General features: G+C 41.9%; 1 protein-coding gene across 1 annotated transcript; it reads left to right on the top strand.

Moving 5' to 3' along the window:
- Positions 1 to 5556: 5556 nt before the first annotated feature.
- LOC111945870 (serine/threonine-protein kinase PAK 2-like) lies at positions 5557 to 19055 on the top strand. Its single transcript, XM_086874014.1, has 13 exons — positions 5557 to 5635; positions 9358 to 9524; positions 9797 to 10138; positions 10585 to 10674; positions 11074 to 11248; positions 12728 to 12791; positions 13488 to 13536; positions 13915 to 14027; positions 14620 to 14737; positions 15422 to 15521; positions 15988 to 16184; positions 17535 to 17672; positions 18789 to 19055. Exons 1-13 carry the CDS (start codon positions 5557 to 5559, stop codon positions 18888 to 18890), a joined length of 1734 nt encoding a protein of 577 aa, XP_086730140.1. The 3' UTR covers positions 18891 to 19055.
- Positions 19056 to 53898: the final 34843 nt, after the last annotated feature.

The following is a 53898-nucleotide window of genomic DNA, read 5'->3' as shown; positions in this document are numbered from 1 at the left end:
CACAAGTGCTTGGAGTGTGGGAAGGGCTTCAGAAAGAGCTCCCACCTGATCCGGCACCAGAGGATCCACACTGGGGAAAAGCCCTATGGGTGTGGGGAATGTGGGAAGAGCTTCAGCCAGAGCTGCCACCTGATCCGGCACCAGGTGATCCACACTGGGGAAAAGCCGTATGAGTGTGGAAAATGTGGGAAGAGCTTCAGAGATATCTCTAACCTGATCATACACCAGGTGATCCACACGGGGGAACGGCCCTACACCTGCTTGGAATGTGGGAAGAGCTTTGGGTGGAGCTCCTACCTGAGAAAACACCAGCTCATCCACACTGGGGAGAGGCCCTACGAGTGTCCTGAGTGTGGGAAGAGTTTTCGGACCAGCTCCCATGTCCTCCTACATGAGCGGATTCACACAGACGAGAGGCCCTTCCGCTGCCCCGACTGCGGGAAGGGCTTCAAGGACAACTCCAACCTCACCGTCCACCGGCGCATCCACAGTGGGGAGAGGCCCTACGAGTGTCCCCAGTGTGGGAAGAGCTTCTCCACCAGCTCTAACTTGACCCAACACCAACGGAGGCACCAGTAAGGGAAGCCCTGCGAGTGCCCCGAGTGCGGGAAGAGCTTCGTGCGCTGCTCCAGCTCCATCCCCCATGGGAGGATGGGCGTTGGATGATCCCCAGTGACCCCCGTTGGGCAGAGCCCTGGTGATCCGTGGTCCTGGTGATGCGTGTTGGGAAGACACCTGGCTGGGAGGCTCCACATCTTCCTGGCTCCCTGTGGGCACCTGGATGAACACAGGTGCAGGAACATCCACTGGGACACAGACCAGCAGTGGGAATTCCTTGGGGAGAGTGGATTCGTTGACTTTTAATCCTAGAGAACCTTTTCCTGCTGCCTCAGGAGCTGTGTGGGCAGAGAAAAGAAGGTGATACCAGGCTTGAGGGGCCCAAGGGGAGCACACACGCTCTGTGGGGAGGGAGGACACGACCCCCGGGATCCCCCCTCACATTCCTGCGCAGGCAGAAGCCGATCCCCAGTGCCCGGAAGACGAAGCCCAACACGGAGACTCCAATCCCTGTCAGCATCTTGCTGCAGGCAGCATTTCACAGCATCCCTGGGTGTCTGCAGGGTTCAGGACCCCCAAAACCTCTTACAGACACCCCAAGCCCCTCCAAGGTCCCTCCCAGTCTCCCACAGCCCACCCAGGACCCTCTGAAACCTCCTTTGGAGTCACTAATTTTAAACAATTAGTAATTTTAGAAAAATTAGGGGTCTTGGCTAGAGATAGGCCTTGTTGGAACTAGTTAGAGTTAATGATGAAGTGAGAAGCAGGATTTGAGATAATGAATCTCAGACTGAGGTAAAAAATTCCTTTTCATTGTGTGTTTGTTTTTCTGTGCTTATAATGAGAAAAGAGAAAGTGATAAACGGGTTCAGGAACATCAGAGACCTTACATCTGGAAACCCATTTCAAAGTCACAAGGGAGGAAACTGGAGTTGTACCAAATGTCATTTGTAATGTTAACCATTGTAAAGGTAGAAAGGTGAGAGTGAGGAAGAGCGGTTTTCCTTCATCACTTGATGATTCCTCCTTGCCAAAACGACCCCCTCCTCTAATTAGGGCACCCATCACGCAGGCAGAATGACTTTTTAAATTCATTACCGTACATTTTAATACGAAGTGGGGAATGGGAAATGTTAGCATTATGCATATGTATTGGTATTAATATGTATTAGTATTTTGGATATTTAAGACTTTTGTACATAAATAGACACTGGAATCTTTTGTCAACTTGCAGTGCATATTAAGGGGTGACTCCTGCACTTACCCAGTGCTGGGATTTAAACATCCACTTTGTAACTTTAAACTGTTGGAGAGGTTTTTTGTCCATTAACAGATCGATGTTGATACTGGATCAATATTGCTATTTTGGTAAATCACTGCCAGTCTCTTCCCAGCCTCCCCAGGACCCACCAGAGCCCCTCCTGTTCCTCTCAGGATCCCACAGCCCCCTCCCAATTTCCCCCCTCTGCCCCTGGACCCCCAGACCCTCTCCCAGTCCCTTCCCAGCCCCACCAGGACTCATCAAGTCTCCTCCCAGTCTCTTCCCAGCACAACCAACCTCATCCCAATCCCTGCTTTCCAATCCCCAATCTCCTTCCAGCTCCTTCAGGCTCACTCAAATCCCTCCCAGTGACACCCGGCACCCCCAAACTCCCTCCCAGTTCCTCCCAGCACACCCCAATCCCCCTCTGGGCCCCCCCAGTGCCTCCCCCGCTGCCCCCGGCGCTGTGGGGGCCGGGCCGTGCCCCAGTGCCGGCTCAGGGGGTGCTCCAGGCTGCCGTGCTCCACCTGGCAGCTGGAGCTGAGCCCGCATTGCCGGGGGCGGTTTCCAGCAGCACCAGGAGCTGCTGGCTCCAGTCCCCGCTGGGGAGCACGGCAGTGGCCAGCACGTGGCCCGAGAGCTGCTGCTGGCCCTGGGAGCAGCTCAGCTGGATGTGGGCAGGGGAGAAATCCATCAGGGAGCAGAGCAGGCGGCCGGGGCCGGGCTGGGAGGTGGAGGGCACCAGCAAGATGGACACGCTGGGGACACTGGGAGAGAGTGGAGAGGAGTGGTGTGGCATTGAGAGGGACTGGGAATGGACAGGGAGGGAGTGGGGTGGCTCTAAAAGAGATGGGAGCAGATACTGGGACACTGGATGAGGGCGTGGAGGTCTGGGAGTGAAGTGACAATGAACTCGGAATAGACTGGGTATGGCTAAAAAGGAGTGTGAGGGACTCTGGGGCCTCTGGGAGGGACTGTGGTGGCACTGGGCGGGACTGTGGTGGCACTGGGAGGGACTGTGGTGGCACTGGGCGGGACTGTGGTGGCACTGGGCGGGACTGTGGTGGCACTGGGAGGGACTGTGGTGGCACTGGGCGGGACTGGGAATGAAGTGCGCGGCACTGGGAGGCCGAGACCAGCGCGGGGCTCTCGGCTCTGTGGATCTGCCCGGCAACTGATGAGTCATCAGAGAGGCGCGCTCTGATTGGCTGAGGGGCGGCAGATCCATGGAGGGGCGAGATGGACAGGCGGGGTCACTGGGAGAGGCTGGGATGGACTGGGAGAGGCTGGGATGGACTGGGAGAGCCACGGGAGCCATTGGGAGGGACAAGGGGCCCCGGGGATGGGCACACGGAAGGCTGAGGGCTCTGGGGTGATTCCCAGGGAGGTTTGGAGGGACACGGCCGGGCCCCTCTCTGTGCCCCGCGAGCAGCGGCCCGGACAGAAAAGTTCAGGAGCGGGAGGAGGTGTTTCTCAAGACTGATTTTAATCCTCATTCTCCTGGTCTGATTTGCTCAGTCCTAAGTTCAGTTCATTTCCCCGTGTCGGGCTGTTGTGCCCCTGATGGTGATCCCTGAGTGACCTCTCCCTGCCCTTGTCCCGACCCACGAGGACTTGGATTTGCTTCAGTTCAGTGGAATTCGTGGTGATTTGGGGGGAGCTGGAGCAAAGCAGCTGGAAAGCACAGTGGGCTTGAGAGGGACTGAGCCAGGGCAGGAGTTGGGGCTGCCTCGAGTGAGCTCTCACAGTGTGAACCTTCATGGGGTCTTTAAGGGAATTTTGTTGAAGTTTGACATTCTTTATTAAAAAGCAGAGTCACAAGTGGAGCTCTGCTTTCAGTTTGAAATGAGGGGATGGAACGTGGGCACTGGGACTTCCATAACCTCAAGATGTTCCTTGATACTGGACACTTTAGCTTTGGCAATCTGAAGCCCTTCAGCAGCAATGTCTCTGCCACCCCCTGGTTTCTGGCTCAGACCCAGCTCGCAGCTTGGACAAGGTCTGGGCTTTGTCCTCTTGAGCTTCGGGAGCCTCCCGGGAAGCACCAGCCCTCCCCAGCCCACCCTTGGTAGCACTTTTTCTTTTCTCTCTGCTGACGATTTTATCCCCAAAACTGCCGTGGGAACGTTGTATCCAAGCACATCCTCCAGCGCTGCACTTTCCTCCTGTGAATTCCCTGTGCAGGGAATGTGTCTGTGCTTTTCCCTGCTCTGTTCACTGACAAACAACCCTGAGCCTGTGGGACTGTCAGAGCTCCTTCATGCCATGAAATCAGGTTGTGTTTCTCATGGCATGTTCTGGAGGAGCTTTTCTTGGTGTGTCTTGTGCTGCTGGAAATGACACAAGAGCCAGGAGGGAACAGAAGCTGCTGCTGCCCGTTGGCTCAGGGCCAGGGAACCAAGTTGTGCTCCCGGGCAGTTGGGCCCTGCTGGAAGCAGAGCCGCGTTTCCCTTGAGCAGCTCAAGCTTGTGACAGCTCCAAACAGGAAACCTCCGCAGAAAACTCTTCCTCCAAACTCAGCTGCTTTCCCTCCTGCAGCTGTTTGGGAAAGAGCCTCAAAGCACAGACTCTGCTGGGAGCCATTGGTGCATTTCCTCCCTCCCGGCAGCAGCAGCTCCTGAGCCCTTCACGGGCTCCTGGCCCTTCCCAAACCCTTCAGCTCCCTTGGAACTCTCAGCAGTCACTAACATGTGTATTTCTTTCATATTTAAACTGCATTTAAACTTCTCCTTTTCTCTCCTCTCTATCTTTTTTATCTCCTCTTTATTTCCTTTAATCCCGTCAGCACCAGTAGGATGGGGATGGAGTCTTGGGGTGGGTGTGGGATGAACTGAGGATCCAGCAGAGAAGGGCAAGGCAGAGGGGAGAGGACTCAGCCAACCCTTCTCCTGCTCTCTCCTCCCCCAGGCTCCAGCTAAAGCAAGTCAGACTGGAAAGGATCCCACAGATGCTGTGTTCTCCTCCCTCTGAGCTTGGCTGGGGATCCTCAGTTTCAGCCTGGTGCAGTGGCTGAGATTCACTAATTTGAGATTTTTGGCTAATGCACTAAATTGAAGAGGTTTATTATTACTTAATCACCTTTCACCTTTGCCAAGTTCTGCTGCACTGTGTCTGCTTTTCACTCAATACACTGCTAGCTCACCTACACACATGTGCTTCTTAGGATAATATTTAGATTCATAGCTTACTCTATAAAATCACACAATTACAGTTGAAATCTCTCCACCATCTCACTCAATGCAGTTTCTTACTTATTTCTGGCATATTCTTACTTGCAGCTATATGAACATAAGCTTATGAATTCTTGACTCAACGTCTGCGAACCTTTAGCATTGCATGAACCCAAGCTCCTTCCAAGGCTGTAAATCAAACCCTTCAGTATCTGTGGAAGTTTCTGTCATTTCCCACAGCCCAGCAAAGGATTTGTGACCCTTTGTGACAGAGGAGAAGCTCCCAGGCAATTTTGTGTTTGCTGTAGGGAAGGTTGGGTTGCTCTGCATCAATTCCCAGAGCAGCGCAGAGCATTGGCTTTGTGATGTCAGGGCATGGATGCCACCTTGTCGTGGTGACATCCCAAGGTTGCCTTGGTGCACGGAAGGCCTCAGGGTCAGAGCAGCTCTTGGGCTTGCTCAGTGCAGGAGCATCCTCCTGCTTGAGGCGTTTGTCAGTGGGCAGCTGCACACTGACAGGAGCCTTGTTTGTTCTTGTGGTGGAGCAGAGTGTGCAAACTGGCAAAAATGATGGAGCAGCTCGCTACTGCCATTTGCACCATTTATGGCATTGGCTACGCCGGCTATTACCTCACCAACCTGGCACGTAAGTAGAGGTTTTCCCTGGCTGGAACCTGAGCTGGCTTTTGTAGGTCTCCCTGCTCTTTCTTAGTGACCGGGTTGCTATTGAAACACAAAGACCATGAGGATGCCCCTGGTTTGGTAAAGCTCCTGTCAACACCTTCAGCAAAACACGGGGTGTCTGTAGCCAGGGGGCTGCGGGCAGCATTTGCAGGGCTTCTGTTCCCTCCACGGGAGAGCCTGTGGCAGCAGAGTCTGTCATTTCCTCACTTTGCTGGCTCAATCTCTTGGGGTGACTTTACTTTTAAGATAGCTCTGAGAGCTGGGGAAGTTGAAACTGCTGGAGGCTGATGGGAGTTTTTTCTCCTGACTAATTCCTGGCCATGGGTGAGAATTGGCAGCGGTTTTAACTATTGAGAAGTGAGATCAACCTGTGAACACCACCTGAAGATGTGAGGCCGGGAATTTCTTGCTCTCTTTGGTTTCTGGCTTCTGACGAGGTCACAGGGCTCTGTCTCGGCCTCCTCCCCCCCTCCAGGCCGGACAAGGCTGCAGAGGGCGGGGTGGGGGGAGAAACGGAGCCGGCCAGCCTGACTTGGTTTGCAGTTTCTGCCACTGAACTGAAACCTGACACCATCAACATCTGCAGCTTTAGCAAGATTTTAACTCTTTTACTGCCTGCATGAGACTTGCAGATTAATCCTTTTTTTCCAGAGAGAGAGAGAGAGGGAGTGATCAACCATCAACCCATCAAAGAGAGTGAAGAAAAAAATTAACTTTAGAGGGGGAAGAGAAATAAGGAGATGCTTTAATAAGCTGAAATATTTTTCTGTTAAAGCTATGGGCATGGACAGTAGTGTTCTGAAAAAACCGCCTTTAATTCATGACAGAGTATATTGGGAGGAATGGAGTGTTTCCAAGTGTGGATTTTGAGCAAATGATGAAGTAGTTGTGACACTGAGAGATGCTGGAACAGAGGGGGAGAAGTAAAAGTTGAAGATTTGTGGCTTTTAAGAAGCAAAAAGAAAACTTCTGTTTCCAGGAGGGCTCACAAAAACAGATAAAGAGAACTTTTGCCTTTGAATAACTCATTCATAAAAATGACATCCCTAGACTCATGACCCATAACACACCTCAGAGTGATGGGAAATGGAAGGAGACAACTGATGGCAGATTTCTGGGCAGCTGGCATCAGAGAAATAGAAAGCTATGAAGAAAAATCGTTTTTGTGTGAAAAACTCCAAAGATAGCAGAAGAAGACTTCTGTTTCTCTACAAAGACTGATGAAAAGACTCCAGCAGGAATTGGGACTGTTGTAAATACCAAAGATCCAAAGTTTTTTGTCTCCATGTTGTCATGTAAACAAGGGAATGGTTGGGTAGTGGGGGAGAAAAGGGTTGTTCTGGAAGTTTTATTCTGGTTTCTTATTCTTGTAGTTTTTGTAAATAAACTGTCTTTATTCCATTTAAGTTTTAAGCCTGTTTTGCTCTTGTTCTAATCCATATCTCACAGCAAAAAATAAGTAAGTTTTCTAGTGATTTTTTCATTGCTGCTTTAAACCACACCAGTCAAGCAGGACACTTTGAAAATGCAGACTGGGAGATCTTCTCAGATGCTGCTCTAAACAGGCCACGGTTCTCTCCAGTTTTCTCAAAGAATTTGGTTCCTTTTCCTTGCCCACTGCAGGTCATCTGAGCCGTGTGTTCAGAGGTGCCGATCCTGAGGTGAGTCAGAAAGGAACATTTGATGTTTCTGGAGTTTCAGAATTGTGCAGGGAACTGTGAGCTTGGCCTGTGGCAGTAGAGTGCAGAGGGCCAGCTGGGTGGGCTGAAAGAAGATCCATTTCCATGTTTACAACAGCAATAGCAAAGGCATTGTTGGCTATTTCCTAATTTTCCATTGCAGAGCTTTAAAAGAACTCAAAGCTCAGATTTGCAGAGAACGTTGATTGCTGATAGTAGCCAGGGTGAACTCTCTAATTCAGAGCTATTTGCAGCCTGGCTGAATTAACCCATTTTAATTTAGTTGGAGAGACTTAGAATCCCATTGCTATCAAAGCTGATGATTTGTGCTTGGTAGAGCTGGTTGTAGAAATCGAGCTGAATAGAAATAAGGTTCTAAATGATAGGGAGCTGTCTGTCCCTAACTCCACCATCTGTCCACAGAGCCCAGAAGCAAGAGCAGACTCTGCTGTGGCTCCCTCTGCTCCTGGAGAAGAGGCCAAAGAGGAGCAAAATGAGCAAAAGGAGCACGAGCCTCCAGCTGTGGTCACAGCCCAGCCTGACCATGCCCAGACAGTAAGTGCCAGTGCTGGGTGCTGCTGTCTTTAGTGCAAGGCAGAGCTGCAAGTTTCTGAGCAGCCAGCACTTGCTGTTGCTGGCTGAGGATGCTGAGTGCTGGAGTCCTGCCAGCACCCAGCCATTCCCCCATCCCGTGGCAGCTGGAAATTGGGCTTTGAGCCGTCGTGCTGAGGCCCCAAAGCGCTGCTGCCTGCGGGTGAGCAGCTGGCTGCTTGGCTCAGGGAAGCTCTGTCTCTTGGCTTCTGCCAAGCCATGGCCAAGGGCTCACACGGCATTGCTGGGGCTCACAGGGCTTGCTTTGTTTGCTTTCCCTTTTTGGAAACCTCTGGATGACCTGGAGAACTGTTCTGCAGTTTTCTGGAGTAATTCTTCACTTCTGCAGAATCTTTTAGGCCACCTGTCTTTTGGCTTTTGATAAGCTGCAAGGAGATGATTGTGTTGTCCATGCAGCTGTGGCCGGCCATTCTTGTCCTGTGTGGCCAAAGAAACAAACTGTGTAGTTCTGAACCCTTCTTCTGAGGCAAAATCCACAAGTGGCAAGTTTCTCTTGATACGTTTTGTGGTGAAGTCTGCAGCTTTGGAAACTGCATTGGAGCCTAGTGTGGGGGCAAAGCTGCAAGTCCTTGAGTGCTGTCTTGTGTTGCTAAGAACCCCTTTAGAGTTGGTTGTTTTTTCTCCTCAGAGCTGTTTTCCTCCTCCTGCCTCTTCTGTCCTGACACTCCCTGTTTAACCTATAAATTTCTGCCTGTCCTACTGAGGTGGGACAATTCCATGTTTTAGGTGGTTTTTGGTGACTTTGGTCATACATGCATTACATGACCCATGGCTTCCTTCATTGGCATCCCTAGGGGTGTGTCAATTAATTTGTTGGTGGGGCCTTTTGAGGATCTCTGTCAGTGCCACTCAGAATTCTCAGCTGACAAAAGAGGGAGGAGAAACACCTTGGTCCTCTTCCATATCTTGAGGTGGCCATAGAGGCTCTCTGACCTGCAGCAGAGGATCCAATTGCACACATCCTTGTCTCCTGAATGAGCAGGATTTCTAACAAGAGTGTGGATGTCAGAAGGGCAGGAGTGGCAGGGCAGGCCTGAAAAGAACATGAACTCCAGCAGTGTCTCTCCCAAGGGCTGAGCTCACCCAGGAAGCCCCTGCAGAGCCAGGATGGAGCTGTGGGACAGGGCTGGCTGTCAGTCACTAGGGAGAGACAAGCAGGACACAGCAGAAGGGGAGGGAGGCCCTTGAGAAATGCCCCACATTTCCTGTCAGCTGCCCAAGAGTCTGTTGGAGATTCAGTGCCAGATGGGCCCTGATTGCACTGCCAGGGTCACTTTGGAACCTGTGCTTCCCCATGGGCAGAGAACAAGGCAGGAGAGCAGCAGCACAGAGCTTTGGGAACGTGGGAGCCCAACAGCCTTTGAGTCTTGGCCCACAAATGTTGGATGAGAAGCTGAAGCCCATCTTCTCTTGCTTTCTCTGCAGGTCCATCCAGAGAAAGAGCAGGAGCAGATTGTTTTCTCAGGGAGGCCGTGCCAGCCTGAGGGAGAGCTGTTCCCAGCCCAAGAGCAGGAAGAGCAGCTGGGGCAGCAGGTGGAAGAGCCACTGGAGAATGGCCAGGTAAGGCTGACTCAGCAGGGGACAGAGTGAAGGGCAGGAAGAGGGGCATAAAACGCAGCTCTTGGGACTGAGCAGGCCACGAGTGCCAGAGGCCCTGAAAGCAAAGAGCCTCTGCAGAGATCAGCAGCGGGACAGGAGGTTACAGTGGAAGCAGAGGTGGGTAGGGAAGCAGAAAGAAGTGACTGAATGAGTGTGATTTTGAGGCTGAAACTGAGGAAGAAGCTGAGCCTGAAGGCAGCTCCCAGGCACTTGCTCTCCATTTGTGTGTACAGAACATCGAGGCAGAGCCCCAGGCAGAGCTGCCCGAAGCTCCGAGGGCCATCATGGCAGTGAAGAGGAGGCCTGAGGAAGACAGAAGCATCCAAGAGGAGATGAATCTCCCCTGGCAGAGAGGAAATCAACAGAACCAGGTGAGTGAAAGTGTGGCCGACACTCCACTCATGGAAATTCCTCTCTGTCATTCTTCACAGGCCTCCGAGGAGGAGCTTCTGGCAGAGCTGCAGGAAACTGAGGCTAGGATCAGGGCAAGGGAGGAGAGGCTGGAGGAAGAAAGGAGAATCATCGAAGAGAAATTCCATCTCCTCGCTCAGCAGCAAGAGGCTCTAGAAAATCGAGTGAGTGAAAGAGCGATAGGCACAGCAGTCACTGCAGTCTGGTGCTTTCTGCCCTTCTTGCCTTTCCTCTGCAGAGCAGCAGGGGGCTGGGCTGATGCCTCTCAGTGCCATCCTGCTGTAGTGTCTATCCCAGCTGCTTGGAAGGACATTTCCTGCTGTGCTCAATCTCAGCTGCTGCCCTGGACAGTGGCACCAGTCATTTGCCCCTTTTGCCAGCACTCATCTCAAGGGATTCCTGCTGGCCTGCTCCTGCTCTCCTTGTTTCTTCAGGGCTTTTTGCAAGTGAACACAGTCCCCCAGACAGATTTGGAATACAAGCTGCAAGCTGTCTGTATCCCTTGGTGAATCTGCTGCTGTCCTGCTCTTTCCCTTTGCTCACAGTCAATGAGCCTTGGCACACAGGGACAAGCTGTGGTCTCTGACTGCTTTGTTCTCTTTGACTTGAGGTGGACGTGTTGATATCTCACCTGGCAGCTTGCGAAGGCTTCCAGCAAATGCCTGCTGATGAAGAGCCCCAAGGTCGGCGGGAGGCACAGGTACTGTCCCAAGCACAAGTGCTGCAGGCTGAGCACCTTCTGAAGATGGTGCAGGAAAAGAGGACTGAGGGGGAGGAGCTCCAACATTAGAACAAGGAGCTGCAAATGTGTCTGCAGCCCTTGGAGGGGGAAAGGGATCCGTGGGAGGAAGTGCAATGGTCGTTGTTGCAGTCATCCTTCAGAAAATCCAGGAAAATGGAATATGAAACTGGCCATCAACTTCATTAAAACCAACCTTGGGTTTTGACCATTTGGTTCCAGAAGTGGGCATCCAAAAAATCCAGTTGATGAGCTTTGCATGTGGCTAACAGCAACTTCCTAAGGGCTTGCATTTGAAAAGGGAACTCGGGGTAATCTCTGCCAGCCAGCTTCCTGACACAAACTCCTTTCTTCTCGCAGATCTACACAGGCTCTTCCATTCAATCTGCTGCAGCAGCAGCAGCAGCAGCAGCATCTAAAGGAGCCTTTGTTGCCCAAGCTGAGCAGTGGAGCCAGGGCAGTTTGTCCATGTCCAGCAGTGACACATCTGCTGCTCAGCTCCAGGAGAGCCAGGGAGACTTCGTGGAGCAACTGAGTACGTCTGGTGTATTTCTTGTCTGAGGGACAGTGTATTTTGTGCACGTGCCAGCAGAGCTGTAGCAAATGATCCTGCTCACTTTGGTGTCCCAGAGACATTTAGGACTCCCCACAGGAACTGCTGTGCTCTGAGGCAGCGAGAGAGCGCTCTGGCTGTTCCTGCTGCCTCTGAGGGCAGCTTGGACTGGCTCGGCTTTGCCTGGCATTCCCTTGCCACTAAAGGCAGAAGCAGGAAATGTTCTTGGATCAGCAGAAGGCTGTGGCCCAGCAAATGATCTATGCAAGTTCTGTGTGGTAGTGGCCAAACTGAACAGAATATTTGATTCCTAAATTCTCCTTAGACTCCAGACTTCCCACCACTCGTCAGAACCAAAAGACTTCAGAGATATTGATTGGTTTTGTGGTTTTGTCTTTTTGTTGTGGTTCCGTTTTTAGTTTTCAGTTTTTATCCTTTTTGGTTTCAGATTTGGTGTTTTTTGGTAGAGTTTGTTTTTTCTCCATCCTGAAAGAGCTGTTCTGCCCCATGTGTCTTACTGCTGTCATTTTTAGGACTGTATTTATTGCCTCTACTACATCTACAAGGTTTTTGTGAGGATGCTGTATTTTTGTCAGTGAGGACTCGTTTGAAAGAACATCAGGTGACAGCAGAAACAGAAAGCAATAGATGTTTTCATTGGGCCCACAATGAAGAAACAGATATTTGTATAACAATCTGTAATTAATATCCCAGTTTTATTTTTCTAAAGATGTGTCCAAGAGACACATCCACATGGTGTGATCAGATAAAACAGCACTGCAGGCATTTCTCAGGAGCGAGCCTGCAGCCCCTGTGCTGTGTATTCCTCAGATCCATGGCACTTTTTCATCCCTGATTCCCAGCCATTCCCATGACTCTTAGAATCCTACCTATTGGCCCAAGCCCTGCTCAGATCAGTCTCTGGGAAAACACATCAAGCCCTCTGTGATTCTGCAGCACAACCCATTTAATCTGCTTCTTGCCCATAACAGCTGCCAGTGCTGTGCTCTCAGAAAAGACCTGGTGGGGCTGAGAAAAGATCCCAGCTGATTTGGTGTCTACCTTCACCTGCTGGGACACAAAAGGGCCTTGATCTGCACCTGGCTGTGTCTGATCTCCAAGGCAATGCTGTTGTGTCCTGAACGGGGGCCACAGCTTGTCAGGGGCTCAGGCTGGCTGTGTCTTCTTGCCATTGCTTGTCAGTGCTCATGCTTGGCCTTTGCCAGCCTTGTGCTGTGCCCTGCTGTGCTCTCTGCGCTTCATTTCCTTCCAAGGACTGGACAAAATCAGTCTCTCTGCTGCCCATTTGTACTGCACAACTGCCTGTCTTGTTGCTGCTGTGCTTGCTGCCCAGCTGACCACAGAGGGTTCAGAGCCCCAGACAGCGGGGCTGCCTTTGGCATCTCCTGCAAGTTGGGATCTCTGCCTGAAAGTCAGCATCTTGCATTTTGTTTCCCTCAGGGAGAATGGTGAACAAGGAAAATCCCATCACAAAATACATCGAACTGGAAAGTCTTGGCAGCGGGTGAGTCCAACCACAGTCACTTCTACACAGCCATGGGTCAGGTGTTTCCCTGGGGGAATATCCATCAAGTGGGAAGTCAGACAGGTTGTCCACATGTTTAGACAGCGGGCTTAGTCTGCCCCATCTCTCAGTACTGGCCAGAATTTGTCAAGTGTGCTCAGAAGGCATTGTCAAAGACATCTCCATGCTGCCAAGGTCTTGCCTGCAGCAAGGAACAGAACCTGGTAAATCTGCTTGTCTCTCAAGTGTGGGACAGCTCAGGATTCATTTCCTTCGCATTTTTGGATGTCTCCAAATCATCTGGCCACACTAATGAAAGGAGAAGAATCTTGCTTGCCTGAAAGCACAACCTACCCCCAATGAGAGCTGTCAGATAACAGTTCTCAGGAACATTTCTCTCCAAGAGTTTGCTAAAGGAAGTACTCCATGCTCAGGATTAGAATTGCACAGTTTAGAAGCTGATAGCCGAGATGAAGGAATAAGCTGCCTTTTGGAGCTGAGGCACTAAAGCCCAAGGCTTCAGGAACAGGCCCAGTGCCCAGGCACTTGAGGGGAAAATGCATCATCTGCCTTCTGGCAGACCCCTCCTGCAACCTGCAGCTTTTAGGCATTTACAGCTGAGCTCTCCTGTCTGGACTGGCTTCCACTGCAAGATCTAAATGGCTTCTCCTTTCTTTGCTGCTGTTTTGTTTCTAGGGGTTTTGGAGAGGTTTCCAGAGCACTTGACATTGCAACAGGAGGAGAGGTAAATGTCAACAGCCCCTGCAGCCTCTGCTGCTCTCCAGGCCTTTCCCCACTGCTGACAGCTGTGGCTGGAGCTTTGAGTAGAGCTGTGCTGAAAAGGCACAAGAAGCACAGACTGGAGCCAGCCTGCAAATTGCACTTGGAACAGGCTTTGTGGACAAGGCAAATCGCCAGTGGCCACATGTCCTGTAACTGACCCCCAAGGGAGCAGAGAAATGGGCTGTTGGAATGTCACTTCCTAATTACTCCAGTGATGAGGTCTAATCACAAGGCACTTTGGCACAGCTTGGCTGTGCCATTCCACAATCACTTGTTCCATGTGTGTTGTGGTCTCATGCTACCAATTTTCTCAAATTACTCCTTTTCAATGTCATTTGAGGTGGCCATCAAGAAAATAAATGTGCAAGGAGTGAGTAGGAAGATACTAACCATGAATGAAATCAGGATCATGGAGAGTAATAGGAGTCCCAGGATCGTGAATTACTTAGCCAGGTGAGTGGTCACGGTCCTATCCCTTGAATGTTTCTTTACATACTACAAGCATGAGAGCTTAAAAACCCACTTTGGTCAGTGGCAGGAAATAGAGCTGTTAATGATTATTTCTCTACTTATCTCCAATGGATGGGAAGAGACTGCATTTTGTCTGCATGAATCCACCCTGGCAAATGCAGACTGAAAATGGTTCAAAACCCTGCATCAGCCCTATCTTAAGAATTCAATACCTTGTAAGTTCATTGCCTCCACAGTTCTTTGGGCTTGAGTTTTTCAAGTTCCTTAAATGCTGATGAACCATCCAAGAGAGGATTGCCCTTGCATTGTTGCCCCTCTTTTCCATTGCTGTGCATGCCAGGAAGACTAGGTGCTTATTTCCAGAAATGCCATGCGTGACAGGTTTTTTATCTGGGCTCTTCCTAAACTGCCTTTCTCCTTGAGACAGCACAGACTGCAAACACTGCACAGCCTAGAGGCAATGTCTATTCCTTTTCTTCTGCCCTTGTCTCCAAGGGACCCAGAAACAAGACTCAAGTAAAAAACCAACCTAGGCGTGCATGTTCACCTGCATGGCCTTGTTTCCTTTTTTCAGCTACCTTGTGCATGAGGAACTCTGGCTGGTGATGGAGTACATGGACGGAGGCACTCTGAGAGATCTCATCGATGAGATTCAAATGTCTGAAGGAGAGATTGCAGCTGTCAGTCGGGAGGTCAGGGATCCCATCTGTGCTTCCAAGGCCTTGAGCTGCATTGTCTGGGAAACAGGGCCTCAGAACAGGAGGGATTTCATGGGCCACGCTTGGTTTCTGTGCTGCTGCTCGGCTATGGGCAAGCAAGAGCATCTCAAGTGAACTGTCTGCCAGTGCCCCTACACTCACTGGACTCACTTCCTGTACTCTTATCCCCTGCTCTTGTATTCTAGCTCTGTCTCTTGCATTGGCATTTGCAGTTCTCCACCTTGCCTAGCTAAACTTTTGCCTGTCTGCACTACATTCCTTGTCTCTAAAGCAAAGGTGTGGTGGCAGGATTTGAAACAAACAGGAAAGAAAAAAAGAGACTAATTTCTTTTATTCCTCAGCTGAAAAGGATAGTAGTGCAGCCCAAATGCTGTTTGCTTCTGAGCACATGCACTGCAGCTGCAGTCACCCTGGCTGCTTTGCAGGGGACAGTCTACAACAGCAGTTGCTGGTGCTCTTTCAAAAGCTGACATGCCTTTCCTGAGAAAGGTGCTGCTCTGCTCCTGTTGGAGCAGCAGGCTCTTGCTCTCAATGGCGCTGTGTTCTGCCATTCCTCCCCATTCCCCTGCAAAGGGAACCTTCCACAGCTGTTTCCTTGCTTGTGCGATGAACTCACAGCACTACTTTTTGCCCCCCTGGTTCTCTTTTCTCTCTCAGTGCCTGCAAGGACTGGATTTTCTTCACTCCAACCACGTGATCCATCGAGATGTGAAGAGCAACAACATCCTTCTCAGAACCGACGGCTCTGTTAAGCTGGGTCAGTGTATTCTTGCTCAGCTTCAGCCTTCCAGGAATGGGGGGTGTGGGGCTGCTTTCAGTGACGGCCAGCTCCCCAAAAATGCTGCTGCTGGCAGTGCAGGGGTCCCCCCTGCTGTGGGCTGAAGGCACAGTTGCAGGGTGCACACAGCTATGACAAGGAACCACGAGCAGCCAAGAGTGCTATTGCTCTGTGTGTGTGTCTGTGTGTGTTCCTTCCAGAGGGAGGGAGCTGCAATCTAAACCTTCAGGGGAACAAAAGGCACTGGTGGAGGAAGTGTAAGAAATGGGGGGATGTTTGAAGTAGCCAATTCATATTTCCTTGGCTAAAGCCCCAAGGAAACAGAGCAGGGAGTGTTGTCCAGAAAATTCAACTGCACATTCTCAAACTTCCACTGGGGAATTCTCTGGCTTGATTTCCTAATTGAGAGTATTAAAATTAAAAGAGTATTTTGCTTTCTCCTCAGCTGATTTTGGCCTTTCTGCTCAGCTCACCCCTGAGCAAAATCAGCGGTGCTCGGTGACCGGGACTCCTTGGTGGATGGCACCTGAAGTGGTGAAGCGTCAACCATATGGCCCCAAAGTGGACGTGTGGTCTTTTGGAATTGTGGCAATTGAAATGGCCGAACAAAAAACTCCTTATGACAGTTTCACTGCTCGATCGGTAAGGAGCAAATACTCTCTGATCCCGCTGTCTTTCTCACCTGTCCCGTGTTCTCTGCTCACTGCACATAATCCCATGGCCATCTGCTGGAAGTACTTCCACCAAGGCCCCTTCTACAAATGGCCCTGCAGCACATCAGCATCTGCTGGAGCTTTGGTTGCAGCACTGGGGGAACTCAAGCCTTACCTCGCCCAAACCATCTCCATTCTCAGGCAGCATTTTGCTTTGCCTTAGAAGTCGTTCCAGCTCTTTTGGCTGTGTAGATGGCCCCAAGAATAGGAAACAAGCATCTCAGAGCTGCTGTTATCTTTCCAGAAACGAAGCAAAGAAACTCAAAGCAAACCAAGTTTCTAAAACAGTGCTTTTGAGAGAAGAAGTGCAGCCCCATTCTTCTCACAGGGAAACTTGCCTGGAACCTGGAGATGAGGCTGTAAAGCCAGAGTCTCTTCTGCTTCTTGTGCAGTGCTGCTGAGACACTCAGTGACCACCTTCTTTCCTAACCCAAGCCACTTTCTCCATATCACCAAGCTGGAGCCTGGTGACGGGGAGAGCCTGCCAAAACCTCCTGTTTGTTTCCTGGCACTTTCTGGGATGGGCACAGCGTTAATGCATTGACTTGAGAATCCAACGAGCACAGGCTTACCACAGGGGTGACACTTCTGATTTCACCATGAATATTTTCCTTTTGCCACATAAAGGAACCTGAAATTTTCAGAGTGCTGAGTGACAGAGCTGCAGGTGGCTCCTGTGTGCCCAAACAGGCATTTTCAACCCAATACATTTGTGGAGGCATCTTAATGTGTCTGTGTTGAAAATGAGATTCCAAAGGTTTGTTTCCTTCCCTGAGGAACACCTGCTGCATTTCCTTTCTTTTCTTCCAATTACCATCATTTTCAAGAGCAGGACAAAAAGCCTGATGAGTTTTGTTTTATGGCAGCTGTGCTTAAGGGACCAACAAGCACTGCAGAGATTCTTTTCATGTAAGAATCCTTGGAAATAGTAGAGTTAGTTAGAATAGCAAAATCCCTCTTCCAAAAAGGCTGCCAAGCTGCTGGGAATCCTTTGAGAAGGAAACACGTATTTGCTGATGTAGTTGCCACTAACTAGATCAGGCAATGAAATCAGCTGCCAAGGCAAGATCTGCTGGATGTTGGCAAAGCTGTGGCTTTGGGGCTTGGGTTTTTTCATGATACAGGAAAGTCGTCATCCAAATGCTACAGGAAAGTCATCTCTGCCTCTCTGCCAGGGCAAAAACTGCCACTGCAGAGTGGAGCTGGAACAATGGGCTCTGGGAGAGCAGTTCCAGATGGGAAAGAAGCAGGTGGAGCCTTGTGTTTCCTTTTTCCCCAGGCTAAATTCCACATAGCCACAGAAGGGAGCCCACAGCTGCGGCAGCCCGAGCAATTCTCGCCTTTGCTGCGTGACTTCCTGAGCTGCTGCCTGCAGAAAGGCGAGGCGCAGCGCTGGTCTGCCAAGGAGCTGCTGCAGGTAAAATGCCAAAAGGGCTGCAGGTGAAACAGTGTCCCAGGGATGGGCTCCTCCTCCACTGAAATCCAAGGCATCAGATGAGCCCCCATCCTCCTCCCTTCCAACCTTGGTGCTGTTCAGCTGACAGTGGGGAGCAATCCTAGACTGGGCTGGGCTGGCAGGGAGTGCTGGGTTTTAGCACTGGCTAAAATCACCAGGGCACTTACTCATTTCTTGCTGGGAGCTATGGATTAGGAGAAGGGCAAAACAGGCTTCAAACTTCAAAGGAATAACAAATTTTATTATCAGGCCCACAAGAATAAGAAAGGTCTCACCTGTGCAGTGAAAGGGTTCAATCTCACCCAGGTCATGGCAGTCACGGTGTTGGATTTCAGGCTGTGCTGGGCCCCTCTCTCTGCCCGGGAGCCGCTGGGAGGGGAGGCTCGGCCTGGAGCTGTCGCTGCACGCCGGGGAGAGGGTTTAGTGTGGGCAAGATGTCAGCAGCCGTGGCCTGGCCCAGCCTGGGGCCGGGGTCCCGCAGCCTCCATCCCCCGCCCGGGAGCCGCTGGGCTCTGGCCCGGCCTCCCCCAGGAGCACAGGCCGTGGGCGAGCAGGGCCGGCCTCAGCAGAGCTCCGTTACCTTCGGGCTCCGGAAGCAAAGAGGGCCAGTGCCCGGGCTGGTGGTTTTCAAAATGTGCATCATCACAGAGGCGCATCTCATTTCTAAATGGTGCAAAATGTTGTCAGTTCTCAGAACTAGCCAGCCATTGGCCTGTCTCAGGCACAGAGGAAGCTTCCAGCAGCTTCTCTCAAAGAAAGCACTTCCGTGCGGGGTTTCTTACTTCTTTCCCTAAATGTCAATTCATCTCAAACTAACACACAGGGACATGGAAAGGTCATCTAGTCTGTGTCCTGCAATGAGCAGGGACATCTTTCAAGAGATCAGGATACTCACACCTCAGATATTTCCAGGGGTGGGCCACCTACCAGCTCTTGGGGCAACCTGTGCCACTCTTGCCCCATGCCCCTGACCTACTCTGACTCAATCCCCTTTCCATTTAAAAAGTATTCCCCTGCCTTTGAAGCTCTTAGCTTGGAAAATCATGCTTTCTTGTTGTTTTCTTTTCCTTTCTGCAGCATCAATTTATAACATCGGCCATGCCTGGGTCCAGCCTGGCACCTCTCATAGTTGCTGTGAAGAAGTGGAAGGAGGAGGCTGGAATGCAACAATTAATTTAGAACTGTCTTCTCCATGACCAACATAGAGTAGGATTATAGAGTAGGGTTGTAGAATAGGATTATAGAGTAGGATTATAGAGTAGGATGGTAGTGTAGGTTTGTAGTGTAGGTTTGTAGTGTAGGATTGTAGAGTAGGATTTTAAATAAAATTTCTAAAATCTCAACTCCTTTGGAACATTTCTCTCCTTCTGACCCTGTGAGAAAGCTCAACATTTCTTCCTGAATTGTCAGTTTTTTCTTAGAGGTGTAAAGTGACATTGATGGCTTCTTTGGTACAGTTTGTAAGGGGGGAAGGCTCCTCTTCATTCATCCTCTCCAGACCACACTGCCTTTGGAATATGGCCACCTGGCCAAGTTTTGCCCAGCTCTGGCATTTCTATTTGAGGCAGAAACAGCAATGGCATTTGCAGGAAAAACCAAAGGAGGAGCGGTGCAACGCAAACATCCCGTGCAGATGCAGGCTGTGCAGATGTGACTCGAGAGTATTTGGGTTCCTGCCACTTGGATTTGTATCCCTAAGAGAAATCTCTTTGGCTGGAGGAGAGTCTGGCTGAAGAGAGAAAGCAGAAAGAGCAGTGAGGGTGCTGTGCAAGGTCTCCTGTGGTGCAGAGCTGTCAGCGCCTGTGAGGTGAGAGCGGGCCCGGCTTTGGCCAGGCTGGAGCCCCAGCAGAGCCCTGGCAGAGCCCGGAGAAGCCTGAGCCTCGGCACAGGCAGGCTGGAAGGAGGCCCTTGGAGCTGCAAGAGGCAGCAGCCTGGCCCTGGCTGCCTCTTGCTGGCACCAGGCAAATCCTCCGCTCTCAGAGCCAAGCTGGCAGCTGGCTGCTCCTGAGGGGAAGCGGCGCCGTGCTGGGCACAGCACACACTGGTGCCATGGGCTGTCTGGAGTCTGCACAGGAGGAGAGAAAGGCAAAGAGCAGCCCAGGGCTGCTGCCCTGCCTGACCATTGCTGCTCTTCTGCCGCCTGCCCTGGAACTGCTGGCAATGGTCAGCAGTGTGTGCAGCACTCTGGGCACAGGGGGAGGGAGCCGGGCTGCTCCGCAGGCTCCAGCACAGGGCAGTGTCCTTCAGGCACGGCATTTCTGCCAGGGGAACCGAGGCCAGCGTGAGGCACTGACAGCAAGTCAGGGCACATCTGCATGAGCCAGTGCCTCACACAGCTCTGGGACCAAGCGCCTGCTATCCTGGAGCTCTGCACTGAGCCACAGCAAAGGTGTGAAATGCAGAGGGTTTTGCAGAAATATTCAGGGGCACCAGGCCAGCCTGCTTGGTGCTCTCTGGGGCACAGCAAGCACTGTGCAATGCAGCTCGAAGCTGCTGGCAGACAGGGACTATGGGCATGTGCCTGAGGCTTGTTCTTGAGTAGTGATTTGGGAGGGAGCAGAAGGGTCTCAGTAGGCAATTTGTGTTTTCTTCATGAATTGCTGAATGAAAGACACAATGTGGCCTCACGCAGCAAGAGAACTTGCAGAACTTACTGACTATAAGTTTGTGTTGAATTCCCAGAAAAGGGAAGTGTTGAAGTGTAACAAAAAGGCCTTTTGAATTTAGCTAGCCCCTGAGCCTTCATCCAAAACAACCACCAGGAGGCTGACAACTACTTCATGCAGAGCCCTGCTGCAAGGGCTTCCACAATCATGGAATTAGAAAATATGAAGCTTAGGAAAGTAGAATGTGCCCATTAAGTTTAAAAAGTTTAAAAGCTTGTCCTGTGCAAAGAATGGACAAGTGAGTTTGTGGTGGAGCTTCCCCCTCAATCCTGGTGTTGAATAAACGAATCCCTGCTCTGCAGGCCCTACACTATGGAGTACTGTTTTCTTGACTACTATTTGTGCATCATAATCACGCTATGCTTTTCACTGTCTTCTTAGAACCTTCCAGGCATCAAGTGAGTAAGACAGTGAGTTGTGTATTGATAGGGCCGAAGAAACATTTCCAAATGCCATCCTGGGAAAGGAAAGGACGTGAAACAGCGCTGGGGAAGAGCGTCCCTCGCACAGCCCTCAGAGCTGCCACCATGCACAAGATGGCGGCCGGGGCTGAGGCTGTGCCACCATGCACAAGATGGCGGCCGGGGCTGAGGCTGTGCCACCGTGCACAAGATGGCGGCCGGGGCTGAGGCTGTGCCACCGTGCACAAGATGGCGGCCGGGGCTGAGGCTGTGCCACCGTGCACAAGATGCCGGCCGGGGCTGAGGCTGTGCCACCGTGCACAAGATGCCGGCCGGGGCTGAGGCTGTGCCTCTCAGAGCGCTCTGCAGCCTCTGCCAGCCCAGCCCCAGCCCCGGAGCAGCGCAGGGCGGGCAGAGCCCCCTTCCAGCCGTCTGCTTCAATGGGCATTGACAGACACCCGGGCCACGCACACAGGCTGACACCTTTGCTCTGTGCACACAAACACGTACCAGACACTTGGGAACCTCGGCTGGCAGCATTTTCAGGTGAAAATACAAAGAAACTCCAGGGTTTGAAGGTTTTCAAATAGAATATTTCATTTGCCAATAAAAAGATTAAAAGCAGAAAGGGCCATCCCAGCCTGTTTCTTCCATGCAGGAATAGTGTCACAGTGACTGTGAGCTGATGAAGACGGAGATGGGATTTAATCCAAAGCAGATTGTGCAGTGGGTGCTCACCTGTGATATGCATCCCTCACAGTACCTATTTATTTGGAACACTAGGAAGATTATGAGGCTGGGCAAGATATTAACCCTTTCAATACAGACATGAGACCTACAAACCTTGTTCATCTCTCCAGGGACAGAAAAGGACAGAGTAATAACACACAAAAAAAACAACAAAAAAACATCAAAGTCAGTAAAAAAAAGAAGTCAAACATTAGATAGAAAAGTAATGAAAAAATGGTAATTGAAACAAAAATATTCTTATAGTAAAGCCATAGAAATAAACAATGATATACAAAATAACTCCTTTAATTAATGAAAAAAGTATAAAAATATATTAAAACTGTAAATCTAAACAAAAGCATCCATTAAAGAAACCAAACACATGTTAAAGTAACTGTTATCCCATAAAAGTTTGAACAGAAAAACAAATAAAAACAATAAAATGCCCTTTGCCCCCAGGGAGAGAAGAAAACTTCTGTTTCCAACGATGATCACAAAAACAAATGAAGAGAACCTTTGCCTTCAAACAACTCATCCTTAAAATAAAACCCCATGAATTCATAATCCATTGACACACCTCTAGGAGGGCTGTAAAAATCAGGAAAATGTCACGACAGAAAAATTTCTTCCCAGGCGGCTGCTATTTGTAAAAATGAAAAAGCACAAAAAAATCCATTCCTTGTAAAAAAGCCTCCATGACAAAACAGGAAAAAACTTCTCTCCCTACAAAAACTAATACAAAACTATTGTGTAATTAATACTGTGTTAACATCCCAAGTTCTATCTCTACAGTGTCAGGAAAAAAAAAAGGAGAGGAAGGGCGTTCTGAAAGTTTTATTAGAGTTTCTCATTCTTGTAGTCCTGTTAATAAAGTTCCTTTATTCCTTCTAAGTTTTAAGCCTATTTTGCCCTTCTCCTAATCCATATCTCACAGTGAGAAATGAGTAAGTGCCCTGGAGATTTCAGCCAGCGCTAAACCCACCACATTATTTAGTGCATTAGCCAAAAAACTCAAATTAGCGAATCTCAGCCACTGCACCAGGCTGAAGCTGAGGATCCCCAGCCAAGCTCAGAGGGAGGAGAACACAGCATTTGTGGGATCCTTTCCAGTCTGACTTGCTTTAGCTGGAGCCTGGGGGAGGAGAGAGCAGGAGAAGGCTTGGCTGAGTCCTCTCCCCTCTGCCTTGCCCTTCTCTGCTGGATCCTCAGTTCATCCCACACCCACCCCAAGACTCCATCCCCATCCTACTGGTGCTGACGGGATTAAAGGAGATAAAGAGGAGATTAAAAAGATAGAAGAGGAGAGAAAAGGAGAAGTTTAAATGCAATTTAAATATGAAAGAAATACGTATGTTAGTGACTGCTGAGAGTTCAAAGGGAGCTGAAGGGTTTGGGAAGGGCCAGGAGCCCGTGAAGGGCTCAGGAGCTGCTGCTGCCGGGAGGGAGGAAATGCACCAATGGCTCCCAGCAGAGTCTGTGCTTTGAGGCTCTTTCCCAAACAGCTGCAGGAGGGAAAGCAGCTGAGTTTGGAGGAAGAGTTTTCTGCTGAGGTTTCCTGTTTGGAGCTGTCACAAGCTTGAGCTGCTCAAGGGAAACGCGGCTCTGCTTCCAGCAGGGCCCAACTGCCCGGGAGCACAACTTGGTTCCCTGGCCCTGAGCCAACGGGCAGCAGCAGCTTCTGTTCCCTCCTGGCTCTTGTGTCATTTCCAGCAGCACAAGACACACCAAGAAAAGCTCCTCCAGAACATGCCATGAGAAACACAACCTGATTTCATTGCATGAAGGAGCTCTGACAGTCCCACGGGCTCAGGTTTGTTTGTCCGTGAACAGAGCAGGGAAAAGCACAGACACATTCCCTGCACAGGGAATTCACAGGAGGAAAGTGCAGTGCTGGAGGATGTGCTTGGATACAACGTTCCCACGGCGGTTTTACTGGAGAAATTATTGTGATTCTTTGAACGTTTAAAAAGGCCCCTTTTCAAAAAAAAAGGTGTTTAAGGTGAATATTAACAGAAGTTACCTTGCAATAATTAGTCTTAAAACCTAAGGTTAAAATATGGTATAATTTACAGCTACTAAGAAAACCTGCCAATTGATGTTATCTACAAAAGATATTTATGGTTTAAAAAAATTAATTAGTTAAGAGAACTTTACTGTACAAGACAAAGTTAAGTTAAAGTATATATTACCCATTTGCTTTTTTTTCCCACAATTTTAATAAGGTAATTTCAATGTGAGTCCTTTTGTTATATAAAACACATATAACTACATATATACCAATTTGGATTTTAGATTTTAGTTTAAGAATTAGACTTAATGTTTCTGAAAAGTGCTACAAAAGCTGAATGGCAATTTGCCAAATTCTGTGTTGTTGTGGTTTTTCTCTAGAAAAACTGCACTTTAAAATCCTAACCAATTTGAACATATACTAGGCAAATTCCTGTTATGCATGAGTATTTTTAGTACCATTTGCAGTTATTCTCAAAGCTAGATGACATAGAATTGTGATGTACTTGTTACATTTTTATAATCTTTATAGTGAATCCATGTTACTGTGATATTGTGTTTAAAAGGTATATATCAAACTTTTAGTTGCCTCTTTGTAGTAACACAATAAGTTATGTTTTTATTTAATATAGATTAAGTGTTAATAGAATTAAGAAAAGTCAAGTTTTATTATGTTTAGGCTTGAATGTTTTTAAGTTAAATTTTATAACTTAGATATTCTTTTAAGGTTAAGTTTGTTACTTCCTTTTGTCATAAATCATTATTGTTAGGTTTAAATATTGTTTAATTTAAATTGTTTATGTTTTATTGGAGACACTTGTCTAAACTGCAAAGTATAGTTATTTTCCTAGAGAGATGAAGATAGCCACAACTGAAACAGCTGTGATAGAACACTGATGAACACCTGCTTGTGGATAGAAGTGAATGCAGTCTGTGACACCCTTGACTTCATCAGGAGTTCTTTTGGTTGTTGCAATCTCTGCAGTTTTTGTTTTTTATAGCTTTCTTATTTTTCAGTGTTTCCAGAATTTTAAGAAGATGTACCATTGCTGAGGATCAGCTGCCATGGGAGAGGCTTCAGATTAAACCAACTGCTGCATGGTTTAATTGGTCTGGTACCTGAGGCTTCTGATCATTTGCTTTGTACAAATGCATTTTAACAGTTTGCTGTGCTGTGAGCATCTCCTAGCTGCTGCTATTGAGAACCTTGTTTTAGAAATGAGTTAAGAGGCATCTTTCCAGTTTAAAGCCAGGCCCTGGCCAAGCCTTAACTTTACCTGGACAGAATGTTTGCCAACAGATCCAGATGTTTTCTGTACCAAATCAGTATTTGAGTCACTTTTTGACTCAGCAATTTGACCCTATTAATATGACAGCTGGATCAATTTTGAAGTGGGCTTGGAGAATCATTTCCGGAGGTGGTTATCCAATCCTTCACTGATGATTTTTTGTTTCTGTTTGTTTGCTAACTATGGGATGCTGGTGCAGTGTTTTAGTAATTAATAGTAGTTTTATATTACATATCTTATTAATAATGTTTATGATTTAATTGATTTTTTAACTGCTATAGGTTCTTAATCCTTGTATATATGGGTTTGTGTTGATGTTGATGTTTATAACAGAAATACATCTCATTTTTATTTTTTTTTAAGAAAACGGGGAAAATTGATATCCTAAAAGCATTTTGATTAGTGTAATTCATTAACTTCAAGGGGAGAAGTGTCTGTGTTTTGTTGGCAGGTTCAAAAAGGTCACCTGTCCATCTGACCAGACTGTCTGCCTCTGAACACACGAGATCCAGTGAACAGAGAAGTCACCACACAGCCTTGGTACTCCAGACGTGGATCAGAAGTGGAGCTGTCAGGACACAGTTGTGTCTGAGCACTACACAGACAGTTTACCAACAGAAATTTTATGTTGTTATTATGATGTTGTGTCTCTACCAATTTTTCAGTTTTCTTTTGTTTTAAGATTTAGAAGGATGTGAAGAACAACCTGAACATCAAAGCCCTCAGTCACCGATCAGCTGCCAGCTGACATCACAGGAGCAGTGAACGTTCCAAGACTGAATCGTGTTAAATCATAGTCTGTTTGTGAAGGAAATTCTGTAGAAGATCTAAGAAAAGTGTAGAGACTCCATCTAACCGTATATAAAGCAAATTGTAGTTGTGTGTTTACCCTTTCAGCAAATTGCTTTCACGCTTAGACTACACATATACCAGAGCACGTGTGTTAAAAGTAGTTAGATAATAGTTTAAGAGTTTAGCCTGTGTAGTAATTGTTATGTTAGTATAAAGTATAAGCATTTCCCCCTTCAAGAGGTAGTGTAAGCATCTTTGAAAGTCCATTTAACGTTAAAGTTTAGCTGTGAGTTTGCAAGTATGGTGTCATTTACATGGAACAAACTGCTTATGGTAATTGTGTTGTGTATAGTCCTGACCAACTGTCTGCTAACTAACATCCAAAAGTGACAGAACATATGGGTCACTCTGGCACACTGAACTGGCCAAAGGTCAATGTGTCTGAGCCTAGCCACACCTGGAGATCCTTTCACACCTGTCTCATAGGAGTCCCTGAAAGGGATCCTCAAGCAGCATTTAAAGGTTTAATTAGTAATGAGACTCGACTGAATGGATTGGCAATGTTGCAAGAGTGCAATTGCACTGTTGGCTTCACATTAAGACAACATGAAGCCTGCTGGCAAGCAAAAATTACCAAAGTTCTCAATGTTACCATAGGGCCCCCCAGAAGAATTAGATTTGTTAGGTTCCACCAATACCTCAGGTGGATGGATAATGTTTGAACCCCCGACAAAACGTCATTCTAACAAAGTAATGCAGCACTGGGCTGCAGACAACCCTGTAGCTGATCTCTTTACTACACAGAGTAAAGCCTTTATTAGTGGTGCAATCTCACAGGACAATTACCAAAGCAATTACCTAGTTCCATCTTCCTAATCTGTGGAGATAGAGCATGGAATGGGATTCCTGCTAATCCACATAGAAAACCCTGTTATCTTGGGAAACTTACTTTGTTACCATCCAAGCTTACATCAATTGCTGAATGTAGTTGATAAAACAAAAAACATCAGTCAGTCAAAGTGAAGCCTGAATGAATTAAAGCTTAGCAACTCTAAAAAGGCTCGCTTGTTAGACTAAGAAAGAATTGAATTTAACATCCACAATGTTAAGTGAACTTTCAGCCGATGTGAGTAGTGTACGTCATGCAGTATTAATAAATCGAGCCACAATTGACTTTTTGCTCTTAGCACAAGGACATGGTTGTGAGGAGTTTGAAGGCATGTGCTGTCTGAATCTTACTGATCATTCAGCTTCCATCCATGGGCAACTGCAACAGCTACAGGATGGGTTACATGCCCTGAAAGAAGATAGTGACCCCATTGGAAGTTGGTTCTCCAGCTGGGGCATCACTGGATGGTTGAGGTCTCTTGTGCTAGAAGGGGGATGGACTTTACTTATAATGTTATGGGGATAACAGTCTAAGTTTTGTGTTATCTTGTCTTCATAAGAGTATAGAATGAGTCACATCCAAAGCCTGTTTTGTGCAAAAAGAGAAAGTGGGAATTGTTGCTATATTTTATATATTAGTAAAGGCCTGTCTGCACAAACCAGTCTTTGAAATAACTCGTGATATTAAAGGCTAAAGTCCTTGAAACCTTCCTGCAGAAGAGAGAGTAAAGCAAAACAATATCCTTGTGTACAGGAGAAAAAATGTAAACCTGTGTGTGTTAGCCAATAGTAACTTGCTCTGCCTGCAGGCCCTGTAGAACCCTATAAAAGGTGTGCTAAAGATAGAAATAAACGGTGTTCACGTTTACTTCTGTGAAGAGCGGTGGGTTGCTGGCGGTCCTCCAATAAAGTTCTACAAATGAAACATAACAAATGACATTGGGGAGCAGAGGCATTGGTGAAATTGATGAAACAAAAATTAATCTCGGTACGGATGCTAACAATGGCAAAATCAGTAATGTCAAAATGTGAAATCTGCTTAAAAAACAACTCAGTGGCTAGACACAGGCATAGCTAGGGAAGATTAGGATAGGAACAGAATCAGGATGACACTTGGCAAGAAGCCTCTAGTAGAGTGAAATTTGGGTGGACCCTAGAGTCTTTGCTCGGTCCTATAGCAAACTATCAGAAGAGAGAAATGTTGTACAAACTTACAGGTCCGGTAGATAAATTAGCTAGAGTGACCTGAGAAAGATTTAAAGAACTAAACGTACAATTACAATTTACTACTCCTGAAAGAGCATGGAGTGTGTGAGTTTTTTAAAGGGATGGATTGATCATTGCTGCATCCACACCGCAAATGTAACTGCACGTGTAGAATATGACATCAATCAATTGCAACAAATAGAGCACGGAGCACAGGAAGAGCAAAAGGATTTGTCTACAAGTTGGTTAGGCAAAATCTTCAAAGGGTTAGGGTGGAATGTGAGTTCATGGATTAAATCTATCATTGAGAGTGTGATCATCTTGCTAACTGTATTCTTAGCAAATTGGTTAGTTGACAGCATCTTCAAGGGAGAAATCATTCCGTGATTGTCTGTGTACTTGAACGATAACAATTTCATCAGATTGTACTGGAATTTTGTGGGATTTTCTGTAAAATTTTGTGGGATATTAAGGAGATTTAGGGAATTTTGTGGAAATTTTTCTGGAACCTTGTGTATTTTTTTGGAATTTTGTGCAACTTGGTGGTGATTTTGTGGGATGTTTCAGGAATTTGGTGACATTTTTAAGAATTTTGTGGAATTTTTGTGGAATTTGGTCAGGTTTTGAGAAGTTTTAAAGAATTTTGTGGGAGTTTTCTGACATTTTACGAAATTTTTCTGGAATGTTGTGGGATATTGATAAGAATTGAGAAATGTTGAAGGATATTTCTGGAATTGTGTGGAAATTGGAGGAGATTTTATGGGATGTTTCTAAAATTTGGTGACAAGTTTAAGAATTTTGTGGAATTTTTGTGGAATTTTGTGGGATTCTGAGGAGACTTGAAGAATTTTGTGGAATTTTCTTAGATTGTGTGGAAATTTGTGGAGATTTTGTGGGATGTTTCTGGAATCTGCTAGGGTTTTGAGAAGGTGTAGGGAATTTGGTGGGAGTTTTCTGCCATTTTGTGGGATTGTTCCTTAAATTTTGTGGGCTGTTTCTGGAATTACGTGGGGGTTTTGTGGAATTTTGAGAGATATTGAGGAGACAAGAAGAATTTTGAGTCAATTATCTTAGATTCTGTGGAACTCGATCAAGATTTTGTGGGATATTTCAAATATTTGATATGGTTTTGAGAAGATTTAAGGATTTTTTTGTGACTTTTCTGCAGTTTTGTGGGATTTGGCTGCAATTTTGTGGGATTTTTTCTGAATGTTGTGGGATTTTTCTGGAATTTTGAGGGATGTTGATGAGACTTGAAGAATTTTGAAGGATATTTCTGGAATTGTGTGGAAATTGGAGGAGATTTTGTGGGATGTTTCTGGAATTTAGTGACATTTTTAAGAATTTTGTGGAATTTTTGTGGAATTTTGTGGAATTATGAGGAGACTTGAAGAATTTTGTGGGATTTTTCTTAGATTGTGTGGAAATTTGTGGAGATTTTGTGGGATTGTTCCTTGAATTTGTTTGTGTATAGAGACGATTTAGGGAATTTTGTGGAAGTTTATTGCCATTTTGTTGGATTGTTCCTTAAATTTTGTGGGATATTTCTAGAATTACATGGGGGTTTTGTGGAATTTTGAGGGATATTGATGAGACTTGAAGAATTTTGAAGGATATTTGTGGAATTTTGTGGGAATTGGAGGTGATTTTTTGGGATGTTTCTGGAATTTGGTGACATTTTTAAGAATTTTGTGCAATTTTTGTGGAATTTTGTGGGATTCTGAGGAGACTTGAAGAATTTTGTGGAATTTTCTTAGATTGTGTGGAAATTTGTGGAGATTTTGTGGGATGTTTCTGGAATCTGGTAGGGTTTTGAGAAGGTGTAGGGAATTTGGTGGGAGTTTTCTGCCATTTTATGGGGTTTTCCTTTAATTATGTGGGATATTGAGGAGATTTTGTGGGATGTTTCAGGAATTTGGTGACATATTTAAGAATTTTGTGGAATTTTTGTGGAATTTTGTAAGATGCTGAGGAGACTTGAAGAATTTTGTGGGATCTTCTCAGATTGTGTGGAAATTTGTGGAGATTTTGTGGGATGTTTGAGGAATTTGGTAGGGTTTTGAGAAGTTTTAGGGAATTTGGTGGGAGTTTTCTGCCATTTTGTGGGATTGTTCCTTAAATTTTGTGGGCTGTTTCTGGAATTACGTGGGGGTTTTGTGGAATTTTGAGAGATATTGAGGAGACAAGAAGAATTTTGAGTCAATTATCTTAGATTCTGTGGAACTTGGTCAAGATTTTGTGGGCTATTTCAAATATTTGATATGGTTTTGAGAAGATTTAAGGATTTTTTTGTGACTTTTCTGCAATTTTGTGGGATTTGGCTGCAATTTTGTGGGATTTTTCTGAATGTTGTGGGATTTTTCTGGAATTTTGAGGGATGTTGATGAGACTTGAAGAATTTTGAAGGATATTTCTGGAATTGTGTGGAAATTGGAGGAGATTTTGTGGGATGTTTCTGGAATTTGGTGACAAGTTTAAGAATTTTGTGGAATTTTTGTGGAATTTTGTGGAATTATGAGGAGACTTGAAGAATTTTGTGGGATTTTTCTTAGATTGTGTGGAAATTTGTGGAGATTTTGTGGGATTGTTCCTTGAATTTGTTTGTGTATAGAGACGATTTAGGGAATTTTGTGGAAGTTTATTGCCATTTTGTTGGATTGTTCCTTAAATTTTGTGGGATATTTCTAGAATTACATGGGGGTTTTGTGGAATTTTGAGGGATATTGATGAGACTTGAGGAATTTTGAAGGATATTTGTGGAATTTTGTGGGAATTGGAGGTGATTTTGTGGGGTGTTTCTGGAATTTGGTGACATATTTAAGAATTTTGTGGAATTTTTGTGGAATTTTGTAAGATGCTGAGGAGACTTGAAGAATTTTGTGGGATCTTCTCAGATTGTGTGGAAATTTGTGGTGATTTTGTGGGATGTTTCAGGAATTTGGTAGAGTTTTGAGAAGTTTTAGGGAATTTGGTGGGAGTTTTCTGCCATTTTGTGGGATTTTTCCTTAAATTTTGTGGGATATTTCTGGAATTACGTGGGGGTTTTGTGGAATTTTGAGGGATATTGATGAGACTTGAAGAATTTTGAAGGATATTTGTGGAATTTTGTGGGAACTGGAGGTGATTTTGTGGGATGTTTCTGGAATTTGGTGACATTTTTAAGAATTTTGTGTAATTTTTGTGGAATTTTGTGGAATTATGAGGAGACTTGAAGAATTTTTTTTTATTTTTCTTAGATTGTGTGGAAATTTGTGGAGATTTTGTGGGATGTTTCTGGAATCTGGTAGGGTTTTGAGAAGGTGTAGGGAATTTGGTGGGAGTTTTCTGCCATTTTATGGGGTTTTCCTTTAATTATGTGGGATATTGAGGAGATTTTGTGGGATGTTTCAGGAATTTGGTGACATTTTTAAGAATTTTGTGGAATTTTTGTGGAATTTTGTAAGATGCTGAGGAGACTTGAAGAATTTTGTGGGATCTTCTCAGATAGTGTGGAAATTTGTGGAGATTTTGTGGGATGTTTGAGGAATTTGGTAGGGTTTTGAGAAGTTTTAGGGAATTTGGTGGTAGTTTTCTGCCATTTTGTGGGATTGTTCCTTAAATTTTGTGGGCTGTTTCTGGAATTACGTGGGGGTTTTGTGGAATTTTGAGAGATATTGAGGAGACAAGAAGAATTTTGAGTCAATTATCTTAGATTCTGTGGAACTTGGTAAAGATTTTGTGGGATATTTCAAATATTTGATATGGTTTTGAGAAGATTTAAGGATTTTTTTGTGACTTTTCTGCAATTTTGTGGGATTTGGCTGCAATTTTGAGGGATTTTTTCTGAATGTTGTGGGATTTTTCTGGAATTTTGAGGGATGTTGATGAGACTTGAAGAATTTTGAAGGATATTTCTGGAATTGTGTGGAAATTGGAGGAGATTTTGTGGGATGTTTCTGGAATTTGGTGACATTTTTAAGAATTTTGTGGAATTTTTGTGGAATTTTGTGGAATTATGAGGAGACTTGAAGAATTTTGTGGGATTTTTCTTAGATTGTGTGGAAATTTGTGGAGATTTTGTGGGATTGTTCCTTGAATTTGTTTGTGTATAGAGACGATTTAGGGAATTTTGTGGAAGTTTATTGCCATTTTGTTGGATTGTTCCTTAAATTTTGTGGGATATTTCTGGAATTACATGGGGGTTTTGTGGAATTTTGAGGGATATTGATGAGACTTGAAGAATTTTGAAGGATATTTGTGGAATTTTGTGGGAATTGGAGGTGATTTTTTGGGATGTTTCTGGAATTTGGTGACATTTTTAAGAATTTTGTGCAATTTTTGTGGAATTTTGTGGGATTCTGAGGAGACTTGAAGAATTTTGTGGGATTTTCTTAGATTGTGTGGAAATTTGTGGAGATTTTGTGGGATGTTTCTGGAATCTGGTAGGGTTTTGAGAAGGTGTAGGGAATTTGGTGGGAGTTTTCTGCCATTTTATGGGGTTTTCCTTTAATTATGTGGGATATTGAGGAGATTTTGTGGGATGTTTCAGGAATTTGGTGACATTTTTAAGAATTTTGTGGAATTTTTGTGGAATTTTGTAAGATGCTGAGGAGACTTGAAGAATTTTGTGGGATCTTCTCAGATTGTGTGGAAATTTGTGGAGATTTTGTGGGATGTTTGAGGAATTTGGTAGGGTTTTGAGAAGTTTTAGGGAATTTGGTGGGAGTTTTCTGCCATTTTGTGGGATTGTTCCTTAAATTTTGTGGGCTGTTTCTGGAATTACGTGGGGGTTTTGTGGAATTTTGAGAGATATTGAGGAGACAAGAAGAATTTTGAGTCAATTATCTTAGATTCTGTGGAACTTGGTCAAGATTTTGTGGGCTATTTCAAATATTTGATATGGTTTTGAGAAGATTTAAGGATTTTTTTGTGACTTTTCTGCAATTTTGTGGGATTTGGCTGCAATTTTGTGGGATTTTTCTGAATGTTGTGGGATTTTTCTGGAATTTTGAGGGATGTTGATGAGACTTGAAGAATTTTGAAGGATATTTCTGGAATTGTGTGGAAATTGGAGGAGATTTTGTGGGATGTTTCTGGAATTTGGTGACAAGTTTAAGAATTTTGTGGAATTTTTGTGGAATTTTGTGGAATTATGAGGAGACTTGAAGAATTTTGTGGGATTTTTCTTAGATTGTGTGGAAATTTGTGGAGATTTTGTGGGATTGTTCCTTGAATTTGTTTGTGTATAGAGACGATTTAGGGAATTTTGTGGAAGTTTATTGCCATTTTGTTGGATTGTTCCTTAAATTTTGTGGGATATTTCTAGAATTACATGGGGGTTTTGTGGAATTTTGAGGGATATTGATGAGACTTGAGGAATTTTGAAGGATATTTGTGGAATTTTGTGGGAATTGGAGGTGATTTTGTGGGGTGTTTCTGGAATTTGGTGACATATTTAAGAATTTTGTGGAATTTTTGTGGAATTTTGTAAGATGCTGAGGAGACTTGAAGAATTTTGTGGGATCTTCTCAGATTGTGTGGAAATTTGTGGTGATTTTGTGGGATGTTTCAGGAATTTGGTAGAGTTTTGAGAAGTTTTAGGGAATTTGGTGGGAGTTTTCTGCCATTTTGTGGGATTTTTCCTTAAATTTTGTGGGATATTTCTGGAATTACGTGGGGGTTTTGTGGAATTTTGAGGGATATTGATGAGACTTGAAGAATTTTGAAGGATATTTGTGGAATTTTGTGGGAACTGGAGGTGATTTTGTGGGATGTTTATGGAATTTGGTGACATTTTTAAGAATTTTGTGTAATTTTTGTGGAATTTTGTGGAATTATGAGGAGACTTGAAGAATTTTTTTTTATTTTTCTTAGATTGTGTGGAAATTTGTGGAGATTTTGTGGGATGTTTCTGGAATCTGGTAGGGTTTTGAGAAGGTGTAGGGAATTTGGTGGGAGTTTTCTGCCATTTTATGGGGTTTTCCTTTAATTATGTGGGATATTGAGGAGATTTTGTGGGATGTTTCAGGAATTTGGTGACATTTTTAAGAATTTTGTGGAATTTTTGTGGAATTTTGTGGGATTCTGAGGAGACTTGAAGAATTTTGTGGAATTTTCTTAGATAGTTTGGAAATTTGTGGAGATTTTGTGGGATGTTTGAGGAATTTGGTAGGGTTTTGAGAAGTTTTAGGGAATTTGGTGGTAGTTTTCTGCCATTTTGTGGGATTGTTCCTTAAATTTTGTGGGCTGTTTCTGGAATTACGTGGGGGTTTTGTGGAATTTTGAGAGATATTGAGGAGACAAGAAGAATTTTGAGTCAATTATCTTAGATTCTGTGGAACTTGGTAAAGATTTTGTGGGATATTTCAAATATTTGATATGGTTTTGAGAAGATTTAAGGATTTTTTTGTGACTTTTCTGCAATTTTGTGGGATTTGGCTGCAATTTTGAGGGATTTTTTCTGAATGTTGTGGGATTTTTCTGGAATTTTGAGGGATGTTGATGAGACTTGAAGAATTTTGAAGGATATTTCTGGAATTGTGTGGAAATTGGAGGAGATTTTGTGGGATGTTTCTGGAATTTGGTGACAAGTTTAAGAATTTTGTGGAATTTTTGTGGAATTTTGTGGAATTATGAGGAGACTTGAAGAATTTTGTGGGATTTTTCTTAGATTGTGTGGAAATTTGTGGAGATTTTGTGGGATTGTTCCTTGAATTTGTTTGTGTATAGAGACGATTTAGGGAATTTTGTGGAAGTTTATTGCCATTTTGTGGGATTGTTCCATAAATTTTGTGGGATATTTCTAGAATTACATGGGGGTTTTGTGGAATTTTGAGGGATATTGATGAGACTTGAGGAATTTTGAAGGATATTTGTGGAATTTTGTGGGAATTGGAGGTGATTTTGTGGGATGTTTCTGGAATTTGGTGACATATTTAAGAATTTTGTGGAATTTTTGTGGAATTTTGTAAGATGCTGAGGAGACTTGAAGAATTTTGTGGGATCTTCTCAGATTGTGTGGAAATTTGTGGAGATTTTGTGGGATGTTTCAGGAATTTGGTAGGGTTTTGAGAAGGTGTAGGGAATTTGGTGGGAGTTTTCTGCCATTTTATGGGGTTTTCCTTTAATTTTGTGGGATATTGAGGAGATTTTGTGGGATGTTTCTGGAATTTGGTGACATTTTTAAGAATTTTTTGGAATTTTTGTGGAATTTTGTAAGATGCTGAGGAGACTTGAAGAATTTTGTGGGATCTTCTCAGATTGTGTGGAAATTTGTGGAGATTTTGTGGGATGTTTGAGGAATTTGGTAGGGTTTTGAGAAGTTTTAGGGAATTTGGTGGGAGTTTTCTGCCATTTTGTGGGATTTTTCCTTAAATTTTGTGGGATATTTCTGGAATTACGTGGGGGTTTTGTGGAATTTTGAGGGATATTGATGAGACTTGAAGAATTTTGAAGGATATTTGTGGAATTTTGTGGGAACTGGAGGTGATTTTGTGGGATGTTTCTGGAATTTGGTGACATTTTTAAGAATTTTGTGGAATTTTTGTGGAATTTTGTGGGATTCTGAGGAGACTTGAAGAATTTTTTTTATTTTTCTTAGATTGTGTGGAAATTTGTGGAGATTTTGTGGGATGTTTCTGGAATCTGGTAGGGTTTTGAGAAGGTGTAGGGAATTTGGTGGGAGTTTTCTGCCATTTTATGGGGTTTTCCTTTAATTTTGTGGGATATTGAGGAGATTTTGTGGGCTGTTTCAGGAATTTGGTGACATTTTTAAGAATTTTGTGGAATTTTTGTGGAATTTTGTGGGATTCTGAGGAGACTTGAAGAATTTTGTGGAATTTTCTTAGATTGTGTGGAAATTTGTGGAGATTTTGTGGGATGTTTCTGGAATTTGGTGACATTTTTAAGAATTTTGTGGAATTTTTGTGGAATTTTGTGGAATTATGAGGAGACTTGAAGAATTTTGTGGGATTTTTCTTAGATTGTGTGGAAATTTGTGGAGATTTTGTGGGATTGTTCCTTGAATTTGTTTGTGTATAGAGACGATTTAGGGAATTTTGTGGAAGTTTATTGCCATTTTGTTGGATTGTTCCTTAAATTTTGTGGGATATTTCTGGAATTACATGGGGGTTTCGTGGAATTTTGAGTGATATTGATGAGACTTGAAGAATTTTGAAGGATATTTGTGGAATTTTGTGGGAATTGGAGGTGATTTTTTGGGATGTTTCTGGAATTTGGTGACATATTTAAGAATTTTGTGGAATTTTTGTGGAATTTTGTGGGATTCTGAGGAGACTTGAAGAATTTTGTGGAATTTTCTTAGATTGTGTGGAAATTTGTGGAGATTTTGTGGGATGTTTCTGGAATCTGGTAGGGTTTTGAGAAGGTGTAGGGAATTTGGTGGGAGTTTTCTGCCATTTTATGGGGTTTTCCTTTAATTATGTGGGATATTGAGGAGATTTTGTGGGATGTTTCAGGAATTTGGTGACATTTTTAAGAATTTTGTGGAATTTTTGTGGAATTTTGTAAGATGCTGAGGAGACTTGAAGAATTTTGTGGGATCTTCTCAGATTGTGTGGAAATTTGTGGAGATTTTGTGGGATGTTTGAGGAATTTGGTAGGGTTTTGAGAAGTTTTAGGGAATTTGGTGGGAGTTTTCTGCCATTTTGTGGGATTGTTCCTTAAATTTTGTGGGCTGTTTCTGGAATTACGTGGGGGTTTTGTGGAATTTTGAGAGATATTGAGGAGACAAGAAGAATTTTGAGTCAATTATCTTAGATTCTGTGGAACTTGGTCAAGATTTTGTGGGCTATTTCAAATATTTGATATGGTTTTGAGAAGATTTAAGGATTTTTTTGTGACTTTTCTGCAATTTTGTGGGATTTGGCTGCAATTTTGTGGGATTTTTCTGAATGTTGTGGGATTTTTCTGGAATTTTGAGGGATGTTGATGAGACTTGAAGAATTTTGAAGGATATTTCTGGAATTGTGTGGAAATTGGAGGAGATTTTGTGGGATGTTTCTGGAATTTGGTGACAAGTTTAAGAATTTTGTGGTATTTTTGTGGAATTTTGTGGAATTATGAGGAGACTTGAAGAATTTTGTGGGATTTTTCTTAGATTGTGTGGAAATTTGTGGAGATTTTGTGGGATTGTTCCTTGAATTTGTTTGTGTATAGAGACGATTTAGGGAATTTTGTGGAAGTTTATTGCCATTTTGTTGGATTGTTCCTTAAATTTTGTGGGATATTTCTAGAATTACATGGGGGTTTTGTGGAATTTTGAGGGATATTGATGAGACTTGAGGAATTTTGAAGGATATTTGTGGAATTTTGTGGGAATTGGAGGTGATTTTGTGGGGTGTTTCTGGAATTTGGTGACATATTTAAGAATTTTGTGGAATTTTTGTGGAATTTTGTAAGATGCTGAGGAGACTTGAAGAATTTTGTGGGATCTTCTCAGATTGTGTGGAAATTTGTGGAGATTTTGTGGGATGTTTCAGGAATTTGGTAGGGTTTTGAGAAGGTGTAGGGAATTTGGTGGGAGTTTTCTGCCATTTTATGGGGTTTTCCTTTAATTTTGTGGGATATTGAGGAGATTTTGTGGGATGTTTCAGGAATTTGGTGACATTTTATAAGAATTTAGTGGAATTTTTGTGGAATTTTGTAAGATTCTGAGGAGACTTGAAGAATTTTGTGGGATCTTCTCAGATAGTGTGGAAATTTGTGGAGATTTTGTGGGATGTTTCAGGAATTTGGTAGAGTTTTGAGAAGTTTTAGGGAATTTGGTGGGAGTTTTCTGCCATTTTGTGGGATTTTTCCTTAAATTTTGTGGGATATTTCTGGAATTACGTGGGGGTTTTGTGGAATTTTGAGGGATATTGATGAGACTTGAAGAATTTTGAAGGATATTTGTGGAATTTTGTGGGAACTGGAGGTGATTTTGTGGGATGTTTCTGGAATTTGGTGACATATTTAAGAATTTTGTGGAATTTTTGTGGAATTTTGTGGAATTATGAGGAGACTTGAAGAATTTTTTTTTATTTTTCTTAGATTGTGTGGAAATTTGTGGAGATTTTGTGGGATGTTTCTGGAATCTGGTAGGGTTTTGAGAAGGTGTAGGGAATTTGGTGGGAGTTTTCTGCCATTTTATGGGGTTTTCCTTTAATTATGTGGGATATTGAGGAGATTTTGTGGGATGTTTCAGGAATTTGGTGACATTTTTAAGAATTTTTTGGAATTTTTGTGGAATTTTGTAAGATGCTGAGGAGATTTGAAGAATTTTGTGGGATTTTCTCAGATAGTGTGGAAATTTGTGGAGATTTTGTGGGATGTTTGAGGAATTTGGTAGAGTTTTGAGAAGTTTTAGGGAATTTGGTGGGAGTTTTCTGCCATTTTGTGGGATTGTTCCTTAAATTTTGTGGGCTGTTTCTGGAATTACGTGGGGGTTTTGTGGAATTTTGAGAGATATTGAGGAGACAAGAAGAATTTTGAGTCAATTATCTTAGATTCTGTGGAACTTGGTAAAGATTTTGTGGGATATTTCAAATATTTGATATGGTTTTGAGAAGATTTAAGGATTTTTTTGTGACTTTTCTGCAATTTTGTGGGATTTGGCTGCAATTTTGAGGGATTTTTTCTGAATGTTGTGGGATTTTTCTGGAATTTTGAGGGATGTTGATGAGACTTGAAGAATTTTGAAGGATATTTCTGGAATTGTGTGGAAATTGGAGGAGATTTTGTGGGATGTTTCTGGAATTTGGTGACAAGTTTAAGAATTTTGTGGAATTTTTGTGGAATTTTGTGGAATTATGAGGAGACTTGAAGAATTTTGTGGGATTTTTCTTAGATTGTGTGGAAATTTGTGGAGATTTTGTGGGATTGTTCCTTGAATTTGTTTGTGTATAGAGACGATTTAGGGAATTTTGTGGAAGTTTATTGCCATTTTGTGGGATTGTTCCATAAATTTTGTGGGATATTTCTAGAATTACATGGGGGTTTTGTGGAATTTTGAGGGATATTGATGAGACTTGAGGAATTTTGAAGGATATTTGTGGAATTTTGTGGGAATTGGAGGTGATTTTGTGGGATGTTTCTGGAATTTGGTGACATATTTAAGAATTTTGTGGAATTTTTGTGGAATTTTGTAAGATGCTGAGGAGACTTGAAGAATTTTGTGGGATCTTCTCAGATTGTGTGGAAATTTGTGGAGATTTTGTGGGATGTTTCAGGAATTTGGTAGGGTTTTGAGAAGGTGTAGGGAATTTGGTGGGAGTTTTCTGCCATTTTATGGGGTTTTCCTTTAATTTTGTGGGATATTGAGGAGATTTTGTGGGATGTTTCTGGAATTTGGTGACATTTTTAAGAATTTTGTGGAATTTTTGTGGAATTTTGTAAGATGCTGAGGAGACTTGAAGAATTTTGTGGGATCTTCTCAGATTGTGTGGAAATTTGTGGAGATTTTGTGGGATGTTTGAGGAATTTGGTAGGGTTTTGAGAAGTTTTAGGGAATTTGGTGGGAGTTTTCTGCCATTTTGTGGGATTTTTCCTTAAATTTTGTGGGATATTTCTGGAATTACGTGGGGGTTTTGTGGAATTTTGAGGGATATTGATGAGACTTGAAGAATTTTGAAGGATATTTGTGGAATTTTGTGGGAACTGGAGGTGATTTTGTGGGATGTTTCTGGAATTTGGTGACATATTTAAGAATTTTGTGGAATTTTTGTGGAATTTTGTGGAATTATGAGGAGACTTGAAGAATTTTTTTTTATTTTTCTTAGATTGTGTGGAAATTTGTGGAGATTTTGTGGGATGTTTCTGGAATCTGGTAGGGTTTTGAGAAGGTGTAGGGAATTTGGTGGGAGTTTTCTGCCATTTTATGGGGTTTTCCTTTAATTATGTGGGATATTGAGGAGATTTTGTGGGATGTTTCAGGAATTTGGTGACATTTTTAAGAATTTTTTGGAATTTTTGTGGAATTTTGTAAGATGCTGAGGAGATTTGAAGAATTTTGTGGGATTTTCTCAGATAGTGTGGAAATTTGTGGAGATTTTGTGGGATGTTTGAGGAATTTGGTAGAGTTTTGAGAAGTTTTAGGGAATTTGGTGGGAGTTTTCTGCCATTTTGTGGGATTGTTCCTTAAATTTTGTGGGCTGTTTCTGGAATTACGTGGGGGTTTTGTGGAATTTTGAGAGATATTGAGGAGACAAGAAGAATTTTGAGTCAATTATCTTAGATTCTGTGGAACTTGGTAAAGATTTTGTGGGATATTTCAAATATTTGATATGGTTTTGAGAAGATTTAAGGATTTTTTTGTGACTTTTCTGCAATTTTGTGGGATTTGGCTGCAATTTTGAGGGATTTTTTCTGAATGTTGTGGGATTTTTCTGGAATTTTGAGGGATGTTGATGAGACTTGAAGAATTTTGAAGGATATTTCTGGAATTGTGTGGAAATTGGAGGAGATTTTGTGGGATGTTTCTGGAATTTGGTGACAAGTTTAAGAATTTTGTGGAATTTTTGTGGAATTTTGTGGAATTATGAGGAGACTTGAAGAATTTTGTGGGATTTTTCTTAGATTGTGTGGAAATTTGTGGAGATTTTGTGGGATTGTTCCTTGAATTTGTTTGTGTATAGAGACGATTTAGGGAATTTTGTGGAAGTTTATTGCCATTTTGTGGGATTGTTCCATAAATTTTGTGGGATATTTCTAGAATTACATGGGGGTTTTGTGGAATTTTGAGGGATATTGATGAGACTTGAGGAATTTTGAAGGATATTTGTGGAATTTTGTGGGAATTGGAGGTGATTTTGTGGGATGTTTCTGGAATTTGGTGACATATTTAAGAATTTTGTGGAATTTTTGTGGAATTTTGTAAGATGCTGAGGAGACTTGAAGAATTTTGTGGGATCTTCTCAGATTGTGTGGAAATTTGTGGAGATTTTGTGGGATGTTTCAGGAATTTGGTAGGGTTTTGAGAAGGTGTAGGGAATTTGGTGGGAGTTTTCTGCCATTTTATGGGGTTTTCCTTTAATTTTGTGGGATATTGAGGAGATTTTGTGGGATGTTTCTGGAATTTGGTGACATTTTTAAGAATTTTGTGGAATTTTTGTGGAATTTTGTAAGATGCTGAGGAGACTTGAAGAATTTTGTGGGATCTTCTCAGATTGTGTGGAAATTTGTGGAGATTTTGTGGGATGTTTGAGGAATTTGGTAGGGTTTTGAGAAGTTTTAGGGAATTTGGTGGGAGTTTTCTGCCATTTTGTGGGATTTTTCCTTAAATTTTGTGGGATATTTCTGGAATTACGTGGGGGTTTTGTGGAATTTTGAGGGATATTGATGAGACTTGAAGAATTTTGAAGGATATTTGTGGAATTTTGTGGGAACTGGAGGTGATTTTGTGGGATGTTTCTGGAATTTGGTGACATTTTTAAGAATTTTGTGGAATTTTTGTGGAATTTTGTGGGATTCTGAGGAGACTTGAAGAATTTTTTTTTATTTTTCTTAGATTGTGTGGAAATTTGTGGAGATTTTGTGGGATGTTTCTGGAATCTGGTAGGGTTTTGAGAAGGTGTAGGGAATTTGGTGGGAGTTTTCTGCCATTTTATGGGGTTTTCCTTTAATTTTGTGGGATATTGAGGAGATTTTGTGGGCTGTTTCAGGAATTTGGTGACATTTTTAAGAATTTTGTGGAATTTTTGTGGAATTTTGTGGGATTCTGAGGAGACTTGAAGAATTTTGTGGAATTTTCTTAGATAGTTTGGAAATTTGTGGAGATTTTGTGGGATGTTTGAGGAATTTGGTAGGGTTTTGAGAAGTTTTATGGAATTTGGTGGTAGTTTTCTCCCATTTTGTGGGATTGTTCCTTAAATTTTGTGGGCTGTTTCTGGAATTACGTGGGGGTTTTGTGGAATTTTGAGAGATATTGAGGAGACAAGAAGAATTTTGAGTCAATTATCTTAGATTCTGTGGAACTTGGTAAAGATTTTGTGGGATATTTCAAATATTTGATATGGTTTTGAGAAGATTTAAGGATTTTTTTGTGACTTTTCTGCAATTTTGTGGGATTTGGCTGCAATTTTGAGGGATTTTTTCTGAATGTTGTGGGATTTTTCTGGAATTTTGAGGGATGTTGATGAGACTTGAAGAATTTTGAAGGATATTTCTGGAATTGTGTGGAAATTGGAGGAGATTTTGTGGGATGTTTCTGGAATTTGGTGACAAGTTTAAGAATTTTGTGGAATTTTTGTGGAATTTTGTGGAATTATGAGGAGACTTGAAGAATTTTGTGGGATTTTTCTTAGATTGTGTGGAAATTTGTGGAGATTTTGTGGGATTGTTCCTTGAATTTGTTTGTGTATAGAGACGATTTAGGGAATTTTGTGGAAGTTTATTGCCATTTTGTGGGATTGTTCCATAAATTTTGTGGGATATTTCTAGAATTACATGGGGGTTTTGTGGAATTTTGAGGGATATTGATGAGACTTGAGGAATTTTGAAGGATATTTGTGGAATTTTGTGGGAATTGGAGGTGATTTTGTGGGATGTTTCTGGAATTTGGTGACATATTTAAGAATTTTGTGGAATTTTTGTGGAATTTTGTAAGATGCTGAGGAGACTTGAAGAATTTTGTGGGATCTTCTCAGATTGTGTGGAAATTTGTGGAGATTTTGTGGGATGTTTCAGGAATTTGGTAGGGTTTTGAGAAGGTGTAGGGAATTTGGTGGGAGTTTTCTGCCATTTTATGGGGTTTTCCTTTAATTTTGTGGGATATTGAGGAGATTTTGTGGGATGTTTCTGGAATTTGGTGACATTTTTAAGAATTTTGTGGAATTTTTGTGGAATTTTGTAAGATGCTGAGGAGACTTGAAGAATTTTGTGGGATCTTCTCAGATTGTGTGGAAATTTGTGGAGATTTTGTGGGATGTTTGAGGAATTTGGTAGGGTTTTGAGAAGTTTTAGGGAATTTGGTGGGAGTTTTCTGCCATTTTGTGGGATTTTTCCTTAAATTTTGTGGGATATTTCTGGAATTACGTGGGGGTTTTGTGGAATTTTGAGGGATATTGATGAGACTTGAAGAATTTTGAAGGATATTTGTGGAATTTTGTGGGAACTGGAGGTGATTTTGTGGGATGTTTCTGGAATTTGGTGACATTTTTAAGAATTTTGTGGAATTTTTGTGGAATTTTGTGGGATTCTGAGGAGACTTGAAGAATTTTTTTTTATTTTTCTTAGATTGTGTGGAAATTTGTGGAGATTTTGTGGGATGTTTCTGGAATCTGGTAGGGTTTTGAGAAGGTGTAGGGAATTTGGTGGGAGTTTTCTGCCATTTTATGGGGTTTTCCTTTAATTTTGTGGGATATTGAGGAGATTTTGTGGGCTGTTTCAGGAATTTGGTGACATTTTTAAGAATTTTGTGGAATTTTTGTGGAATTTTGTGGGATTCTGAGGAGACTTGAAGAATTTTGTGGAATTTTCTTAGATTGTGTGGAAATTTGTGGAGATTTTGTGGGATGTTTCTGGAATTTGGTGACATTTTTAAGAATTTTGTGGAATTTTTGTGGAATTTTGTGGAATTATGAGGAGACTTGAAGAATTTTGTGGGATTTTCTTAGATTGTGTGGAAATTTGTGGAGATTTTGTGGGATGTTTCTGGAATCTGGTAGGGTTTTGAGAAGGTGTAGGGAATTTGGTGGGAGTTTTCTGCCATTTTATGGGGTTTTCCTTTAATTATGTGGGATATTGAGGAGATTTTGTGGGATGTTTCAGGAATTTGGTGACATTTTTAAGAATTTTGTGGAATTTTTGTGGAATTTTATAAGATGCTGAGGAGACTTGAAGAATTTTGTGGGATCTTCTCAGATTGTGTGGAAATTTGTGGAGATTTTGTGGGATGTTTGAGGAATTTGGTAGGGTTTTGAGAAGTTTTAGGGAATTTGGTGGGAGTTTTCTGCCATTTTGTGGGATTGTTCCTTAAATTTTGTGGGCTGTTTCTGGAATTACGTGGGGGTTTTGTGGAATTTTGAGAGATATTGAGGAGACAAGAAGAATTTTGAGTCAATTATCTTAGATTCTGTGGAACTTGGTCAAGATTTTGTGGGCTATTTCAAATATTTGATATGGTTTTGAGAAGATTTAAGGATTTTTTTGTGACTTTTCTGCAATTTTGTGGGATTTGGCTGCAATTTTGTGGGATTTTTCTGAATGTTGTGGGATTTTTCTGGAATTTTGAGGGATGTTGATGAGACTTGAAGAATTTTGAAGGATATTTCTGGAATTGTGTGGAAATTGGAGGAGATTTTGTGGGATGTTTCTGGAATTTGGTGACAAGTTTAAGAATTTTGTGGAATTTTTGTGGAATTTTGTGGAATTATGAGGAGACTTGAAGAATTTTGTGGGATTTTTCTTAGATTGTGTGGAAATTTGTGGAGATTTTGTGGGATTGTTCCTTGAATTTGTTTGTGTATAGAGACGATTTAGGGAATTTTGTGGAAGTTTATTGCCATTTTGTTGGATTGTTCCTTAAATTTTGTGGGATATTTCTAGAATTACATGGGGGTTTTGTGGAATTTTGAGGGATATTGATGAGACTTGAGGAATTTTGAAGGATATTTGTGGAATTTTGTGGGAATTGGAGGTGATTTTGTGGGGTGTTTCTGGAATTTGGTGACATATTTAAGAATTTTGTGGAATTTTTGTGGAATTTTGTAAGATGCTGAGGAGACTTGAAGAATTTTGTGGGATCTTCTCAGATTGTGTGGAAATTTGTGGAGATTTTGTGGGATGTTTCAGGAATTTGGTAGGGTTTTGAGAAGTTTTAGGGAATTTGGTGGGAGTTTTCTGCCATTTTGTGGGATTTTTCCTTAAATTTTGTGGGATATTTCTGGAATTACGTGGGGGTTTTGTGGAATTTTGAGGGATATTGATGAGACTTGAAGAATTTTGAAGGATATTTGTGGAATTTTGTGGGAACTGGAGGTGATTTTGTGGGATGTTTCTGGAATTTGGTGACATTTTTAAGAATTTTGTGTAATTTTTGTGGAATTTTGTGGAATTATGAGGAGACTTGAAGAATTTTTTTTTATTTTTCTTAGATTGTGTGGAAATTTGTGGAGATTTTGTGGGATGTTTCTGGAATCTGGTAGGGTTTTGAGAAGGTGTAGGGAATTTGGTGGGAGTTTTCTGCCATTTTATGGGGTTTTCCTTTAATTATGTGGGATATTGAGGAGATTTTGTGGGATGTTTCAGGAATTTGGTGACATTTTTAAGAATTTTTTGGAATTTTTGTGGAATTTTGTAAGATGCTGAGGAGACTTGAAGAATTTTGTGGGATTTTCTCAGATAGTGTGGAAATTTGTGGAGATTTTGTGGGATGTTTGAGGAATTTGGTAGGGTTTTGAGAAGTTTTAGGGAATTTGGTGGGAGTTTTCTGCCATTTTGTGGGATTGTTCCTTAAATTTTGTGGGCTGTTTCTGGAATTACGTGGGGGTTTTGTGGAATTTTGAGAGATATTGAGGAGACAAGAAGAATTTTGAGTCAATTATCTTAGATTCTGTGGAACTTGGTCAAGATTTTGTGGGCTATTTCAAATATTTGATATGGTTTTGAGAAGATTTAAGGATTTTTTTGTGACTTTTCTGCAATTTTGTGGGATTTGGCTGCAATTTTGAGGGATTTTTTCTGAATGTTGTGGGATTTTTCTGGAATTTTGAGGGATGTTGATGAGACTTGAAGAATTTTGAAGGATATTTCTGAAATTGTGTGGAAATTGGAGGAGATTTTGTGGGATGTTTCTGGAATTTGGTGACAAGTTTAAGAATTTTGTGGAATTTTTGTGGAATTTTGTGGAATTATGAGGAGACTTGAAGAATTTTGTGGGATTTTTCTTAGATTGTGTGGAAATTTGTGGAGATTTTGTGGGATTGTTCCTTGAATTTGTTTGTGTATAGAGACGATTTAGGGAATTTTGTGGAAGTTTATTGCCGTTTTGTGGGATTGTTCCATAAATTTTGTGGGATATTTCTAGAATTACATGGGGGTTTTGTGGAATTTTGAGGGATATTGATGAGACTTGAGGAATTTTGAAGGATATTTGTGGAATTTTGTGGGAATTGGAGGTGATTTTGTGGGATGTTTCTGGAATTTGGTGACATATTTAAGAATTTTGTGGAATTTTTGTGGAATTTTGTAAGATGCTGAGGAGACTTGAAGAATTTTGTGGGATCTTCTCAGATTGTGTGGAAATTTGTGGAGATTTTGTGGGATGTTTCAGGAATTTGGTAGGGTTTTGAGAAGGTGTAGGGAATTTGGTGGGAGTTTTCTGCCATTTTATGGGGTTTTCCTTTAATTTTGTGGGATATTGAGGAGATTTTGTGGGATGTTTCAGGAATTTGGTGACATTTTATAAGAATTTAGTGGAATTTTTGTGGAATTTTGTAAGATTCTGAGGAGACTTGAAGAATTTTGTGGGATCTTCTCAGATTGTGTGGAAATTTGTGGAGATTTTGTGGGATGTTTCAGGAATTTGGTAGAGTTTTGAGAAGTTTTAGGGAATTTGGTGGGAGTTTTCTGCCATTTTGTGGGATTTTTCCTTAAATTTTGTGGGATATTTCTGGAATTACGTGGGGGTTTTGTGGAATTTTGAGGGATATTGATGAGACTTGAAGAATTTTGAAGGATATTTGTGGAATTTTGTGGGAACTGGAGGTGATTTTGTGGGATGTTTCTGGAATTTGGTGACATTTTTAAGAATTTTGTGGAATTTTTGTGGAATTTTGTGGAATTATGAGGAGACTTGAAGAATTTTTTTTTATTTTTCTTAGATTGTGTGGAAATTTGTGGAGATTTTGTGGGATGTTTCTGGAATCTGGTAGGGTTTTGAGAAGGTGTAGGGAATTTGGTGGGAGTTTTCTGCCATTTTATGGGGTTTTCCTTTAATTTTGTGGGATATTGAGGAGATTTTGTGGGCTGTTTCAGGAATTTGGTGACATTTTTAAGAATTTTGTGGAATTTTTGTGGAATTTTGTGGGATTCTGAGGAGACTTGAAGAATTTTGTGGAATTTTCTTAGATTGTGTGGAAATTTGTGGAGATTTTGTGGGATGTTTCTGGAATTTGGTGACATTTTTAAGAATTTTGTGGAATTTTTGTGGAATTTTGTGGAATTATGAGGAGACTTGAAGAATTTTGTGGGATTTTCTTAGATTGTGTGGAAATTTGTGGAGATTTTGTGGGATGTTTCTGGAATTTGGTGACATTTTTAAGAATTTTGTGGAATTTTTGTGGAATTTTGTGGAATTATGAGGAGACTTGAAGAATTTTGTGGGATTTTCTTAGATTGTGTGGAAATTTGTGGAGATTTTGTGGGATGTTTCTGGAATCTGGTAGGGTTTTGAGAAGGTGTAGGGAATTTGGTGGGAGTTTTCTGCCATTTTATGGGGTTTTCCTTTAATTATGTGGGATATTGAGGAGATTTTGTGGGATGTTTCAGGAATTTGGTGACATTTTTAAGAATTTTGTGGAATTTTTGTGGAATTTTATAAGATGCTGAGGAGACTTGAAGAATTTTGTGGGATCTTCTCAGATTGTGTGGAAATTTGTGGAGATTTTGTGGAATGTTTGAGGAATTTGGTAGGGTTTTGAGAAGTTTTAGGGAATTTGGTGGGAGTTTTCTGCCATTTTGTGGGATTGTTCCTTAAATTTTGTGGGCTGTTTCTGGAATTACGTGGGGGTTTTGTGGAATTTTGAGAGATATTGAGGAGACAAGAAGAATTTTGAGTCAATTATCTTAGATTCTGTGGAACTTGGTCAAGATTTTGTGGGCTATTTCAAATATTTGATATGGTTTTGAGAAGATTTAAGGATTTTTTTGTGACTTTTCTGCAATTTTGTGGGATTTGGCTGCAATTTTGTGGGATTTTTCTGAATGTTGTGGGATTTTTCTGGAATTTTGAGGGATGTTGATGAGACTTGAAGAATTTTGAAGGATATTTCTGGAATTGTGTGGAAATTGGAGGAGATTTTGTGGGATGTTTCTGGAATTTGGTGACAAGTTTAAGAATTTTGTGGAATTTTTGTGGAATTTTGTGGAATTATGAGGAGACTTGAAGAATTTTGTGGGATTTTTCTTAGATTGTGTGGAAATTTGTGGAGATTTTGTGGGATTGTTCCTTGAATTTGTTTGTGTATAGAGACGATTTAGGGAATTTTGTGGAAGTTTATTGCCATTTTGTTGGATTGTTCCTTAAATTTTGTGGGATATTTCTAGAATTACATGGGGGTTTTGTGGAATTTTGAGGGATATTGATGAGACTTGAGGAATTTTGAAGGATATTTGTGGAATTTTGTGGGAATTGGAGGTGATTTTGTGGGGTGTTTCTGGAATTTGGTGACATATTTAAGAATTTTGTGGAATTTTTGTGGAATTTTGTAAGATGCTGAGGAGACTTGAAGAATTTTGTGGGATCTTCTCAGATTGTGTGGAAATTTGTGGAGATTTTGTGGGATGTTTCAGGAATTTGGTAGGGTTTTGAGAAGTTTTAGGGAATTTGGTGGGAGTTTTCTGCCATTTTGTGGGATTTTTCCTTAAATTTTGTGGGATATTTCTGGAATTACGTGGGGGTTTTGTGGAATTTTGAGGGATATTGATGAGACTTGAAGAATTTTGAAGGATATTTGTGGAATTTTGTGGGAACTGGAGGTGATTTTGTGGGATGTTTCTGGAATTTGGTGACATTTTTAAGAATTTTGTGTAATTTTTGTGGAATTTTGTGGAATTATGAGGAGACTTGAAGAATTTTTTTTTATTTTTCTTAGATTGTGTGGAAATTTGTGGAGATTTTGTGGGATGTTTCTGGAATCTGGTAGGGTTTTGAGAAGGTGTAGGGAATTTGGTGGGAGTTTTCTGCCATTTTATGGGGTTTTCCTTTAATTATGTGGGATATTGAGGAGATTTTGTGGGATGTTTCAGGAATTTGGTGACATTTTTAAGAATTTTTTGGAATTTTTGTGGAATTTTGTAAGATGCTGAGGAGACTTGAAGAATTTTGTGGGATTTTCTCAGATAGTGTGGAAATTTGTGGAGATTTTGTGGGATGTTTGAGGAATTTGGTAGGGTTTTGAGAAGTTTTAGGGAATTTGGTGGGAGTTTTCTGCCATTTTGTGGGATTGTTCCTTAAATTTTGTGGGCTGTTTCTGGAATTACGTGGGGGTTTTGTGGAATTTTGAGAGATATTGAGGAGACAAGAAGAATTTTGAGTCAATTATCTTAGATTCTGTGGAACTTGGTAAAGATTTTGTGGGATATTTCAAATATTTGATATGGTTTTGAGAAGATTTAAGGATTTTTTTGTGACTTTTCTGCAATTTTGTGGGATTTGGCTGCAATTTTGAGGGATTTTTTCTGAATGTTGTGGGATTTTTCTGGAATTTTGAGGGATGTTGATGAGACTTGAAGAATTTTGAAGGATATTTCTGAAATTGTGTGGAAATTGGAGGAGATTTTGTGGGATGTTTCTGGAATTTGGTGACAAGTTTAAGAATTTTGTGGAATTTTTGTGGAATTTTGTGGAATTATGAGGAGACTTGAAGAATTTTGTGGGATTTTTCTTAGATTGTGTGGAAATTTGTGGAGATTTTGTGGGATTGTTCCTTGAATTTGTTTGTGTATAGAGACGATTTAGGGAATTTTGTGGAAGTTTATTGCCATTTTGTGGGATTGTTCCATAAATTTTGTGGGATATTTCTAGAATTACATGGGGGTTTTGTGGAATTTTGAGGGATATTGATGAGACTTGAGGAATTTTGAAGGATATTTGTGGAATTTTGTGGGAATTGGAGGTGATTTTGTGGGATGTTTCTGGAATTTGGTGACATATTTAAGAATTTTGTGGAATTTTTGTGGAATTTTGTAAGATGCTGAGGAGACTTGAAGAATTTTGTGGGATCTTCTCAGATTGTGTGGAAATTTGTGGAGATTTTGTGGGATGTTTCAGGAATTTGGTAGGGTTTTGAGAAGGTGTAGGGAATTTGGTGGGAGTTTTCTGCCATTTTATGGGGTTTTCCTTTAATTTTGTGGGATATTGAGGAGATTTTGTGGGATGTTTCAGGAATTTGGTGACATTTTATAAGAATTTAGTGGAATTTTTGTGGAATTTTGTAAGATTCTGAGGAGACTTGAAGAATTTTGTGGGATCTTCTCAGATTGTGTGGAAATTTGTGGAGATTTTGTGGGATGTTTCAGGAATTTGGTAGAGTTTTGAGAAGTTTTAGGGAATTTGGTGGGAGTTTTCTGCCATTTTGTGGGATTTTTCCTTAAATTTTGTGGGATATTTCTGGAATTACGTGGGGGTTTTGTGGAATTTTGAGGGATATTGATGAGACTTGAAGAATTTTGAAGGATATTTGTGGAATTTTGTGGGAACTGGAGGTGATTTTGTGGGATGTTTCTGGAATTTGGTGACATTTTTAAGAATTTTGTGGAATTTTTGTGGAATTTTGTGGAATTATGAGGAGACTTGAAGAATTTTTTTTTATTTTTCTTAGATTGTGTGGAAATTTGTGGAGATTTTGTGGGATGTTTCTGGAATCTGGTAGGGTTTTGAGAAGGTGTAGGGAATTTGGTGGGAGTTTTCTGCCATTTTATGGGGTTTTCCTTTAATTTTGTGGGATATTGAGGAGATTTTGTGGGCTGTTTCAGGAATTTGGTGACATTTTTAAGAATTTTGTGGAATTTTTGTGGAATTTTGTGGGATTCTGAGGAGACTTGAAGAATTTTGTGGAATTTTCTTAGATTGTGTGGAAATTTGTGGAGATTTTGTGGGATGTTTCTGGAATTTGGTGACATTTTTAAGAATTTTGTGGAATTTTTGTGGAATTTTGTGGAATTATGAGGAGACTTGAAGAATTTTGTGGGATTTTCTTAGATTGTGTGGAAATTTGTGGAGATTTTGTGGGATGTTTCTGGAATCTGGTAGGGTTTTGAGAAGGTGTAGGGAATTTGGTGGGAGTTTTCTGCCATTTTATGGGGTTTTCCTTTAATTATGTGGGATATTGAGGAGATTTTGTGGGATGTTTCAGGAATTTGGTGACATTTTTAAGAATTTTGTGGAATTTTTGTGGAATTTTATAAGATGCTGAGGAGACTTGAAGAATTTTGTGGGATCTTCTCAGATTGTGTGGAAATTTGTGGAGATTTTGTGGGATGTTTGAGGAATTTGGTAGGGTTTTGAGAAGTTTTAGGGAATTTGGTGGGAGTTTTCTGCCATTTTGTGGGATTGTTCCTTAAATTTTGTGGGCTGTTTCTGGAATTACGTGGGGGTTTTGTGGAATTTTGAGAGATATTGAGGAGACAAGAAGAATTTTGAGTCAATTATCTTAGATTCTGTGGAACTTGGTCAAGATTTTGTGGGCTATTTCAAATATTTGATATGGTTTTGAGAAGATTTAAGGATTTTTTTGTGACTTTTCTGCAATTTTGTGGGATTTGGCTGCAATTTTGTGGGATTTTTCTGAATGTTGTGGGATTTTTCTGGAATTTTGAGGGATGTTGATGAGACTTGAAGAATTTTGAAGGATATTTCTGGAATTGTGTGGAAATTGGAGGAGATTTTGTGGGATGTTTCTGGAATTTGGTGACAAGTTTAAGAATTTTGTGGAATTTTTGTGGAATTTTGTGGAATTATGAGGAGACTTGAAGAATTTTGTGGGATTTTTCTTAGATTGTGTGGAAATTTGTGGAGATTTTGTGGGATTGTTCCTTGAATTTGTTTGTGTATAGAGACGATTTAGGGAATTTTGTGGAAGTTTATTGCCATTTTGTTGGATTGTTCCTTAAATTTTGTGGGATATTTCTAGAATTACATGGGGGTTTTGTGGAATTTTGAGGGATATTGATGAGACTTGAGGAATTTTGAAGGATATTTGTGGAATTTTGTGGGAATTGGAGGTGATTTTGTGGGGTGTTTCTGGAATTTGGTGACATATTTAAGAATTTTGTGGAATTTTTGTGGAATTTTGTAAGATGCTGAGGAGACTTGAAGAATTTTGTGGGATCTTCTCAGATTGTGTGGAAATTTGTGGAGATTTTGTGGGATGTTTCAGGAATTTGGTAGGGTTTTGAGAAGTTTTAGGGAATTTGGTGGGAGTTTTCTGCCATTTTGTGGGATTTTTCCTTAAATTTTGTGGGATATTTCTGGAATTACGTGGGGGTTTTGTGGAATTTTGAGGGATATTGATGAGACTTGAAGAATTTTGAAGGATATTTGTGGAATTTTGTGGGAACTGGAGGTGATTTTGTGGGATGTTTCTGGAATTTGGTGACATTTTTAAGAATTTTGTGTAATTTTTGTGGAATTTTGTGGAATTATGAGGAGACTTGAAGAATTTTTTTTTATTTTTCTTAGATTGTGTGGAAATTTGTGGAGATTTTGTGGGATGTTTCTGGAATCTGGTAGGGTTTTGAGAAGGTGTAGGGAATTTGGTGGGAGTTTTCTGCCATTTTATGGGGTTTTCCTTTAATTATGTGGGATATTGAGGAGATTTTGTGGGATGTTTCAGGAATTTGGTGACATTTTTAAGAATTTTTTGGAATTTTTGTGGAATTTTGTAAGATGCTGAGGAGACTTGAAGAATTTTGTGGGATTTTCTCAGATAGTGTGGAAATTTGTGGAGATTTTGTGGGATGTTTGAGGAATTTGGTAGGGTTTTGAGAAGTTTTAGGGAATTTGGTGGGAGTTTTCTGCCATTTTGTGGGATTGTTCCTTAAATTTTGTGGGCTGTTTCTGGAATTACGTGGGGGTTTTGTGGAATTTTGAGAGATATTGAGGAGACAAGAAGAATTTTGAGTCAATTATCTTAGATTCTGTGGAACTTGGTAAAGATTTTGTGGGATATTTCAAATATTTGATATGGTTTTGAGAAGATTTAAGGATTTTTTTGTGACTTTTCTGCAATTTTGTGGGATTTGGCTGCAATTTTGAGGGATTTTTTCTGAATGTTGTGGGATTTTTCTGGAATTTTGAGGGATGTTGATGAGACTTGAAGAATTTTGAAGGATATTTCTGAAATTGTGTGGAAATTGGAGGAGATTTTGTGGGATGTTTCTGGAATTTGGTGACAAGTTTAAGAATTTTGTGGAATTTTTGTGGAATTTTGTGGAATTATGAGGAGACTTGAAGAATTTTGTGGGATTTTTCTTAGATTGTGTGGAAATTTGTGGAGATTTTGTGGGATTGTTCCTTGAATTTGTTTGTGTATAGAGACGATTTAGGGAATTTTGTGGAAGTTTATTGCCATTTTGTGGGATTGTTCCATAAATTTTGTGGGATATTTCTAGAATTACATGGGGGTTTTGTGGAATTTTGAGGGATATTGATGAGACTTGAGGAATTTTGAAGGATATTTGTGGAATTTTGTGGGAATTGGAGGTGATTTTGTGGGATGTTTCTGGAATTTGGTGACATATTTAAGAATTTTGTGGAATTTTTGTGGAATTTTGTAAGATGCTGAGGAGACTTGAAGAATTTTGTGGGATCTTCTCAGATTGTGTGGAAATTTGTGGAGATTTTGTGGGATGTTTCAGGAATTTGGTAGGGTTTTGAGAAGGTGTAGGGAATTTGGTGGGAGTTTTCTGCCATTTTATGGGGTTTTCCTTTAATTTTGTGGGATATTGAGGAGATTTTGTGGGATGTTTCAGGAATTTGGTGACATTTTATAAGAATTTAGTGGAATTTTTGTGGAATTTTGTAAGATTCTGAGGAGACTTGAAGAATTTTGTGGGATCTTCTCAGATTGTGTGGAAATTTGTGGAGATTTTGTGGGATGTTTCAGGAATTTGGTAGAGTTTTGAGAAGTTTTAGGGAATTTGGTGGGAGTTTTCTGCCATTTTGTGGGATTTTTCCTTAAATTTTGTGGGATATTTCTGGAATTACGTGGGGGTTTTGTGGAATTTTGAGGGATATTGATGAGACTTGAAGAATTTTGAAGGATATTTGTGGAATTTTGTGGGAACTGGAGGTGATTTTGTGGGATGTTTCTGGAATTTGGTGACATTTTTAAGAATTTTGTGGAATTTTTGTGGAATTTTGTGGAATTATGAGGAGACTTGAAGAATTTTTTTTTATTTTTCTTAGATTGTGTGGAAATTTGTGGAGATTTTGTGGGATGTTTCTGGAATCTGGTAGGGTTTTGAGAAGGTGTAGGGAATTTGGTGGGAGTTTTCTGCCATTTTATGGGGT

This window comes from Cyanistes caeruleus, unplaced genomic scaffold, assembly GCF_971803275.1.
Source record: "Cyanistes caeruleus unplaced genomic scaffold, bCyaCae1.hap1.1 HAP1_SCAFFOLD_134, whole genome shotgun sequence".
NCBI lineage: Eukaryota > Metazoa > Chordata > Aves > Passeriformes > Paridae > Cyanistes > Cyanistes caeruleus.
The sequence above is the reverse complement of the archived record's forward strand: the minus strand, read 5'-3'. Positions and strand labels throughout refer to the sequence as shown.

Bases quoted from the DNA above. Each gene is read 5' to 3' on its own strand.
- LOC111945870 (XM_086874014.1), top strand. From the start codon at position 5,557: ATGATGGAGCAGCTCGCTACTGCCATTTGCACCATTTATGGCATTGGC. The intron at 10,675-11,073 runs GTACTGTCCCAA...TTCTTCTCGCAG, and splicing joins AAGGTCGGCGGGAGGCACAG to ATCTACACAGGCTCTTCCAT. The intron at 16,185-17,534 runs GTAAGGAGCAAA...CTTTTTCCCCAG, and splicing joins ACAGTTTCACTGCTCGATCG to GCTAAATTCCACATAGCCAC.